This window comes from Mesocricetus auratus, unplaced genomic scaffold (assembly GCF_017639785.1).
Source record: "Mesocricetus auratus isolate SY011 unplaced genomic scaffold, BCM_Maur_2.0 Super-Scaffold_100011, whole genome shotgun sequence".
In the NCBI taxonomy this organism is placed as follows: domain Eukaryota; kingdom Metazoa; phylum Chordata; class Mammalia; order Rodentia; family Cricetidae; genus Mesocricetus; species Mesocricetus auratus.
The window spans coordinates 3,730,410-3,802,498 of record NW_024429195.1 but is presented as its reverse complement, the minus strand read 5'-3'; the positions used below and the strand labels follow the sequence as shown (position 1 = coordinate 3,802,498).

Below are 72,089 nucleotides of genomic sequence, written 5' to 3'. Positions count from 1 at the left end.
ACCATCCTGAGTGAGGTAACCCAGTCACAGAAAGAGAAACAGGGTATGTATTAACTCATATATGGATATTAAACATAGAGCAAAGGATTACCAGCCTACAATCCACACTGTCAGAGATGCTAGGAAACAAGGATTACTCTAAGAGAGACATGCATAGACCCCTGGAGAAGGCAAAAAGGACCAGATCTCCTGAGCAAATCGAAAGCATGGGGGGAGGGGAGAGGGAGCTTGTAGAAAGGGAAGGGGAGAAGATGAGGGGAGAGGAGGACATGAGGGTGCAGGAAGATTGAATTGGGGAAGAATAGAGGAGAGCAAGATAAGAGACACCATAATAGAGGGAGCCATTGTAGGTTTACAGAGAAATCTGGCACTAGGGAAATCTACACCAGAGATCTACAAGGATGACCCCATCTAACAATCTAAGCAATAGTGGAGAGGCTACCTTAAACGCTCTTCCCAGACAACGAGATTGATGACTACCTTATATACTATCCCAGAGCCTTTATCCAGTAGCTGATGCAAATAGAAGCAGACACCCACAGCTAAACACTGAACTGAACTCCTGGAACCCAGTTGCAGATAGCAAGGAGTGATGAGCAAAGGGGTTAAGACCAGGCTTGTGTAAGCTACAGAAACAGCTGACCTGAACAAGGGGAGCTCTTGTACCCCAGACTGACAGCTGGGAATCCAGCATAGGACTGATCCAGATCACCTGAATGTGGGTGTCAATGAGGAGGACTAGGCAGTCTGTGGGGCCTCTAGTAGTAGATCAATATTTATCCCTAGTATATGAATGGACTTTGGGAGCCCATTCCACATAGAGGGATATTCTCTCAGCTTAGACACACTGGGGAGGGCCTAGGCCCTGCCCCAAATGATATGACAGACTTTGAAGACCCCCCCATGGAAGGCCTCCCCCTCCCTGGAGAGCATAAAGGAGATGGGATTGAGGGTTGGTGGGGGACAGGGGAGGAGGGGAGGAAGAGGAAACTGGGATTAACATGTAAAAAAAGCTTGTTTCTAATTTAAATTAAAAAATAAAGAAATAACAGAACTATTCATGTACACAACTGTGCTGAAAGAAGAAAATAGAGAAAAACTAACAGCACACGGATCTCTTTCACTACCAAAGCTCGTGGTAGAAGACTTCCATGGTATGTGTAATTGTATAGACATATGCAAAGCCATATTGGAATTAGGGTTGATTATTTATGTTTTCTATATGCACAATTAATCCTATGTATAATCTCAATATTTTGACCTTTACATTTTTTGTAGCCTAGGAGTCTTTTTGAAGTTGTACGGTAGTGGACTTTGGAAAGTATTTATCCTTTTCATCTCAATCCATTGAAACTGGACTGAAGTCGGCTGGAATCGTGATCAACATTCACCAGCATCAGCCTTAATGAGAGTCATCCTTTGCCTGTCCTTTTCCATTTCACTTGTATTATTACTTGGAGTCTATTCAGAGAGTCTTCCCTGTCTTCTTGCTCTTTCTTTCAATCCCAGTTATTGTGCTAGGAATCTTTTTAAAATCAAATGCAAATCAGCAAGGAAGTCTTTTGTTAGGATAACATCCCTGCTTAAAACTAATTAAACAAAGTAAGGAACATAGGAGCTTTTGAATAAAGATTTTACTGAAATAATTACAAAGGGGCATTTCAGGATTGAATTAGAGCATCATGCCCTCAAAGAAGGAAAGACCACTGAAGAGGCACCCAACGAGTATTATTTATTTCAATATTTACTTTTCAAGCTTCCACTGCCGTCACTGGGGAGTTTAACGCATCATCAAGCAAGCTTTGCAGTGCACTCCTTTTAACATGTTCCTTTTAAGGTGCAAAAATTACTTGTCTAAAAGAAGTCCTCGGAGGGAGCTGCTTCAACAGAAGTTGTGTTTCTGGTTCCAGAGATTTCTCAACTTGGAAACTTTTAAAGGTTTCCGTGTCCCCCAGAATACTTTCAGCTTAATTTTGCAAAACCAGGGTAATAGTTTTTGTTTAGTCACACGTTTGCATTGCTGGTTTCAATAGTTTCTATTTGTTCAGCTAGAAGCAGCATTCAAGAACCTGTTACCCAGCAGAAGAGACTAGAATGTGTGTGCTTCACCACCTCCTACGGAACCTGTGCTGAAAGATCTCAAAGCCTTATGTTTTGTGTGTGTGTAGGTTGTCACCTCCAGGGTCTGTTACCTCCTAGTCTGACTTTCATCTTTATCATAGCCCTCAGCCTCTTCCATTTCATCCAGTTTCACAAGGCGAATGAAAGGCTGTGATTCCTTAGAATCAATGGAAGTGGATAATGGTTAGAACAGAATTAACTAGAGCTTCGCCAACTTAATAGAGTTAAACAGTGCCAACTATATGAAGTTGATTCTAGTATATGAGAATAAAATATATTATTATGATTATTAAAAAACCTTAAATGGTGGGAAGAGAGGGTAATAGGAAGACTTACCCACCCTTACCCTGCACCGGCTGTGGGGGAGAGAAGGCCCAACACCTCGCCTGAGCAGTACAACAGAGCCAACACTATTGGCAGAGGTGTGGGTGATCCAGCCCCAAAAGTGTGAGCGTGGAAGAGCCGCCCCCACCACTCATCTGTCATGCGGTCTTGTGGACAGGGGCGAGATGCCCCACCCCTTATACCTCACCTCTCACCACCTGTGACAGATGAGGGAGCTGCCCCTGCCCCTTAACTACAGCATGCATTCAGAAAGCGAGCCTGGCCCTCATCTGGGAGGCACGGTAGAGCTAACACTGTACCTGGCTACGCACCCCCTTATCTGCCACGCGGTAGTGAGGGGGAGGAAAAGATGCCCTCCCTCGCTTGCCCCTGCCACCTCTGGTGGGCGAGGGGGCTGACCCTCCCCCCTACCAGCTGCAGCACTCTCGGGAACGTGGACCCTGCCCCTCTTCTGGGAGGCACGGTAGGGATGACCTTAATTGACAGGGTGTGGATGAACCACCCCGGAGACCACGGCCCCTCCCCTCATCTGCCATATGGTGGTATGGACTGGGGAGAGACACCCCCTGTCTGTGCCTCCCCCACCTATGGCTGGCTCCGGGGTCCTGAGAGCAGGAGAGTTGTCTCCGCCCCTCACCAGCTGCAGCACTCGGGAAAGTGGTCCCCTGCTCCTCACCTGGGCAACACAGTAGAGCTGGCCCTGATGACAGGTGAGGGAGAGCCACCCCCCTGAGGGTGTGAAAGCAGAAAAGCTGGCCCCACTCCTTCCTTGCTCATGGCTGCTAGCGATGAACTAGCCGGCTGGGGGTGGGGACAATGCTGGAGAGCTCACCCCCGGGTGGTGAGGACAGGGGAGAGATGGCGGGCTGACCAACCCTGTTTTACCCAGGCCCATGAACCAGGGTCATGAGTTGGCCCACACCAACATCCACCCAATCTAGGATATTCAGGAGCACACGACGGGACCTGACTGCCCCACAGAGTCCACAACACAGGACGGCAACAGGACATCCAAGAGGAGTCCCCACCCGGTGAGGGCCCGGGATTGATAGTGTAGCAGAGACCAGGGCGCTGAAAACACACCATTGACTTTGCAACGGACCCTTGCAAGGAAAGATATCATATATATGAATTAACGGGTTTCCTGTGAGACTCACTGTGTCACACGACAGCTTCCATGACAAGATTTTAATTTTTTTCCTGTTATTTTCTCTTAAATTTTATTTTATTTTATTTGTTTTTTTTTTCCGAATGGGAGGTTGCAAGGGCAGAGGGCAGATACGAAGGGACTACAAACGAATGGGATGGGGATGAGTGATGTGAATAACACAAAGAGTAAAATGCAAAGGAATAATTGGCGAAGGGAGGCAGGGCCTACGGGACAAAACCCCAGGGGAGCTCTGCAGAACCACATCCACACCTCGGTGCTCCTGTGGCTGCTGCTGAGGGCGCAGAGGAGGAGAAAGCGACTCCACTCCTCGTCTAGAGAACGCGTGCCTGGCTTGACTGGAGCAATGATGTGGTGTCGGGTAGCCTCTGGGGCCAGCAGGGCACCTTGACAGACCGTCTCTCTCAGGAACGAGTACTGAGGCCACAAACGTTTCCTCCAGGTTCAGAGTAGCAGCAAGCTTAATGCAGTTGTACGGGTGAGTCATACGAATTCAGGGTTGCAACTGTTCACCTGCGGTGTGGGTCACCAGCGCTGTTCGCGTTTAAGTAGGCGTAGTTACTAGTTTTTCCCTGTGGTTCAAGAAGCGATCACATCACATGACTTAATATAGGCGTCATGAGGGGCAGAAGCTGCTCACCACAGTCTCACTTTCCTCCTTCTGTTTTGCTACAAGCGGCTTTTATGGTTTGCTGTTTTCTTCCTTGAATCTGTGCCTTCTATAGTTGCGAGCTCTCCAGCTTGCTGAAAACATCTCAAATACGACGAGAGGATAAGATAGGCTTCTGACTTACATAGACTTATTTCTACGGGCCCATAATGGACACTGAGTGTGTAACACGAGGGAGGCTCCCTAACTTGCCCAAACCTTGATGCAGTATTTGTGTGTGTGTGTGTGTGTGTGTGTGTATGTGTGTGTGTGTGTTTGTAGGCACACACATGCTCGCTTGTGTACTATAACAGATTCCTATTGAATACATAAATTCTAAATAAGCAACAGAAGTCCATTTTAGAGACTGGGGTCTAAAAGCATGCTTCTGGGGTTATGTTGGTACTGAATACCATGCCTTCACGTGGCAGAAAGTTCGGCGAACACAGATAGGCCAAGAGGAAAGCACTTAAACAACAAACTCACTCTTACAATAATTAGCCCACTCGTGATGATGGCATTTAGTCATTCATGAGTACCCTCATGATCTGGTCGCTTTTTCAAGAGTGACCTTTTAGTATCACAGTGGCAAGTCATCAAGGGTTTTGGAGGGGATGTGAAAACTGCAGCAAGCATTTCCCTTCTTCGTCTATTAACGGCAACCGCAAATGCCTGTCATCCCACATTACCATGAGTACTGGGTGGCATTACAAATTTAAAATACCTTGCATCCAGCCGAGTACAAAATGTGGGACTGGCGTTGTTTGTGCCTATTGAGTAACGACATACATAACCTCTTCACGTCTTAAGAATTCTCACAATAAAACCTACAATCAGCTCTGCTGATATAAAGTATAAAATTGAGCTTATTTGAGACAGCAGACACCCCCTTTACTCAAGAATAAGCAATACATCTTGCTTCAGGGAGTCCTCCTGCAGACTGAGAATTTAGGGGTTTCTTTCAGCAAGAACAGTGCTGTCCACAGCCAGAGAAACATGTGCGTCCGTGTGAATCACCTGTGGGAATGCGTTTTCTAGCTGTGGTTTTCTAGTTCTGGCTTCAAAATGTGTTTGGGAGCCATGCTTTTTCTCTTCCCAAGTTAAGCACATTGGAACTAGAACCAGAGACCTCATTAATTTGTATTCACACGCACAGTCTTTGTTTTCCTCTTACGTACAGAATCTTTGCTCTCCATTTTTTGGTTGTCTAAATCTTTCAAGCCTTTAAAAACATATTTTCCATAATATGGAAATAACACGGTATTATATAACTCATGTATAACTCATAGTGAGCTATAAGTCTATAAGAAGCTAATGAATGAAGACTTTTTTCTTACATTTTATTTATTTAAGTGCTTGTGTATATACATACATACATGCATACATATATATATATGACTCCTGCATGCCATGGCACACGCGGATGTCAGAGGACAGCAAGCCGCAGTCAGTTCTCACCTTTCACCGCACACGAGTCCTAGGCACTGATCACCGGTCATAAATTTTTGGCAGCAGGCACCTTTACCTGCTGAGTCATCTTGTCTTCTGAGGAGTGACGTTTCACATACCATAAATCACCACGTACAGCTAAACTACTAATGCGGTTTCAGTCATGTTTATGTTGCAGAGGGTCAAAGGGATAAGAAAGAAGTAGTCAAAACCATGGAGTCTAGAGTCAGGCTGATGAATTCTCGCTCCATCGCTTTAAGCAAAGGGACTCGGGCTGGAGTGGCACTGAAGGTGATGCCAGAACATTCTTAACGTGGTTGTTTTTAGAACTAAATGAGCTCAGATATGAAGAGTAATTAGAGCAGTGCCTGACATAAAACTGATGGCATATAATTATTTCTATTAATATTATCTTGCTTGTTAAAGAAGATACATGAAGTCCTACTTTTTTTTAAACATGTATTTGAAGACTTGTGATTACAGTTTGCAACACATATTGTACTTTAGGGTGTCCTGTGGTTTTAACGCAGTGTGAGTGTTCATCCCTGGAAGAGCAGCCAGTGCTCTTGCCCTCTGAGCTGTCTCTCCAGCCCTGAGTGCTCATCTCTTTATGTCTTGCTTGCTGTAGTTTTTCTAGTCCTTTGGGGGTTAGGCCACGCTACCTACATTTTTCTCATTTCCCCCAATGAATTTGCCATTTTCTGTCACATGAATTGAGACTAGTCTTCCATTTTTTTAAAATATTTTTTCTCATTCTTCTCTTGCATTTTATTTTGGTGGGAGAGCACAGAGACCTGCCAGACTAGACTAAGCCCCAGCATCAATTCCCAGTTTACTTTCTCACCTGAAAGATTCCTTTGCATAGTGAGTGAAGCCACTACTGTTGAATGAAAAAAACATTCAAGTATTTGTTAAGTTTTCTTTCTTCAGAAACTCAGCTACTGACTTTGTGGATGGGGTCATGAAACCCTCTTTCGGGGGATCACACCTCAATTTCTCCATAGTGAAAGGGTGACATTTCTTTGCATAAGCAAATGCAGTGAGGTAGCTTTAGGCATAGACCAATATACTCACAACTAACAACAACAACAACAGAAATGAGTGAAGATAGGATTTCAAGAAACATTTGGCATAATTTCCTTTAAAAATGTGGCATCTAGGTTTTAACATTATAAGCTATGCTTTTTCAAAGTAGCAAGGTATATTTTAGTGTTTCAGATTGTTTAGTAGCTTGAATATGTAGACATCCGATAAATCGCTCCAAATCTGTGCTCTTTGTTGTGTTACACTGGTGACGAAAACTGGGGTACATATGTAGCATGCATGTTACTTGTAGGAAGCCGGTTTTTACTATTCAAGTGTGTTAAAGTCCCACAAGCATTTGTCTGTATACAGACAAATGAATTAATCCACCCACCATGCATTCGTTGGTTTCCAGCTACTTCTAGGTACTGTATTGAAGGAGTAGATGTCAAAAGAGGCCCTTATTTGGGGGAGTTTATATTCTGTTGTGAGAGGTTGATAGTAAACCTGGACAGGTAAATGTAGTATAGAATGACTTACTTATGAGTGCTATGGAGGAAAATAACACAAGGAAACGGAGCAACGTTCTGGGAACGGAGATCCCTAGTGAGCATGACAGTCATGCCTCATAGGAAGATGGTATCTGAGAAGATGTGGGTAGGAGATGAGAGAGAAACGATACTAATGTTTCAATGAAGACCAGGCTCAGCAGGGGAAATAGCACGTCCCAGGGCCTTACGTGAGAGCGAGGCAGGCATCCTCCAGGCAAACGGTGCTGGAGCAGAACGGACAAGGGGACAAAGGTTTGTGAGGAACAAGCCTTTGTGATCCTTGTCAGATACCACTAAGACCTGAATCGGGTTTGAACAATACCTCTGGCTGCCCCTGGACTCGTTAAAGGATGGGAAGACTATAGATGAATGTTATGAACGGCAGAGTTGGGCAAGGGCTCCTTCTGGGAAGCTACCAATGCAATCCAGAGTTTTCATTTCACATACTCCCTAAACACGTCAAATATTTCTTAAAAGGTCAACATTTTGATATTAGCGCCATCAGTTGCTATCAGCTTAGCTGAATTGAGACCGCCCTTTTTTACCTTAAAAAAATATGAGTGATTCTAAATGCATACCCTTATACACACCCTTTGGATCCTAATGTTTGTTATCATCTTTGCAACCAAAATTTTTTGTTTAATTATTTTATTAATCACAGTATATGAGCTAGCTTGTTGCAGCCCATTCCCTATGGTGGGATGCCATGCTCTGTCTTAATGGATGGGAGAGGGGCCAGGCTCTGCCCCAACCTACTGTGTCAGACTATGCTGACTCCTCATGACAGCCCTTACCCGTGAGGAGGAGTGGACTGGGGGTGGGCTAGGGAGGAGTGAGGGGGTGGGAGGAGCCAAGGGGGTGGGAGGGATAACTGAAATAAGAAAATAAAAACTGGAAAAATATTTTATTAAATTTCTACTATGTCTGGTACAACACTGGATGCTCACAAGAAAACCAAAATGTCGCCGGGCGGTGGTGGCGCACGCCTTTAATCCCAGCACTTGGGAGGCAGAGGCAGGCGGATCTCTGTGAGTTCGAGGCCAGCCTGGACCGACAGCCTCCAAAACAATGCAGAGAAACCCTGTCTCGTAAAAACCAAAAAAAAAAAAAAAAAAAGAAAAAGAAAAAGAAAAAGAAAACCAAAATGTCCCAGGGGTTATTGCATAACCCAGAAGAACTGTTTTCTTAAGTTCAAAGGTGCCCTTGCTGTTTATAACTTGGGGGACCCTATTTAACAATTAAACTCGATTATCAGTATGAGGATAAATATTTGTTAATGGCCATGCTAGATGCCAGAGTGATGTAGAGATGTACTCCATTGTACAAGCTGTTCTTGGGGGATGTTGCCATGCCATGGCTAACCAGCACATTTCATAGGACATCAGCAGTTACTATGAGAACGTCAGGTTCAGGAAGAGGTGGGACCTTGGCTTGGCCGGGAGCAATGAGGGCATGATCTAAGATACGGAACGTCTGCAGAATGCGGGAAAAGCTTTTCAGAACTTGAAGCTATAGAAAATGGAACATTATCGCTATCCTTGCATGTCATGTAGTAAAAATAGTCAAGGTTACATAAGCACCACAGTAACTTGACATTGTCCCTTCAAGCCCCACCACTGACATGACTGCTGAATGATGTTTTCCGGTGGCAAATCAAATAGTGCGCTACCAGGGGGTCTTTGTAGAATTTTCCACCCTTACCATTCGTCATCTTTCCTGAGCCATAAAACGTGGAACACAGTTGTCCTGACAGCGCAACATTTAATGAAAACAGTTTCTTAAAACATCCTTTACCCAAGCTACCACTAAGATACACAAGAACACAGATAACAGACACATATATTTTTCAAGCAACCTTGTTGTAGAAACTGGAGGAAAGCCAGCAAGAAAAATCAATCACAATTACTCTAAAGTGGAGTTTCACAGCGTTCCCCTCAGGCTATGATCTTTGAGTTCTCTCGAGATCACTGACAAAGTCTTACTCACTTTTGCTTCCTTCAGTGCCCATGCTGGAAAATGGTGAGATGAAGGTTTTTGTAAAAACATAGACACATTCATAGCGGCTAAGAAAAGAAATTAAAATTGCTGTGGTTTGAATGTGAAGTGATCCCCATAGTATAACGTCTTTGAATATTTGAACACCTACAGATGACACTGCTCAGGGACACCGTTGAAACCTTGGGAGCTAGGGTCTGTTTGGCAGAGTGAGTCACTGAGGGTAGACTAATGACAGTTCAAGTCTGTGCCCCTCTCTGAACAAAAAACAGCTACAAGTTCCCTTCACCAGGGACAAAGTCACTAGCATGTCCATGGCTCCCTTGCTGTCACGATGGACCAAATTCCCTGGGAACCACAGCAAAAAAGGAACTCTGTAACAGGACATTTTTTTTGTCAGTGCCATCGGCTCCTTAATAATGACACAGAGACTTCTTATTAATTATGAAAGCGTGGCTGACAGCTTAGACTTGTTTCTAACTGGTTCTTATAACTTAAATCAATCCATTCCTGTTAATTTACTTTCTGCCTCATGGCTTTATTACCTCATATCTGCATTACTCATACTGCTTGCTCTGAGCCTCATGTCATCTCTGCTTCCTTCTTCCCAGCTTCCTCTGTGCCTGGAAACCCACCACGCAAAACTGCGTCTCAAAGACACAGAAAGAACAAAGCAGAAGAAAGAAATAAGCCAAAAGCAATGAGATTCTCCCCTCCGTTATTTATGCTTTACTTTCCCAACCATGGAGTGACAACAGGAAATGAACATTTCCTGTCACTCATGAGACTCTCTGATTCTTCAATCTCTTTTAAATCTATTCCCAACTCTGAGTTCTAACATCTCATCGTCTCCTATGAAAATCATCATCTTTTTCCCTAGGGCGATTTGGAAACACACACACACGCACACACACGCACGCACGCACACACACGTACACGCACACACACGCACACACACACGCACACGCACACACGCACACATGTGGCTCTGTGGCCCATTCACACTCTTTTTCACAGTGCACACCTATCTTCCTAGCCCACTTTTCTTAACTGTTCTGGGTTGGGCTCAGCCCTCAGCCCCCTACAGTGTGTACCCCAGACTCTTGGACACTGTCTGAGCCAATCCTCTGGCTTTCTCCGATCTTGCTGATTACCTGAACACTCCTTCCTCTAGAGGACTTCTGCACATGCTTTAAGATTCAGGCAAAAACGTGGTTTCTTTTGTGATTCCCCCCTCCCAATTTTCTACTGTCATTTCCTTCCGCACTTCTGTTATGGATTTAATTATCTCATGATCTGAGCTCACACAGAGAGGATAATGTAATCTACCACGCTGCTTTATCATTTTTTTAAATTTAATTTTAATTTTGTCTGTGAAAATAAGTATGTCTTGGTTTTGATTAAAAAGTAGTGCAGATGATAACAAAGCTCACTTTGATTGTGTGCCTAGATTCCATTCTTGTTTCTATAGCCCCATATGCATGTCTCTTTAGCTTCATGCAATTATCTCACATCTAATGAAGACAGGGGTACAGTTCTCCATTGGGCTCCTCAGGGTTCTGCCCTGTGCCTATCATTGGAAAATGCTTTTGGAAGAAAATCTCTGGATTTTGTCAGTTCACCTCTTCGAAGTCTCTTTCCTGCTCTAAATTGCCTTCATAAATTTCCTTTAGAAAATGTGTGTGTTTTGTTCATTTGTTTGTTTTCTATGCTCCTTTTTTGTTGTGTTCACAGTGGAAGCCTTAGTCTGCTTCAGTCTACCCTGTCACACCCTGAAACAGCAGTCTGGGACAAAAAAAATTAATAGTTTTTTCAAACTCTTATACTAATAAGTAAAAATATTTGCTGATCTTGCCATTGTTATTCACTTATGCATAGTAGGTATCAAACAAAAATTTGCATAATAGATATGCGTTTAAAATATGTGTGCAGCATCCATTATTACCTGCAATTTCTCTGCCAGCTATCCTCAATGCAGCAACGATGCAAATAGATCCCATGCTACCATAAAAGGAAATTCAAGTCCAGTAGAATGACAGTAAGTGAATGAGGCCATGGATAAATATAGAATTATATACCCGTTACAAAATTCTATTAACAGTGATAACTAAGAAACTCTGGTAGATCTTTTTTCAAAGAGCATGTCTTCGTTTACTTACCATTTTGCAGGTATGATGTCCTTTGCTCTTCTTATCATCAACACACATTGCCACTGTTACTCTGCTTTAATTTCCCTCTCCTTTGGTGTTATCTATTGCTTATTGGCTGGACATTCATTTCCACCTTCATAATTGGAACCCTATCTACAGTTTCTTGAATAGGGTAGATGATGGATTTTTAAATTAACTGTCTTTTTTCTGCATTCACTTCATTTGCATATCCATTAGAGCAGGCTAAGCAGAAAACAGTAGAGGATGTCATGTTCTAACAAGGATAATGACTTTATAAGGAGAGGGGCTCTTCAAAATGTGATTACAAGTCAACATGGGATGATTACTCTGGATTATTGCTGTGGACCCCAGATCTGGAGTGGGGATTGTCTATGACTCTTTTGCCTGCTCTTAGAACCCTTTTCCACTTCCTAGGTTGCCTTGTCCAGCCTTGATATGAGGGTTTGTGCCAGTCTTATTGTAACTTGTTATGGTCTGTTCAGTTGATATCCTCTGGAGGCCTTTTCTATTCTGAAGGGAAACTGAGGAGGTATGTACCTGGGGAAGAGAGGAGGTGAAAGGGGTCAGGGAATAGTAGAGGGAGGAGAAGGTGCACTCTCAGTTGTAATGTCGAGAGAAGAGTAAACAAACAGAAAATAAATACAAGAAATGGGTAGATTTTATGCACAAAGAAGGGGAAGACATCATATCATGGTCATTAGAGACAGAGACCAGAATGATATGGCTGCAGACAGGGAATGCAAGGAGATAGCATAAGCCGGAGGAGGAAATGTTCATAGTCCTGCCATGTCTTGATTTTTACCCAGTGAAAATAACTCTAGACTCCTGGCTTCTAGAGGGACTGGTGCATAAGTGTTTGTTAGGTTAGATCACCACATTTGCGCTCATAAACCACAGGGAGACTATGAACTCGGTGCTATTATTGTGATCCCCATTTTATTGGTGAGAAAACCAAGACACAAAAGAGTAAAGCAGCCTTTACCCATCACCGTTGAAAGTGGGACCCAAGCTTTACCAGTTTGAAAGATCCATCGTTATGCTGTGGGTTCTGGATGTCCTCTGGCATTCACTGAGAGCTGGGATCTCAGTGTAAAGGGTGGGTAGGAGTTAGTAAAAGACCAGCCAGGAGGAGCCCACCCAAGAAAGGGAAGGGTGACAATTCCTGAAATGGAGCCATAGCTGTTCTGCAACGTTGTGAGACAAAGGAAGGCTTGATCATGCCGTTGAAGCTTCAAACGTTTCTAATTTCGTCCTAGTTCTGTAGGAGGGAAAGTCTTCATTGCCGAGATCACATGAAGAAATTGAGCAAACCGAGGCAACAGCAGGATGGGGGACATTTTCAGGGGCTTCTCAGAATCCCAGAGAGAGAGAGAGAGAGAGAGAGAGAGAGAGAGAGAGAGAGAGAGAGAGAGAGAGAGACAGAGAGACAGAGAGACAGAGAGACAGAGAGACAGAGAGACAGAGAGAGACAGAGACAGAGACAGAGACAGAGGGAGGGAGGGAGGGAAGGAGGGAGGGAGGGTGGAGGGAAAGAGCGAAGTGTACAAATCTGAGGGCAAATACAAGCTAGGTTAGGTCTGAATGAGAGAGGAGTTTCTGGCATTAGAACCATACATATGGAGACGTTAATCCATCAGGAGGGAAGTGTCATTGGGGAATTGATATTGCAAAGCAATGAAATAAAAGTTAGGCTTGTTGGATTTTTGCCTGTCTGTGAGATGAAAAAAGTAGCCAGGGTATATTATAGATGAGACCGCAGTAAAGAGAAGAAAACTACAAACCAGGTAACTCATTCAGAAGGACAAGTTAGGGAGAAGCTTTAGAATGAGAACACAGCCTTAGAACCAAGCCTCGAAATCTGGCTCAACTAGACCTAGAAATAAAAGAAATGACCAGAGGAGCAAAGGAAAGTGAGTAGAGCCGTATACAGCTTGAAACAGTCGGCTCACGAGAGTCTTATTGCCAACTACCCTAGGTGAGTAACATTGAAAGACAAAGTTGTGGAAACAGGAGTGTTTGATAGCTGTATCAAATAGTCTCTTGGTACTCAAATCAAATTTTTCCTCTTTGAGATTCATGCTCAGAAAGCCACAGGTCATAGGCACCCCTAGGAATTCCTTACTAGGTATGGAGGATAGAAAAAGACGCTTCATCTTGGGTGGTGGTATAGCTGATAACTATATAAATATTGTAAGAGCTCTGTCTCAGCCTGAAATGTTTGTTAGCCATAAGTCAGTGGCAAGAACAATAACCATAGTGAGTCTTGAGAAGTTTTCAACAGTCATCATTTGTCAGCTTGTAACAAACAAAGCAGGAGAGCCTGCAGCACAGGGTGACCTGAGGTCTGTAGAACGGTAACCTATGGCTATCGGGTCTCTAACTTGTATCATAACACATCTGCATCGGATGGTAACTGAAACATCTGGCCAAACCTGAGGAAGTGGCCAGAAGAAGGTATTATAGTTTTATTTTCAGGAATTTTAGGAAGGCCAGTCACTTGAATCTGTTTTTTTTTCTAGAAACTTCCATAGAGATAGCAAAAGCAGGGAGGGCAGTGATTACTCAAGGCTTCCTGGTAAACAGATCAACATGGATGGGGACAGGTTTAATCTGGAACCTGACATGCTCTGAGGGACTTGGGGCGAGTCAGAACAGCAGTGTGGGGAAGACTAGGACACCAGGCCCAATGTTCCTAGTTTTTAGCCTAAAAGCAAAAGCTTCCTTTTCACCAGTCTAAGCTGATTTAATACAAAATCACACGTGAAAATATCTCAGGTTACGTAAATAAAGGAACAGGCAAAGAAACCAAAGGGCAGAATTATTAACAAGATCCATGCAAGCGGCCTAACCAGGAAGAAATGGGCCGCACTACAACATGTGTGGGTTACTCATCTTGTGGTGACAAACTACCTAATGACATCACTTTTAAGTGTGATGTGATCAGTTTGAGAGTGTAGTCTCTAACATCGGGGAAGCCATGGCAGTAAAGAGGTTGAGGAAGCCGGTCACATGAGGAAGCAGAGAACAATGGATGTGGAGTCTCAGCTCATATCTTCCCTTTTGTTCATCCTAGAACCTCAGCCCATGGGATGGCATTGCACACATTCAGGGGAGATCATCCCACTTCAATTCAGCAAGCCTGAAAACTCTCTCGTTCATGGCCAGGGGTTCGTCACCTAGGTTTCTCTAGATATTCTCAAGTTTGATGAGTCCATTACAAGGACCATCACAAGTTCACTCCTCGACAACTCAATGCACAGACATCGTTTTAAAGCCACAGTCTTCAATTCCTTGTCCCCGGAGGTTCATAATTAAACATGCATTAAGCCCAACTGTTCAAAGTTTCAAAGTGCAAAGTTTCAGGGTACTCTCTTAATGGAGAGTCTCTGTACAATCAAACAACAGTTATAACTCTGGAGAGAAAGTTGAGTGGGTAAAAGCATTCACTGATCTTCTAAAAGACCCTGCTTCCATTTCCAGCACTGACGTTGGGTAACTTAAACACACCTATAACTCCATCTCCAGGTGACCACTGTCTTTTGTTTATGTGGGAACAACTTCTCAAATGCCCACATAGAGACACAATCATACACACAATTAAAATATAATTATATTCTTCCAATATGCAATGGCACAGAATAAATACATGGGGTGCCTCCAGTAGTCCTACCCAGTTGTGCTGCCTATCAACTACAATAGCCAGCACGGGAAGATATCCCTAAAGGGGAAGTAGTAGCACTCACATCTTAAAAGTAAACAGTAGTGTCTAACTGGACTCAATGCCCCCTCAGCAAGAGGGAAATCATGCCTGGTCCTGGAATCCTACCCAAATTTTCAGGGTTTGTGATGCTGTGAACCTTAGGGAAGAAGTTTCTACTGCCTCTTGTGGAACATTATGGAAGAGTGTAATAGCCATAGGGTTGTAAAGTCTATGTGTGAGTGAGTGTGTCTCTCACTCATGATATATCAACATATAACTTGCTAAACAGGACCTGAACAATGACAAAACCAGTAAACATACTGTCTTAGTTAGGGTTTCTATTGCCGTGAAGATACACGTGAAGATACTGTGAAGGAGGTTAGAGCCATTAAGGGAGACCTGCCATTTTGCCTTGGAACAATAGGAAAGACATCCTAAAGAAAGAAAACCACATCCATTGAAAGCCCTGCCTCGCCAAAAATCCAAATTCATCTTATAAGATAGAGCATAAAAGGACAATAGCGCTGGGCCTTCATAGACTGCATTTTTTCTCTCAGCGTTTCTTTGAACATTTCAGTTAACTAAATTCACACCAGGATAGCCCATTAAACTCTGCTCACAGCACTAAGGGATTTTTTTTTCTAGCCCAACATTTCAAACTTTTCATCATTCTTCTCTCAATAGAGTCCCAAGGGCTGAGAACCACATGGTCAGGTTTATCACAGCAATGGCCCACTTTCTGATACCACTCTTGTTTCTGTGGCAAAAACAACTTAAGGAAGACAGACTTTATTTGGGTTCACATAAAAGGTGATCCATCAGGGTGAGGAAGTCATGATATCAAGGGCATCAGGGGTCGGTCATACAGCATCCACAATCAGTCCAGTGAGTGCTGGTGGTCAGCTTCGTTTTCTCCTTATAATTCTGGGACCCCGCCTATGGAAGGGTGCTACCCATATTTAAGTGATTCCTTTAACTTCAGTTAACCAAGTCCAGAAACTCTCTCAAACATTTCCAGAGAGTTGTCTCTTAAGTGACTCTCGATCCTGTCAAAGCAACAATTAAAATTAGCCAGACTCATAACCACCAGTTTCCTAACCAGGGAAATCATTAGCTATTGCGTATTATTGCTTGATTCTACCTGGATGACATGGACAATGGAGTCTAAAGTTATTAAATAAAATGTTATTGTGTTAGTCAAAGATCTCTAGAAAAACAGAAGCAATAACAGAAAGAGAGATTTATTTTAAGGAATTTGATCGTCGGCTTAGCGAGTCTGAAATCTGACAAGAGAGGCCAGCAGGCTGGGGTGTTAGAACTGAAATTGGAATCCGAAAGCAGAGTGCTCTACAGCCCTTGACACAAATAGAGTCTGAAGGTGTCACACTACGGGACTCAACATTTCTTGGAAAATGACAGCCTTTTGTTCAGTTCGGTCTTTTGGAGATTGAAAAGGTCCTCTCACATTATAGTGTTGTTAACTGAAAGTCCGCCAATTTAAATATCACATTCCCAAAACATCCTCATGGAGACACAGAGTGCTGGTTGAGCAAATATCTGGGTATTATAGTTTAAAAAATGATGCATAAAACTAACGATCACAGCTACTACTAACTGATGTATGCATATAATATAATTCCAGAGTAACTCAATATAAAAACCAAAGAAATTAATTGCTTTACTACTCACTTAAAGAGCTAATCTTAACCCTAGATGAAAGTTTTCTACCCAGAAAATTAATATCCTGAGTACACAATTTATAATACATCTTACAGACATATCCTATTATTGAATTTGAAACGCAATTTACCACAAATTGGAGTTTAATTTGGCACAGCTTTAATGAGGAACTATGGAATTCATCCATTCAAAAATATTTAAATAACAAATTAACCTGGTGCTTCTTTCCTTAGGTGACATTCTAGGCATTAGTTTACATGATGAATTCAAATTGAACTCACAGAAATATCTCTGTCTGGAAGAAAAATAAATTCACAAAACTAAAAGATCACACAGTTGCTTGCTTTTAGCTTATTTCATTTTCTTTAGCGAATTTCATTTTCTTAATCTTACTAGTAAATTTATTCATTTTATATTCCAGCCAATTGATAAATCCACCAAAAAACCAGCCAAATAACCACCGTTTTACAAAGAGTAAGAAACGTTTGTGCCTGTCCCTGATACATGCCTCTCTATCTTCAGAAAGAAGTTCCAACCCTCAAAGGGAGACTTCTGATTACCTGAGAGTCTAAGGCTTAGAAGAAATGATGTTTTACTAAAATGAAAAGGGCAGAAAATACCACCAGCTACAAAAATTAACTCCAAGGGAGATCTAAAAAAAATCCCAAAGAGCAAAGCCATCAAGGGTTTTATGTATAATAAATGCTCACTTACATGATGCAATATTTACGCAGCAAAATCATTTCCATGATTAAAACCAGGTCAGTATGCAGAGCACCTTTGAAGAGTGATAATTAAGTGTTTGCTTTTCAATTAGTCTAGTTTATCTAAAAGTGTGGCTTTATGAGCATAGTAGGTCCACGGATATGGAGCAAGACTAAGGCACGATGGCCTCTGCTCCAGAATTTTCACTCTCTGGCTACGTCATCTTGTGTGGAATATGTACTTACTTACTCAGACCAGAGTCCAATAGCTGTAAAATGGAGGTAGAGTTAAACACATCAGTAGAAGGCAAGGGCCCATTTGACATGCCAAGCATTCTAAGCCAGGCAAAATTCAATACCTTGTCTTGAACTTCAGTTTGACTTCTAGGGCATGGTGGAAACATTTATGATAACATAACACAGTGGAAAAATCACACATTTTGGGAAGCAAAAGTCACAACTAAAAGTATGTGCTAAGTATAAACGGATAATGCAGCCGTGTTTGGAACTCAGCATTTCCATAGGTATTAGACTGATAATTTCCCAGATACCAGCAAAAGATTTCCTAAGAAAACCAGGCTTGATCTCTATAGTTTGAACAACCTCGAATGCCTTATTTTTTGTAGAGTCAGCAGGGTACATTTCTAAGACCTTTGTCTACAGCAGAATAACAACCCCCTCCCATGATAGATATTTAGGTATCATCCCACAAATAATCACAATTCCATGTTATTGTTTCTCACTTTGTCAGCTCTTAGGGTGAAATTTTATCTTGTATTCGCCGATGGACTGGTTCAATGATGATTTAACTCACACTTACCCGTCCAGGTCACTAAAGGGATGACTATAGGAATTACTCTAAATTCTGAATCTGTCAACTATCATTTCCTATTCCTTTCCCATCTGGTTTCTTCCCTGCTTTTAGTCATCCCCCTTTAACCTTCTGCAATATATCCTGATGATCTGTCTGACATTCTTCTAAAACATCAGTCTGGCTTTGACTCTAGTCCTATGTGTGACTCATCATCTGTCTGGCACTTGGCTCCCATTAGTACTGAACTGACAGCTGTCCTAATCTACCCTCTTCATCCTCTTACTCCTTGCCTTTTCCTTTAGCGTTTGTTCTGTGTTTAATACCTTTTCTACTTGTCCATTCTATAAGACTCTGTGAAAGCGCTTTTTCTTCTTGGTTATCTCAGACTTCTTTACTTATTGTTTGGGTGAAAATTATTATTTCATGATTGTTTTATTCTTGTCAGTCTCTCCTTTGTTTTTATGCAATCATGACAGCTTACAATACATCAAATCCAGTAGTCCTATTTTATAGACTAAGTCCAGATTACTCATCTGGGTCTCAGCTCTTTGGTCTTTCCCTTCATATCTTCACTTCTTTCACTATTTCTTGCCAGAAGAAATGATACAATGATACAATCCTCAATAGAGAATATCTGAAGTATTCTACTGGCATCCAGTTAGAATACATCATCCTTGCCTTGGGAGAATAATGGACAGCAGAAAGTGAGAGATTAAATCATGAATATCCAGAGAGTTCTTTAATCACATTTAATATATAGTGTATTTTTACGTTCTTTACATGGTCATGAGCAGAGAGACAGGTCAATGTATCAAACATGCGTACATACATGCATACATAATACATACATACATACGTTCACAGACACCTCAAAAGAGGTTTCAGTAGCTGGCATCTTTAGAGTTATCGTGCCATGCTGCTGCTGATAATTCAGTGGGTGGCTTGACCTCATTGCTAGATAACAGTTGATAGAGACTTAGAATAATACACTGTGTTTGTCAGGGTTCTCTAAAGAAACAGAGCTGATAGAATGCATATATGAATTTACATATGATTTATTAGAGTGACTTACAAGCTATGTTCCAGCTAGTCCAACAATGGCTTATCTCTTGACAAAAAAAATAGATCAAGAACCCAGCAGCTGTTCATCCTAGGAAGCTGACAGTCTCAAAGGTCCCAATCTGGTGTCAGAGTCCTGGAGGATTCCTAGAGAGATGCTGATCTTCAGTCTACATTGGAATCCTGATAAGGTAGGTTCTCATACCAGGGGAGGGTTGCCATAGCAACGGGGTAGACAAACTTGCTAGTGAGAGTGAAGGGAATCAGGCAAAAAGTGAACACTTCATTCTTCCCCATCCTATTCTATGGGCTGCTGTCAGAACGTGTTGCACAGACTTAGGATGCTCTCCCGCTCCCATGACCCAGTCAGGAAAATCCCTCAGATGCATGCCCTGCCGTTTGGATTTTAGTTCCAGAAGCAGTCAAGTTGAACAATAATATTAGTCATCGTACAGATCTTTTTACTCCATTCTGATGGGCAGCTGATGTGCATCTGCTAATCGGTCTTTGGGGTGAAGGGCGTTGTGTGACAGGGGGAGCTTGGGGTTCTTTTTTTTTAAGGAGTAAAGGTTTTATTTGGCTCACAGGTTACAGTTCGCCATGAAAAGGGAAGTTGAGGCAGGAACCTGGAGACAAGACCTAAAATGCAGAGGTCATGGAGGAAGCTGCTTGCTGGGTGCTTCCTATGAGCTTGGGGTTTTGTACACCGTTTAATTCTGGTTTTCACAGAGAACTTAAAACTCACTGTATTTCTGATTTTTGAAAATCTCGGAGCAAAAGGTGAAAGTCTGAGGCTGGTGTTGGTCACTTTTCATGATGCCGCCAATCCTCCTCTTCTACGGGAGCCCTTCCGAAGACCTCATTCAACAAGTCCAAGTAAAAATCTTTATGACATTTTCCCTTGCTGTGGAAGACTTGAAACTGCTGTCATTAGGAAAGAAATGAGAACCCAGCAGTATGTCACAGTCTTCAAGTGTCCATACTCTCTCATAGACTCTCCTGACAGCTATGCTGACTTCTTTAAGTCCTTGAGGTTGTAACTGGGCCCTTCTACCACAGGATATTTGTAGGTGATGTGTCCCCTGCCTCAGAGTTCATTTTCCTTTCTTTCCCATTATTCTCCAAGCTTTACTGGTTGATTGGTTTAAATTTTTGAGACCATATTTTCTGCAGCTGGCATTGAACTTGCTTAATCTCTCCCTGAGATATGCCTGGCTTATTCTTCGATTTTAATGTAAAAAGTACTCCCTGATACAAATGATGTCTTCCTTTTATATGGTTTCCCAACAACCCAAACATCATTTACTGAGACACTAATTCTCAGAGCAATTTCATATTTTACGTGATTTTCATAAGCCTGTCTCCCACACTTATGCTTAACATTTGCAGACTTTGAGAAGCCCAGGCAATAGAAGGGACAGAAGATGATAAAATTTATATACATGCATTCATAATAGTAAATTTGCCTTCTTTTTTTGGTTATTCCTGAATCAAAAATCTTCAAGATTGAGCTCTATACTTACAATTCTGAGGGCTATGACACATTGGTACTTCTCTCTGAATATCTGGTAACAATATCTGCATGCATTAGCTATTCCATAAATATTTGCCAAATGGAAAGAAGACTGAAAATTGCCCTTTGAATATTTTGACTGACAGGAGATGTGTAGAATGTTGATTTGAAAGCAGAACATTGTGTACAGAAGAGCTGCATGTCAACTTTGTCCTGGTCAGAGTGAACAGATTCCTTTTCATCTGAAGGACATGCAATTGCAACGATGTTGTCCCCAGAGAAGATAAGAACAGAGCACACAGTAAAGAATGAACAATCACAACCAGATACTGCAGCAAAATCCTGTTGTTCAACATGACAAATAGGATTCACCCGGCATCTACTGCTGCCTCGGACATTCACTTTGAGCCCTGCTGGGTGTTTGATACAGTGCCAGGCTTTGAATAGTAGTAGCATCAGACATTACTAGTATGTAACTCCAGTTCCAGGGAATCCGATGCCCTCTGGCCTCAGAAGGCGCCTACAAATGTAGTGTCTGTAAACTCACATAGCCACACAAGTAAAATAAACAGAATATTCCAAGGTGCTATAATTATGAATGTCTCACATTTACGGTTCTGTCATGTACAAAACACTTTTTGCATTTTTCTTATGTCCACCACAAACAGTGCCACTGTGAAAACCTCATTAAATCTGGGGAAAGTGCCGTTCTGTTCATCCCTGTCATGAATGCGTAGCGTTGCAGCAATGGAGGAGGACTGACCTTGACAGTGTTAAGACAGCCGTCAATATCCTGGTCCTGGCTGTCTGTGTCTGACTTTGTACAGCTCTGGGATTGTTCCCCAGCATCAGATGACCATATTCCTTTACAGACATGCACAGAGGTGATTACACAACTTTTGAAAACTTAAAAAAAATCAATGTTCAACTGAGACTAAAGACACCAGAATGTTTCTTTGTTCTCAGGTTATCGATCTCACAATACATGCTAAGTTTAAAACCAAAATTACATTAAATGATCCTTGGCTATCTCTCTCCTCTGACAGAAAAAAAATCACCTTGTTCCTCTGCTGTGTCTGTGAAATGGTTTTCAGATTTCAGACAACCTGTAGTGACTTGACTGAACTATTTGAACACCCCCTTCCCTTGACTTTTAAAGAAACAAACCCAAGTTAATCGACAGTGCACGCAAAGCAGGGATTTGATGCGTGGGACCAGAGCCCAGACCTGTCTTGGCAAAGGCGCGAGGTCCATTAGAAGACTCAGGTTGTGTGTATGAGGGTGTGGGAACAGGAACATGTAGTGAGATACCTACCCTGCCCACACCTGTGGCACTGACCACACCCGAGGGGTTCAGTACAGGAACAGGGCGTGCTGCTCTGAGTGCCCAGTGAAATGACACAGAGCAAGGTGGAGACATTGCTAGGTGTAGGTATTTAGACATGGGTTTGGGTGTGTGCATAAATGTTTCAATACAGATAATAACGCATATACTTAAGACAGTTATTTCTGAATACACTTAACTTTCTGAGGGGAATATAGATTATCAACTCTGAGAGATCTTTGAACATTTAACTAGAGCTGAGCACATGAATACAAAACAGAGAACCTTAATCTGTGCTGCTTGTTCTGGTAGACATGGGTATAGCAGCTGCTTTTGTCTCCTTTCCCTACAAATGGCCCTCATTGGTAACATTTAGGTGGAGAATATTGCCTTTATCCCAGGAAGCCAGATATTCTGTCCCTATTTCTGTGAGCTTTGGTATTAGCGTGCGCACATGACCATGTCACTCTCATGTACTCCTCCCCATACACATCCAATGCAGTTAGGGAGAACTCTTATCGCATTTCCTTGAAACAGACGGTGCTCACTGCAGTATCGTGAGCACGGGAGTGGCATCATCCTTCCAAATGCACTTTCCGCAAATCCACAAGGCAGTGAGTGAACCCTGCCCTGTGCTTGCAGATGAATTTACTGACTTGGGCACAATTTCGTGATACCGTACGTTAGGAAGAAACAGGCCCCAGGGAGATCTGAGGTCTGCTAACAAGCAGGTGCAGTACAACCAGCACCGGTGGTCAGACCCTTTGGCTGTGTGTGGAGATTCATGGAATTGAAGGAGGAGGATGGGGAGGTGCTTCCAAGTTTGGGAATAGGAGATAAAAAGATCAGCAAGTTGGTTCCTTAATGTGTCGACTTATAGGAATTCCAGTCTAACTAGGCAAAGACGTGATGTGGGAAGCTTGGAACTGGCGTCTACAGCTCATAAAGTGGGAACAGAAAAGGAGGGATGTGGAGTACAGAGCCGTGGGACATCCTTCATCAGTCTCAGTATCCTGGGACTCAGAGCTTGCTCCTAGATTTATCCTTCCTTCCATCGCACAGGTAGGCCATTTTTAAACGGTCCATTGTGGCACAAATTGCCCATTAGATGAACTACTACAGTACTCTGGACAAATCTTTTAACTTGTTGTTTCAGTGCAGAACATCACAGGTTACCCAGGTGATTCCGTCACAGGTGACTCTGCAGTATTCACGTTTTTCAAGCACACTTCTTACAAATGACATATTCGGCTTCCTCTTGCCTACAGTTTGAAATGAGACTGCCTTGGGATGGATTTTTTGTCTCCAGTCTACCATTTTCTATAGAATTCCTTGCTCCCCTCATCCATGAATGTAGCAGCCTGTTTTACTTACCGAGACATCCCAACTTGTCCTAGAAGCCTTCCCATCTCTTCTCCATTTTCTGCTGGTCCTGAATCCCTTTCCTAAGTCAGCATACCCAAATTCTTCAGCATAGAAAAAATGTTAGGTCTTATGGAATTATTTCCCTCCTCTCTAGAGAGCCCCTTCCCTGTACTTTCCTTGATATTGTTAGTTTTATGTCACGGATCCTATTTTATCTCATGGCTACTTCACGACACCACTCACATCCCTCACCAAACTTAAGCTGTTTGCAGACAAGCGCTGTTCTTTGTAGAATTCTGGTTGTTCTGGCACCTAATTTGTGTTAGGGACACATTAGTACCCAAGATTGCTTGCTTGAATCTGCTTGTTCCTCTTTAAAGAGGGATATTTTAGGGAGGTGTGGCACTTTTAGAAAATTGTGTCTGGATGGTAGAATTGAGTTACTAGGGGAATTTTTCCTGAAGTCCCACCATCTCTACTTCTTGCCCACCATAAATGGAGCTGGGGAACCATTATTTCCCTGACCATGGACTAAAGTTATCTGAAGTCATGATACAAATGTTTTGTCTTCCCTTGAGTTGTCTGTGTCAGGTAACTTGGTCACAGTCATGTAAAATTACTACTGTAGTTACTGAAATAGCTACTGTTACTTTTTCTTAAATGTGTTAGTTTCCATTGCAAAGAAAATGTTAAACTTTAGCCAAAAATTAAATTCCTGCACTACTATGAGTTGTGATCTGTAACTCATAATAGTTGAGGAAAAGTTCAAAACACCAGAGGGGGGGTCTATGGATTTAAAGAGCAAGACATAAGGGCAATCTGTTCTGATCATTACTGCTGACACCAACCAGATACAACTCAATATCATCCTATTCAAGATTCAGATTCCCTGAAAAATTCTGGCCAGGTTATACCAGATCATGTGCAAAGAAATAAGTGGGACACTTGATCTCACTGTCCTAATGAGGTGATGTAGAGTGAATACTAGACCATGTTCCAGCACAAACTCAGGAGAAATAGGTGTCTGGAAAACAAATTCATCAGATGTCAATGTATCTATCCTATAAATCTTCTATTTTTTACTCACATACACATTGCACCAATGAAAACTTATCCTGTGATTCACTATCAGTAAATGTACTAGTTGACAGGGATAACAACTATGAATCAGTTATAGTCCATTTCATCAAAGGGCTCAAACTACAGATAATTTTACTGCTGTCTCTAGTTTATTTCATAATGTTTCTACAGTGAATGAGGTCATACGTATGCCAATGCTTCTGCAGAGTTTTCTATCGCATCATAATTTATCCACATCCTGTGTCATAATTTATTCACATCGTATGCAGTTTCAGTGCCACATAGTCATCCAGCTAGAATCCTCATCTCTCAGTCCCATGATGTTGTTAGTTATACACACACACACACACACACACACATGTATATATATATGTATATATATATATATACATATATATATATATATATGCAGAGAAGAACCAAAGTGGTCTGTAGACTGGATTGTCTGTGGCTGCCTCTAGGCGTGTCCAATTCATGACCCGTGTGGTTCATGGGGCTAAGTCTATGAAAGAAACCCAATACAACTTAGTGACCTTTCATAAAACACATTGAAAATCACTGCCAAAATTGTGTGACTATTGCAGAGGTCCTGAGGGTGAGCTTTGCAAATGACAACTTTCATGTCACAATGTCAGAATTTTTAGCAACTCTTTACTGATGACACGATGCGAAAACCAGGGACACAAAAGTGGGAACAGATATCCGCTGGCAGGCTGAGGTGGTCTAACAACGGCGTATTGGACAGGGTGTTTGCAGAGGACAGGTGATTCATCCCCTAAGGCTTCAGCCAACGGCACGTTGCTGTTACAATACCGTTTATAGAATCTTCGGCTTTTCCTCCCAGTTTCCCCCGTACTAACTGTGCAATAAAACACTCACCAAGTTGCCCACCTCTTACAATCCTTTAAACAGAAATTTGAGATATCTCACAGAGATTTTTATTCCAGACACAATAAAAGGAGCCTCTGTTGTCAGCTCTTACCACTGGGCATGCCTGTGTGCACACATTGGTGGTAACTGAGCCGTCTATGCTTTGAACCAGTCCAGAAAGGACACTGAGGAGGGAAGTGACGTCTTTCTGTAAGAAACTCCCCAGTTGACCTTGCTCATTGCCCTCTGCCAGGCCTGAGGTGCCCTCATTTACATCCCCTCCCATTTAACATTCAGTCTCTGGCTTTTTCCCCAGGGGTGGGCAGAGGAAACTTGTCTGATTGCTTCAGCACAAGCAGAGGTTTTTAATAACCTTTAAAAAGAGTGTGTTCAAGCAACATTTCTAAAAAATGACATTAGTTCTAGAGTCAAAGTCATTTATTAGGAGGAGAAATTAAATTTGAAAAATTTTAGGACAACAAAAGTTATCTCCTGATGGTGTAAATGAGAAGACCTGGAGTCTTTGATTGCTTTATGAATGGAAGTAGATGCCAAAGCTATTACCATGTTATTATGAACCTGTTTTAGCTGAGTAATGTATGAAGTTCCCTGGACAAATTAAATATTAAATTTCTAGCTTTAGAAAAATTGCTGCTGAAACAGCCATGGTTTCAAACTGACTTCAAAGATTGTATTTATATGATACTTACATTAACTAAGAAATTTTTCTGATAGTTCATATTTCCATTCATTTGATTTATTTTCATTTTATACATGTGGGTGTTGTGTCTGTATGTGTGTCTGTGCACTACATGTGGGCAGTGCCCATAAAGTACGGAAGAAGTCAGGGTCCCTTGGGACTGGAGTTACGCATGGTTACTAGCTGACATGTGGGTGTTGGGAGTTGAACCTGAGTCCTTGGAAAGAGCATTCAGTGCTCCTACCTGCTGGTCCATCTCTCCATTCCCGTGTATGTGAGGGTCAGACATCTACACGGTCCCCTCCAAGGCTCAAGGAACACTGAAGAAGAGAAGGGAGAAAGAGTGTAAGTCCTCCAGCAAGAGGTATAACGTAAGATTGCTGCCTTCTTGGCAGGACGTAGTTGTTGCACTCTGGGATCCTCAGCAGCTTTGATGACCGGTGAAAGACTGAGGGCATCAACAATATGTTGTGAGGGAGGGGCTCATGAGGCCACACCCCCATGAGGCCACACCCCCACCCCTCTTTGTGAACCAATAGACAGTTGATGGTTACTGAAGGAGAAACATTTTCTTCAGTAGTGTAACAACTGGTAGATTGTCCAGATTCCTGTAAATCATGCCTCATTCATGGTCTGTAAGCAGTCCTAATTAAACTCACTGGGTCATCAGATAATAGTAACTAACAACAATAACAACAATAATGATAGTATTAAAATAGAAAGTGAATCAGTTGGGAAGAAGAAGGAATAATGGAAAATAGAAGTGAATATGTCCAAAGTACATCCCATTCATGTATTAAAGTGTTAACAATGAAACCCATTACTATGCAATCTTACATAGCTACTAAAATCTTCTAAAAATGAGTATTTGTGTACATATCTCACAAATGAAGGAAGAAGGGAAGGGGAATATAATGGTTAAAATACAGGACTTAGGTCAACTTTGATGTTGGATGAGGCTTTTAACGTCATCATATTTCATTTTTTGATCAACCAACTGGAGTTAGTAATAAAAAACTATCTTAGTAGGCTGCAGGAAGGATAGTGAGTTATTACGCTTAAAATGTACCTAAAATATAGCAGAAACTACCTAGCTTTCATAACATACAGTTTTTCTTATATTTTTGGTTGTGAGCCTAGCCATTAACGCCTGAGCCATCTCTCCCGCCCACATACAGTTTTCCTTAACAAAAGCTAATTAGATAACAACACATATATTGGAGCTTTAGATATGGTGATTGGAACTAAGGAGAAAAGAGGATGAGGTGAATAAGACAGCAGCAAGGGCTAAAAATGGGCTTTGGATGATAAGTAAGAAGCATGGGAGCCATGTGATGTGAACAGTTCAAGCTTCACCATCTCCTCACAGGAGGAGAGGAGGCAGGAGGTGCTCTGCAGATAGAAGCAGCTCATCAAGTGGACAGTGTCCAAACACCAGCAGGTTTTAGAAACATTACACCACCATCAGTAAAGGGAATGGCCTGATACCATGTACAGATCGTCAAATGAAGACCCTTCTCAGGAAAGATTTTTTTTCAGAATATCAAACTCAAACTCACCAGATGAGCCCATCCTTGTTACTATTTTTTGAAAGGAAATGGCTTAATCAGGTGTCAAGAAAAGTATCTGTATGGAGGTATTGGCATAATGAAATGAGAGTATATTTATATTATACATGTTCTACTTTATACTGACACTACCCAGAAAATACATGTAGTATAAAGTACAAATTCCAGTTGACTGCCATAAAAATGCTTTCAAAACTGATGATGGCACTTAGTGGATATTTACTTCTCCAACACTTGCTTATTTGTTTATAAACAGCAAATGCCTTTTGACATGAGAATGCATTTATTTTTGTCTTATTCTGTCTTTATTGTTCTTGGTTCTTGAGTAAATAAAGTTTTTACTGTGACATGTTTGAAAGACTTTTATTGTGCTTAGGATTTTAGAGCCAAAATCTAAACCAAATATCTAAGACTAATTGTTGTTACAAAACAGAAAAAAACCTTTAAATATAAAAAAAACCTTTAAGGCATAACTCTGGAGGTTTGAACAGTAAAAAGCTGATATAACAAACGTTGAAATTTGTATTCTCGCCTCCCCAGAATTCTTGTAATACTTATCTTTCTATTGTGAAATCTGTTTGATGTGACTTTACCTTGTAGTTAAAAGTCCAGGCTATACGTCTGAAAGGGGACTTCAAGTTAGGCATTTCTGTAGTTTTTGTTTGGGGCACATTTCTATTGCCTTAATCTTGGGTCCTGATTTACAAATCTGTTTTCATAAAGAAAGCGTACTTATTAACAAAGGATGGAGAGTCTGACCAGCCTAGGCCAGAAGACTGCGTGGCTTCAAATCAGTAAATCACCTGGACATTTAGGGTTTCATGCTGGCCCTATCCTTAGAATGGAAATATGAAGAACTCACAGGAGTTCCACGGTGTAACAGAAACATGCTATGTAAATGGCTATCCATAGGTAGGAGTATCTTTGCCAAGTTATCACCATCACATGGACAGGTACAATCTATGGATATGTGTAACAGCATTAGAAGAACCTGGAAATACAATGTTTAGCTGAAGAACTGTGAACCTCAGGGTCATTAAGAAAGTTGCATGTTGCATGCCTATGTAAAGTCAGCTGCAAACTTCAGTCCCTGCAGAAGAACCAAAACCAAGAAAGAAAACAAGAAAAATATGGGTGTAGCCAGGAGGTCTGCCAGCCAGCCTTATTAGCTGTTTTGAAGTCAGCCTCAGAGGACTTCTAACGAATGCTGTGCTCTGTGCCTCCCTCCTACCACCAGCTTTTAACTCATCATCTCCCCTGGGCTACTTTTCCATTTCACCCTTTCATTTAGTACAAAATATCTGCAGAGGTTGCTAGTTATGCTAACAAAGCCTTCACTCACCTGTGAGGGTATTTCGACCTTCTGACACTGATAAAATCCCAAGGGCCTTGAAATCCAGGCAATTAGTGCTTTATATTTGCAACTCAGGCATTCCTTCTAAGGGCCAAGAGAAACTGGCTTTTCTTAAGAGGATTCGCTTTTTGCATGCTTGCTTTCTGCTACTATGATGCCCTCTTGACAGGCTCTGGCTTTAGCTCTCGCTGCGTTCATTGTTATGTTTATTTTTGCCTCTGCAGATTGCAATTCTTTATCTCCCAGCACACTAAAGTGGATTCATTTCTTTTCTATAATTCCTCGACAAGACAAAATACTATTGTGAAGAAGAGGGTTTTCTAATTCAATCTGCAATTTGCACATGAAGAAAACTAACGTGTGTCACATAATGTGAGCACTGTTTGTGAGCATGATTAGGTTTTGCGGACTTCTGTTAGGACTTTCTCATTTTTCAAGTAGCCTAGAATATTTCCAGGAAAAAAAAGGAGAAGTTTTTAGTAGTTGGAGTTTTGCTGCTTATTTAGCCTGAAGGCCGTATAGATCATGTATTATGGTTTACTTGGGTTCCTGAAGAGATAGAAATAACCTGGTAATTTTTTTTATTCCATTACCATGGCTTCCCTATACCACAACCATTATTATTTCAACGGTGTGCATTTTCACAAGAGGTATTTTCCTGGTGAGGCCTTGAATGTGGAATTACTGTCCTGTTGATAGTTTGAATTGTCAGCATGCTAAGCACATCTAGCTGGTGGTGGTGCAATGCTGTGTGATCTCTTACCCACATAGGAAGTCATTTCCGCAGGCTGCCTGGGTTTAGGCACGAGTCATGTGACTGGTTCTGGGAAGTGCAATATGAGTGGATCTTTCTCACACTCAGTCCCCCTGGCAGATTCAGTCCAAAGTCTAGATCCCTAGTCATTTGTGGAAGTGTCTCCAGGGTGGCTTGACGCACATGCTTTATGAACCCAGAAGATGGTCTTGCTGCCAGGATGCTAGGATTCTGTTGTTTGGTTGCTGCTTTGACACAGCCAACGTTGATAATAGCTTACAGATTGTAGGAGGAAGCCTGTATGTTGCCATTAACCATGTGACTTACTAGAGGCACATACAGATGAGGTAATAAAAGAGTGGTTTACCACACCGCTAACCATACCCACTTTAAGCATGACTAAAGACATATACAGACGGACGTAAAGACATATAAGTACGTAGGCGGTGAACTATGTCACTAGCCAGGCCCACTTTTGGGCATGGCTAGGGGGCGTTACGGGGGAAGGCATAAAAGACAGCACACAGGAAGTCTTGGTCTCTTTTCCCGGATTTCGGCTTCTGGTTTGGCAGCGGGAAAACTACTTGGCTCATCTGGGTTACTTGTTTGGTGTCTTGTGAGTAATTTCTACAATACTTAGTTTTACTTTCAGTAAGTGTGCTGTTTATCGTTACAGCGTCATTTGGAGCCTCAACAGATGGTTGTGCTGTCTTTGATTTTAGCATTGTTCATTAATTTTGATTGTGGACAATTTCAGGCATATATGTGATGCATTCTTCTTATTCCTGTTCTCATCTCCCTCCCACCCCAGCCAACTACGCCTTTCCCTACAAACCACTTTTCCATTTTTATGTCTTGTTTTGTTAACCTACTGAGTTTAACTGGAGTCCTCCACAAAGCCATGTGTTTGGAACTTTCTCTTGGAGCCTCGTGGACTCATCAGTGCTTAGATAATTAAGTCAATGATACTCATTCCCCAGACACTATCAGTAGCCAGAAATTGAGCTGGAAATTATTTTAGCAATTTCATGAGACAACTTTTCTCTCTTTCCTTCCTTCCTCTTCCTCTCTCCTCCCTCACTTTCTTGACTCATGTGTGTGTATATGTTCACACACTTTGTGAGAGTGAGCACTGGCACGTGTGTGTGTGTCTGTGTGTGTGAGTGTGGTGCGCACATGCATGTGTGGGTACAAGTGGAGGCCAGAGGCATTTTCCAAGTGTCTTCTTCAATGGTTCCTAATCTTGCTTTTTGAGTCAAGGTCTCCCATTGAACTAGGAACTTGCTGATTTGTTTGGAATGGCTGGTCAGCAAACCCCAGGCATCCTACTATCTCTGGCTCAGGTGGAGCAACTCTGCCAGGTTTTTGTATGGGTGCTGGATCTTGACCTTAGGACCTTGAAATTACCCAGCAATAATTTTCCCACCATGAAGTTTTCAACATAAATAGCAGAGGAGGGCTTTCTGAAAACTGATGACATTTTTCTGTAGGTAGAGAAATTTGCAATAGGAATGTGTTTGCTGTGGTAAGTAAACTATGTGTTTAACGAGGTTGAGGCAGACAGAAGTTTTGAAAGACACAAAGGAAGAAGTTTATAATAAGCTATTGACATACAAGCTCATTGCTTATAGCAGCCAAGCCTCAAGTTGGTATCAGTTCACTGGTGCCTCCAACTTGGCAAGAGTTCTGCCTACAGCATTTTGTCTGAATGTTTGCATCTTAGAGGACATTAAGGGTGCATTTTGTTTCTGAGAGCTGTGCACTTATGAGAAGTGTGTGATAGAGGTAGGGTGTGATGGTATTTACATCTCGTTCGTTTTTAGCAGTTTTTGAAACATCCATCTCAGACAAGCAGTGTGAGGCTTCTCTCCTCGGTTCTTCCCAACCTGTCTACCTGACAAAAAGACATTTCGTTTTGGTCTCAGCATCATACATTATTATTTTTATTTTATTTTTGCAGTCAGGTAAAATAAAAAATGTGAAGAATTTTGTCAACACAGCTGGAAGTTTCAGAAATATCTTTAGAGACATATTTTGATACTCGATCTTCCAGAACTAGAGGATGAAAATTTTCTCTTCTGAGTTGTTTAAAACTCTTGGTTTTAGTATATGGTCGAGAGAGAAAGGAGGAGGACAGGGGATACCAGACCAAAGAGAGAAAATAGAAAGGTTTATTGGATGTCTTTTAACCATAAAGTGTGGAGGTAAAGTAAAATAGAGATTCAGCCAATGACAGCAAGTACTGAGGTGGTTGCAGTGTGTTTTCCAAAAATTGAATTTACTTGTAGCAGATGTGTCTAGTTCTTGAATCAAGGTTGCATTGAGCTCATTAAAAATGGTTGTGAAATGTTGTATTTCTGTTGAGTAGATCAATGGTCATGTACTCTGACTTCTCTTTTCCTTCTGGGTAGACATCATCAGGTTCTCTGTCTAGGATTTTTCTTTCTGGGAGATAATTATAACAAATTTGACTTCTTTAATGGATAGTCATTATCTAAATTTTATATATTCATTGACAATCTTTGAAAGTTACTATTAGAACTTCAACATTTCATTCAAATTACCAGACCTGCTTTTACCTTTGTTCACGTTACTACTGCTGATAATTCGTGTTCTCTTCCTATCACTTTCTGATTCTATCTTGATTCCATTGTGGCCTGAAAGTAGCAAGAATTGGTTTATGAGACCGTGATGGTTAATTTATCTGTCACTTTGTGTTATGTGGGGCCAAACAGTTTGTGTAAGTGTAAGCCAAGCGAACCCTTTCTCTCCCAAACTTGCTTTCATATCATGGAGTTTGATCACAGCATGGAGTCTGAGTAGGACATGTTCAAGTAGGTATTAAGCAAATCCACTCCATTTCCCCCCTCCAATTGCTCCCATTCTTCAAACACATCCTCTTCCCTACTTGGTGCCCTCATTTTTTTGTTTCCCTGTTCCTGTATCACATGAGTTCATTTATCACTGCCTATGTGTGCATGAGTGTAGGGCCATCCGCTGACTGGAGCATGGGAAACCAACCAGCAGCTACGCCTCTAAAGAATAATGACTGACCCTCTCCCAGCAGCCATCCCTGCCAATAGCCCATCATCACATCGGCCCTCCTCCATACATGCTGGGTTTCGCTGGCTTGGTCTTGTGCTGGAAATCACAGCTTCTGTGAGTTCATGTATGCATGGGTTACACGTCTAGAAGACAGCCTTTTATAACATTCTTCTCCAGCCACCAGCTCTTACATCCTGTGACACCCTGCTGCTAGTAAGGCTTCACCTGGAAGGACTAACTCCAATGCGTAACTGTTTAAGCTCTTTTAGAAGTAATAAGAAAATGTCTTTTCTTCTATAATTTTACTTCCTTTCTACATTTTTATGTGTGAGGTATGTTTCCTTTAGATTATTTGATAATCTATTATTTTAGTATTTATTTCATTAATATTTCATGTAAAGTTTTGAGTTGCATGGAGGGATTTGGTCACAATTATAAAAGCATGGGTGACATTTAGGGATTCTCTCTGACTCACTCTATCATGGTTTGCATGTTTACATACTGTGGTCTTCAAGAGTGAGGCTTTCTAATTGAAAAATGAATGGATTTATTGAATCTAAAATTATTAGAATTGCCCATTTTTTCTTCAGTTACTGGATTTAATTTTACAAGTATTTGCTCTAACATCTTCAGAATGCAGCAGTCTTGACATAGAGGCTTGCTATGCTTGACTTCTCCTGGGTTTCCAATGTTATTCCTCACTCACGCAGCTGTCAAAGATCTGATAGTTCACCTGGGTCCAGGAAGATGCTCCTTGTCTTAACCATACTCACATATTCAGCCTTCAGTTCATACCCATAGTCAACAAAGATTCCCAGAAGGAAAGGTTGTCAATCTCCCTCAAAATTACCCCGCTTCTGTAGAGTTTCAGGGCCTTTAAACCCTTCCTGCTTCAGCAGTTAATTGGTATCATAAAGCAATTTTGTAATTCTCTGTTTGATTGTTTAGCTGCCACAGACATCATGGTGCCCACCTTTCCTTCCCTTGTAAGATTTGTAAAACAGAACCTGCTTCCCTGTCTTCTTATTTCAACAAAGCTCAAACAGCTTTTAAATGCCACATCCAGGTATTTAACATCATTGGGTTCTCTGTTATTTCCATAGTTGGATGATGCTCATCTTTCAGAGAAAAATACCATCCGTTTCCCACTTGAGATCCCTGTGATTAAATGGTACACCCTCTGATGTGAAAGCAGCTGCGTTTGGTACTAATTCCCCGCCATTTCCTTCAATAATTTTCTTTTTTGGATTTGGGATATTGAGCAAAGATTTCCTAGGTTCTTCCAAACCCTGCAAAGTGATATTTCTCATACAAGAAACTTTCTATTAATAAAAAGAGTAAGTTTTGTGTTGATGTGTCTGAAGTCCCTTCACATGGTCCCTCTGAGCCCCTCACAGTCATCGTGCATCCTTGGGTTGACATCTTCTGGACCATCAACCTTCTCGAATGCCCTTCACTCTTCTAATAGATGGAACAATGGGAGCTACAAATTGCATCGCTAGTGAGTGGCAGAATGTATTTGTTTTAGTGTGTTACAAGCAACTCATCTTATTATCCCACATCAGCAATGGCTGTGTCAGACTCCATTTCATCTCCTGTGCCAGGAATGAGGGATGGTGATAGTGTCTACATGGCACACCTCTGAGTTCTCACTGAAAAGGCAATCTTTTAACCCGGTGTCATTCGTAGACGGAAGAGATGCCATAGTGACAGATTCAAAGCTCTGCTCCTGGACAGGGCTTGGCATTTTTACATGATCTCAGAAAGGTCCATATAGCTAGACAGAAGGGGAAAGTAATATGGGGAAGGGATTGGATAAGGAGTAATCTTAGAGTCCCTAACATTTCGTTGTCTTTCAATACTTGACATTTGACAAATATATCCTATAGATTTTGCAAATGAAATACTCTGTAAACACATGTTTCATTTGAAATAGTCTTAAAACCGCCTTGAAATCTCCCATTGCTAATAGAGGACTACATGTCAGAGGCTGATCCTCCTACCCTTGAAACTCATCACACTATGCAAAGTTCATATTAAGCAACCTGGACTATTTCATCACACTTGCACCGGCCAGGTGAAGATGGGAAGAAAACAGTCTAATTTCCTATGCCAGGTAATTAGGATGTAAGAGTATAAATAACGACTATTTAATGCCTACTATGGCTTTTAAAAATCTGAGATACTGAGATTACTTACAGATCTATTGAAAATCGAGTAGACTTGGTGAATTTAAGACTGTTCTAGCAAAGAATATTGTGTTTAATGCTCTGATATTAAGGGAAATCTCAGACTCAATCAGTCTCACAGCTTCTTCATAAAAATCTCTCTCTCTCTCTCTCTCTCTCTCTCTCTCTCACACACACACACACACACACACACACACACACACACACTACACAACGCTGTGCTCTTTCACAGAGGCTGCCTGGAAAGCATTTTGAACCGTTCATTGATGTGTCCGTTCTTTCTCCACATTCAGATACACACATTTATTTTTTACAAAATTGAACGTGTAACTTTTTTCCTGTTCAGAATATATTTTTAGGGCAGAGGAGAATGAGAATGTTTATTGTTCAAATAACCATCGATTTCCTGATTATCTTTACTAATGTAATAAACAGTGGTTCTTCCATCTTCCCGCATTTCCTTTGGGGAGACATCTGTTGTTTTCTGCTGAAGGAAATCACATCAACATGCCTTCCAGGCCTCTGGCTTGGATTGTTTGCTTCTGTCTTGGCACATTTGAGAATCTACTAATCCTCTTTGTTCCCCAAAGTAATACAAAGGCATTTACAAAAATCACAAATCCAATGCATATGTGTAAATGACAACTACACTAAAAATCTAATTTCTGAGAAAAAGTATTTAGAACTCTATGAATTTTTTTTGGAAAACAGAAGCATGAAATGTGTTTTTAGAGATAATATCATAATTACACCACTGCAACCAGAAAAAACCAAGTTATGTAAAAAAGAAATGAAAATAATACTAGCCACATATTCATACTGTGTCAAATATTTTTAAATATACTATAGGAGTTAATTGTAGCATGTATGGTTGTTACTGAGGAAAGGAAATAGAATAGTTACAATTTAAGTAGATTTATTAGACAAATGCAATTTTCCTTCTATGTTTTAAAAATCTCTGTCACTGATTCAAAGAAAGTGAATCTAACCACAAAACCTCAATTTTAATGTTAAGTTTTCATCTGATTAAGTAAACCTAATACCTGAGTTTTTAAAAGAAAGCATATGAAAAATACACCAGTCATAGCGTTTACTGCAGACATTACAGTTATGTTAATGTGGTACTCTATTGAGTACTCTGTCACTTAGCTAGGTACTCCTGGCTGTATACACTAAAATATTTTTCATCAGTCAGGTGTTTGACATGGCAAAGATTTTCTCCGTTCTTGAGCTTCCTCCCTTAGTTGAGAGTGGTTGCTGCGCAGAAGGTTTCTGGTTTCATGAGGTCTCATTTGTCAACCTGTTGAACTTATTCACTGAGCGACTAAGCTCTATGCCCTAATTACTCACCCATGCCTGTATCTTGAAGTGTTTCCCTGATGTTTTCCTGATGTTTCAAGTTTTATGCCAAAGTCTGATGTATTTGGAATTTGTTTGTGCATTTTATGTGCAGCCTATGAGACAGACAGAGTTTGGGGCTTCTAAGTGTGGAAACTGAGTTTCCAGCACTATTTAAAAACATCTGTCTTCTCACCAGTGAATCCTTTGGCATCTTTGTCAAAATTGGGTGGCTGTGGTGATCGTTACATCTCTGTATTGTTGTTTTACTCCTCCTGTATTTTGCACAGCACATTCCAGCACTGTGGTGGCTAGACAGTAGGTATAAGGTCCCAGATGTGTACCAGTTTTAATTCTCCATTTCCTGTGCCTCAAGTATGTGTTGTCTTCACCAATGGGATCATGCCATCAAGTTTTGAAGGGTAGCCAGAAATACCCACAGTAGCCTGAAATGCTTGGGGGTACATGTTGGCCAATAGCTCAACAAGAGTTACCCTGTTCCTGGTACTGGAGTTTTTAATTGTTAATATGAGAACTCTAGTTGGAGTATTGTTCTCCCATTGTAGATTACCCCATTAAAGCCCTTGTATATGTATATGTACATGTATAACATATGTACATATGTGTATATGTGTATGCGTATTTCAGGAAGCTTCTACAGTAACAGATTTCTATATGGCTTTTTCAACGGGCGTTTCTTATCCCTACCCCATATTCCATTCTTTATCCTGCCATCCCATACACATCTCCATTTAATCCTTCCTGTTCCATTTCCCCCCTTACTCTCCTTACAAGACTACATTCTATCTCCCATTCCTTGAAATATCTTCTCTTCCATAATCATAATGCCCCTTACTAGTCCCCCAAAACCTTTGTGGGTAGCAAAAAAAAAAAAAAAGAAACCCTACATACCCTACATATCTAAGACTTAAAAGGTAACAATCCACAGATAAGAGAAAACATGTAACAGACATAAGAGAAACCATGTAACATTTGTCTGTCTGGGTCTGAGATTCCTCGCTCAGGATGATTGTTTCTCGTTCCATCCATTTGCCTGAAAATGTTGTAAATTCATTCCCCTTGACAGCTGAGTAATATTCTTGTGTTAGATGTCCACGGTTTCATTGTCCATTTCTCAGTTGATGTACATCTAGGCTGTTTACATTGTTTGGCTACAATGAATAAAGCAACCAAGACTATGAATGGACAAGTATCTCTGCAGTAAGACACTGTGTCATTTGTGTTTATGCCCAAGAGGAATATAGCTGGATCTTGAGGCAGTTGTGTCCAGCTTTTTAAGGAACTCCACAGTGATTTCCATAGTGGCCACACCTGTTTGAGTTACCATCAGCAGAGAATAAGCTTTGTCGTTGTGGACAGTTCGTACTTCTTTGTCAATTATACTTGATGGTTTTGCTGGATAAATATTTTGGACCAGCAGTTTGGAGTCCTTGGAGCATATTTCTCTAGGCCATCTGCCTTTAAAAGTTTCTACCAAATGTGCTCTGTATCACCAGCCTTACATATGAATCAACTCTCCTCTATGTAAGCTTTCAATATTTTTCTTTTAGTATGTGATTTTAGTGTTTTAATTCCAATAAGTTATATGAGAAGCTTCTTTTCTAATCCTACCTGTTGGGTTTTCTGTATGCTTCTAGTCTCTTGATGACCATCTCTTTCTATAGTGTTAAAATTTCTTCTGTGACTTTATTTTCCTTCTATGACTATAATTTAAATGTTTACTTTTTCTTGATATTATAAAACTCCCTCATGTAATTAAATGTGTATGTTCATTTTATCATTGGTCTTTACTGAGCATTCCAACTCTCATACCTTGCCTTCAAGCCCTGATACTGTGTTTTCTGAATGCTCCTCTATATTGAAGAAGCTTTATATTGAGGTTTTTGTCTTACTGAGTTTTAATTTCTAGCCACAGTTCACTTTGGTGCTTGAGTATTTCTCTTTGTCAAATTCTGATTTTGTATTTTTAATTGACTTTCCAATTTCATTCATGTGTTTTTGTTTGTCCTCTTGAACTATATTCATGTATCCTTTGAGTGTAACACACACACACACACACACACACACACACACACACAAACACACACACCTGGGCTTAAAGCAAGGTTGGATTAGATCACTCTGTGAAGGTCAATAGTAGATTAAATATGCTAATCACATATGTGTGTGTGAGTGTGAACACATGCACACGATTGGAACCTTGGTGAGCTTTATAACACCAAGGTAAAAAAACAAATCTTTAAATTGCTGGCACAGGAGAATACAGTCATAGAAAAAAATTTCTCAGAACTACAGAAAGAGATGCCCAACAAGGTACACACACACACACACACACACACACACACATATGAATTACTATAATAAATTACCTACTACTACAATTATTACTTACTAATATAATAGCTAATAACTATTAATAGATATGATATAATAATGATACAATAATATACATTATTGTATTTAAAATGCGAAAAATACAAATTAAAGAAAGGGATTTTAGACATATATATATATATATATATATATTAATCTTTGAATCTTTGTCTGGAAGTTATTCCAAGTCATTCTCTTTGGGGACCATTACCATGGAAATAATTTTTGTGGCAGACTTGCTGTCTTCATTTTTCATCTTGGTTTTCTCTGAGGCTTATAGTAAAAGAAACAGATACAGACACAAATCCATTGAAGGTTACAATTACCCAGTGCCCAGTATTTCACCATAACTTTTCATGAGTTCCCACCAGATAGTTGGTTGTGTGTCCTCCTTAGAAAGTTAGAAGCCACCAGTGTGCAGAAGGACTCCTCTGTCTCTTCTTTTCCCTTGAAAAATGTCTATCATGTGGCATCTGGTGAGCTGACAGTGGGAATCATTCACCTGCACAGACAAGTAGAGATCATAAATAAATAAGTGGGGTATTTACATGGAGACAACGGGAAGATTAAGCTCAGTGGAGATCTGATCTGTCAGCTAAAACCATGTAAAAGGAAGTAAAACAGATACGCCTGAGAAGAGAATTTTGTTGTTATTTAATTTTTTTCTTGGCGTTTTAGAATTCTCTTTGTTTCTCATGTTTTTAGATAATAAGACATGAGAAATGGAATATGTGTTTAGACAGCCTTACATTATGGGGGCTAGGTCGTCCAGTAGTCATTGTCTAAATACTAGAGAAACAGAGAAGGCAGTAACTCCTCAGCCTATGAAAATGTTCCAAATGGTGCTGAATGACTGGGTGCTCCTGATAAGTATGTATGTATGTATGCATGTGTGTATGTATGTATACATACATGCATGCATGCATGGATGTATACATGTATCTATCCATAGACTTTGCATTGTAAGTGCATTTCAAAAGTTCATCCTAACATTCTATCCAGCTGGCTGCTTCAGTGCAATGGGGCATGGGATAGAGTCAGTGAATTCCATGGACATGAGCACATTGCTGTAATTCTTTGCTAAAAAAATGAGTTTGTTGGTCAGAAGCAGTTAAGGCCTCCATTTTGGGGAGCTTTTACATGGGCAAAAATATCCTCACATTGCTTTGCTAATTTTGAGAGTTCTAGCCACATCCTTTCCCCCCAAATGTCATTCTTACTAATTTCCCCATCATTGTACTTGTAACACTCTGATGAAACCATTGGCTGCAAACCACAAATCAGTATATAATCACCTATCTGGCCATTTTTACTCTAATCAAAATAGAAGAGCATTGTACAGATTTTTCCTTTACCACCATCCTCAGGATTATCCTACATCTCCTTTTGGATAACACGTATATAGCGTGGAGAACAAACTATAAAACGTGCCCTGTAGCCTTCTTTCCCCTACGCAACCAATCATGGAGAACACCTCCATGAGGTTATAGCTGCATTTTTGAGGACAGAGGCATTATTACAGGAGTAGGGCCCTTAGCCATTAGGGCCATTACTTCGTGTAACTTATTTATGTTTTCACAATCTGTTCAGGTCCAGTCATATATGCCACTTTTACATGATGGCAGATTGCTGCTGCGCATATTTAAACTTAAGATTACACCCGGTTCTCACCGTGGGCAACATGTGACATGGTAACCTGATGGCCAATTGCCAGATGTTCAGTTTTCACTGAGGCCCAATGGCAGGCCAAGAGCTGTCTTTCAAAGGCAGAAGAGTTGTCTGCATGTGCCAGCAGGCCATTGCTCCAAAGCCTCAGGGCCTCCGCTGTGATTCACTCGTCGAGGTCTCAAGAATTTTTCTAACAGCATCCTTGTCTGCCACTACACTTCACACACCATTGGGTCAAATAGGCAGAGCAGACGGCACAGCAGCCTGGACTTGGAGCGCCTTTCCTTATTCTGGGCCTCACACAACACTGGCAACTTCTCAAGTCAGTCGGTAACACACCCAAGATAGGAAAGTGCTGCCTGCAAACTCTAACTAGACTCACTGAACAGTGTGCTCATATCTTGGTGGCAGTGTGTGTGTGTGTGTGTGTGTGTGTGTGCGTGCGTGTGCGTGCACACGCGCAATACCTTATGCTTCACATTAGAAGGTATAGCTCCCCTTGCCAAATTACACTGAACTCTTAGAAATGTATTGAAGGAGACGACTCTTGAGTTTGTTGTTTGGTTTTATGTACCTTTCTATGACGTGCAAATTTTCTACCGCTAAGTCCAGAATGTTTGCTGCTTCCCTTTTGCTCTGGCCAGCCAATACGTCATCAAAGTGATGGAACCATATGATGCTTTGTGAGAAAAAAAGATGGTCGAGATCCCTGTGAATTAAATTATGGCACGGGGCTGGGGAACTGACATACATTTGAGCACAACAAAAAATATGCTGCTGGTCTTGCCAGCTAAAAAGAAACTTGATTCTAGTGGGCTTTGGGACAGATATGGAGAGGCAAAAAACATTTGGTAGACCTATAATAACACGAGAATCCTTTGTCTTCCCAACCCCCCCCAAAAAAAAACCACATTTGGAATAAGACATGAATGTAAAGTCACTGCTTTGTTGAGCCTGTGATGCTCAAGTGCCTCCTTCAAGGAAATGTGGAAACCATAACTTCTGAATCTTTTAAGCCCTTGATGAGGGACATGGACATGGCGTTGGTTTGGGCTTACAGTTGTTTCAGTTAGAAGCAGCTCTAGTGACTTCTATTTGGCCTTCTCTAGGACAGTGGAAATAACCATAGCATGAGTTCAGGGAGCAACTGGACTCACCGTGAGTTGAGCTTGGCTAACATTGCATGACACCCGATTTTACTTGAGGGCTATAACATGGTTCATCTTTTGATCTGCATTACACTCAAATCATCAGACAAATCCTTGGCACCATCTATAAATGTGACAGCTGAAGCATTAAATCCAGAATGGATCAGGATTCACGTAAAGCTGTAGGTTTCTTCCTACCATCAGGCTACTCCCTTACACATTTATCCCCACTAGTACTCCCAAGACCTCTGATTACGTAAATTGTATTGGTAATGTAATGTGCCCCCTTGTGAATCATACACTGTGGCTTCCCTCCAGGGGATGCTGAGATTTGAGTCCGACTACAGGTCTAGAGACTATTCTGGGTGATTCAAGTGGATCCTGGGTATTTCGGCATTATCTGACTTTGCCTTTCCTTTAATGAAGTACATTGGGGCTTTCATTGATGAGGCAGGGTTAGTTTTGTCATGCAGAAGTGGCCAGTTCTTCAGGGCATTGGAGAGGTAGTTGAAGTGCAGATGCAACTGATGCTGAAGATGAAGGAGTCACTCCCTCGGGCAAAATAACCCATCAGGATCTAAGCATCCAGTTCCTTGGCCTCACCAATGTCCTCTTACGCAATTTCCCCCAAGGTACAGGGCACGCTGTTCTCTGTTCAGAGATACAACTTCAGTTGCAGAAGGCATTCAGGGGAAAGGCTTAAATTCAAGTTGTAAGCCAGATAACAATGTGATGAGAGCTCATGTTCTATTTGGGAGAAGTTATGGCATATGGATCTTTAAGGGAAAAATCCTCTCTTCAAACGCACTTAGAAGACTTTATGTCTGATGTTAACATCAGCACAAAATACTGATGTCAACAAATATACAAAAAAATTCAACTTTAAAAGTCTCACAGTCTTTAAAAAAAATGCCAATGCTTTAGAAGTCCAATATCTCCTCAAAATGTTCAAATTATTATAATTGGGGGATTCTATAAAATAAACTTAATTTGCATACTACCATATTCTAAATGGAATAAGAAAGGCATAAGCGCAGTTACACTCAAGTAAAATGAAAATGCGACAGTGTAGCTCACTGTATGATATCTGGAGCTCATTCATGACCTTCTGGCCTCCAAACATCATGGGAAGACCCATTTCTCCAGCTCTACCACCCACAACACACAGCATGCCTTAGGTTCAGGCAGGCTTTACTCCAAATCTCTGCAGCTCCTGGAGGATGTCCCACGGCCCTGGCACCTGAATATCCTAGAGGTTTTACAGTAACTGAGCCTTCACCTCCACAAATGACCTATTTTTCAGGGACTCTAGCCTTGCCACATGGTGCCAAACCTCACCAGTTCTCAATGACTTCCTGAGCTCTGCATTTCTTGTGTCTTCAGACCAATACTAGGTGGGTGATTTTTGCACATTGCCAAGCTTGGCTACCAGCTCGAGATGAACCCTAGACATCTTCAACTTCTGCATGCTGACTCTGGGGAAATACTTCGCAGTAGACTTTGTGGTGCTGGTTTCTTGCTAAACACAGCTGACTCTTCAGCCTTAGACAAACACCATCCATTCTTCCAGTAAAACAAAGGTTTCACTTCAGTGGTGCTGATCTCTTGTTAATTACAGATGATCCTTCAGTCCCAACTCACCAGGGACTAAAGATTCATAATTAAAAACACTGTGCAATAGCCCTGACATAGAGTCTTTGCTTTCCTCTGAAACTTCATAAACCACACCCTCTTCATTGTATGCCTTTCTTTCAACATTTTTATTATATTCCAAACTCCCACAGAACAAGCTCTGGGGGCAGCTCTCAATGTCTTTTCCAACTCAGGGTTTCAAATAACCATACATCTCCAAGATGTAGAACCATACCTGATCCTATCCTACTTCCACTGGATTTTTGATGTTGTTGAGATAGTTTAGATCAAAACCAGGAGTGAGTATTCTTCTCTGTGACATTTACAATAAAATTTTGATGCAGCTGAATATACTTTTCAAAAGTTTCTGTTTTGATTTCATGTTTTCCTTAGTTTTATGTGAATAGAAGTGCACTAAGGGATTGCTTACTGGAAGCTAGTGTCATAAATAATAAATTGAAAGCAGCCTTACAGGAATGAAGAAAATAAAGTGCAGTGGGTCGTATCTCTATGGTTTGTGTGGATATTAATACTGGAAGGTGATATTTTAATAGAATTTTTTATCAGTTTGACTTCTCCAAGACTGAGTAAGGTCATATTTTTTTCAACTTGGCAGTAAATGTTTTTTAGTAATTGACTATACAAAAAGACACCCTGAAAATACTAACATGCCATAAGTTTTTAGAAATATTATAATAAAAATAACTCACATAAATATGTCAGTAAGATTGCCCACAGTGATAAAGCACCATTAATTGATGAGTATCTCTCCTTGTCTTCCTCTAATCCTCCCTCCTACAAGAAAAAGAGTATACTACACATAAAGAGAGAAAAATATGCACTATTCAAAATGTAAAGATAATAAAGATGTTTAGGATATTCTAATTATATGGAGAGAATGAAAAACATCATATGCCAGGAGACAAAGATAGCATGAAATTGTTGATTATGATGAACTCAGTTTTATCTTGTACAGGTTGGTCTAGGGTAGAAAAATACCGTTGATTCATTAAGGGGAACTCTGGCTACTGGAGGATCAGTGCTGGAGTATCTAGCATCTTTGAGGACCTTGGAAACATGGGACATTATGCACATATTTATGGAAACTAGATTATATTTCTTTAATTAACTGTAACAGATCCGATTGCATCATGGAGAAATATCTGAGCTCTTGGTGAATTCAGCTATTTTTCTCTCAAAATACTCAGGTTGTTTACACAGCAACCAATATCGACTCATTGGGAATCAGGCTTTCCCCTTGATTTTGATTTTTTCAGGTATTATAATTTTTCTGCAAATTTCTCTCTTCATTGTCGTTGTTTACTTTAAATTGCTGTAATAATGACACACAAACATGATGAGATGAAAGTCTGTATAAATATGCAATTGTGTCATAGCACAATGTGTAGACTTTGACATCAAGAAACACAAATTTAATTTTTTACTTTTCCAAAGTATACCAGTTTTCATTTCTTAGAAACTTGGTTTTACCCAAGCAGGTACTTTCTTCTTATATAGACTGAGGTCCATAAGCCTCTATAATTTTAATGTCTCCTAATGCCCAATGCATTCCGTGTATCCAAGCACATGATTAATTAAGTCACTATTTTCATTTTTATTATTCAAACTTTCAATTTTTGATGGTGTCAAACAAGCTATGGGTTTTCCTTGAATAGGTAAAGAGCTGCTGTGTATGTCTACCTGAAGAAGACCTTTTCTAGGAAGGGAAGGAGAATTCTTATATGTCACTCACGCCTTCTCTAATGCCCAATCCATTGGGGGGCTTAGCCCCCATTTAGCACTTGGTACATTTGGCTTCTTCATGAAGCCATTCTATAAAAGCCTTCTGGGATTCTGGTCACTCTCTTTACAGAAGTCTGTTTCAACTCTTTTGCCGGCTGGTTTTCTTCTCAAAATGTGGTACGTACATTTTGCAGTAATGCAGGAAGTCCTGTTTAGACTTGTGCCCCTGCTCCTATTCCTCTGTGCTTTGTGATGACCGTTTTCAATACTCTTATCCAGTTGTGATCTCATGCCTGATACCTATTTCCTCCTTCATTCGATGAATCTATTGATACTGTTCTGTCTTGTTTAGGAGTTTATTATTTGATTCTAAACTGAACATGTAACTGTTAGAAACTCATTAGAGACTTCAAAGATAACTTAAATATGAAGCTGCAGTTATTTTGTCACTATTGTTTATTTGATGTATGCAATATGTTATTTAAATAACATTGCAATTAGATCTTTGTGATTCACATAAAATAGTGGATCCGTTTTCCAGCATCTTTTCAGTAGCTTTCTGTTCAAAGATCCTATGACTACTGATTTCTGTGAATATATATCATCATATTTTAAGCACCTGCAAAGAACTTCTTCCTGGATACGGGTGGATGCTAATTGCCAGTTACAATTAAATTGAGCTGAGCTGAAAAAAGAAAAAAAAACCAAACAACAAACAAACAAAAAAACAGAACCACATGTGGCTTCCTTGTCTCAGCCTCATGCCAGGCACAAGACACAAAGAATCTCCCGGCAGCTGCCTGCAGGATGGAGCCAGCCACCCGGTGTCCTGGGCTAGCACAAGTGCTAAGCTGAGCCACACTAGAAGTTGACATAGCAGCTTAAGACTCATCAGAGAACACTGCAGATGCTCAATAAAGACAGACCCAGGCGAAAGACACCTCTAATCAGGTCACAGTGTGGTTAAAAATGCTTATAAGACAGATCCAGGCGAAAGACACCTCTAAACAGGTTACAGTGTGGTTAAAATTTTCTTAAGACAGATCCAGGTGAAAGACACCTCTAAACAGGTTACAGTGTGGTTAAAAATGCTTATAAGACAGATCCAGGCAAAAGACACCTCTAAACAGGTTACAGTGTGGTTAAAATTTTCTTAAGACAGATCCAGGCGAAAGACACCTCTAAACAGGTTACAGTGTGGTTAAAAATGCTTATAAGACAGATCCAGGCGAAAGACACCTCTAAACAGGTTACAGTGTGGTTAAAATTTTCTTAAGACAGATCCAGGCGAAAGACACCTCTAAACAGGTTACAGTGTGGTTAAAAATGCTTATAAGACAGATCCAGGCAAAAGACACCTCTAAACAGGTTACAGTGTGGTTAAAATTTTCTTAAGACAGATCCAGGCGAAAGACACCTCTAAACAGGTTACAGTGTGGTTAATAATGTTCTTAGGCTTGAGAAGAAAAAGTGAAAGAGAATAGACAGTGGTAGGAAACAATAGTTTAAAAATAATAAAGCCCCTATAAGAAGGGATAAAGTAATATAAAAGACAGAAACATACAGATGGGAAATACACGGGCTGTCTGGATCCTGTGTGTCCTTGTCCTTTAATTTTTTTTGTTGTTGTTGTTGCTGAGAAATGAACAATGGCTTCTGAGCGACATTGGATCATAAAAACCACTAGATGAAACCGACCTATTTATTTCAAAATGAAAGTCAAAAAGATGATTTGTTTTAGGGAAAAGGTTGTGCTTTTGTTCCCACGGGAAACAAAAGGCTATGGATTCACTCAAGGTTAAAGATGATTATGTTTGATGGAGGAAGGCCCCCCCTGAAAATCCTGGCTACAGACGTAAATAAATAAACCTAAAAAACCCTACAAGACACATAATATGTATTTTATTTACTCAAACATAAAGCAAAAAAAGAAACATCCTTGGCCAACTTGCGTATGATACACAGTCTATAAATGTATGAATGCAAATGTGCATGTTACCTTTGAAAGTTTACGTGATTCTAGAGCAAGGGGACCAGACAGCAATAAAAAAGATATCCCAGGTGATCCAGTATCTCAGAGTACCTGTGTTGCAGTTTCCTCAGAGATCAGCATCCAGCATAACAGCTTCAAGTTTGCTGCCTGAGATGGTCCAGCTCAGCCTCACAGACTACTCCAGTCATGACTTAACCATTATACTGATTTTCTCAAGGCTCCTCCTAAAGATGTCAGCACACCCAGACAACAGGAGGCAGTCTAGAGAAAGCCACGTCCACATTCTCAAGGATGGGTTATAGATGTTTGTCACCATTGGTTATAAGTTGTTATTGGTCACGGTCAAGGAAAAAGCTAAACTAAGAAGTTAAATTCAAAGTTAAATTCTTTCTAAAGGAGAAAAGGGGATATGATGTAGAAATGATGGGATAAATGAATAGATTATTGAATAGATTATTGAATGAATAGATTATTGAATCTATTTTAATCCAAAAGGCAACTATTAATCTTGAAACATTTTATATCAGTATAGATTTCTATTTATTGGTAAACATTTAAAGTTATTTTGTTATATATATGTTTCTAGCTTTTTACGGGGTATTGTAGCTCATTTAAAATGTAATGAAAACAGGTTAGCATTTAGTCATCTGTAATAATCAAACTTGTAGTCATAGTAGGTGTGTTTTCAAGGTTAAACAGACATATTTAGATAGACAGATGGTCTTCAAAGACCTACAGAATATGGTATTTAGGATGTTTAGTAACTGAAGGATTTTCATGACAGTGAGACACGTCTGCTCCTGGCAGCACCAATTTACTTCAAAAGAACACGGTGGGCACTGAAGAAACTCTACAAGGAGTTTGCTGTCTTTACAACAAAGCTAGCCATTTTGGAAAAAATAAAATGCACTTGCTTCAACTGCTGCGTGTATATTGTCCAAACTGGACAGACAGGACATGAAAGAAAGCAGCTGACAAACTTTGCCAAGACAAGGTAGGACAGTCCTTGAAAATTCCCTGTTTCTCAGAAATATCTGTCAGATATCCTAGGCCTGTAGGCCAAACATGGATGCCCCAGAACTTCAGAAGAACTTTGAGTGACTGTCCAGGAAGCCAGATGTCCCTGTTGTTAGGTAATATTACACCCTTCTGGGGTTGTTTGATAGGGTTATAGGCTAAATAGTTAGACTTACAGCCTTCCTTAGTTATGATAAGATGTAAATTAGTTATAAAACTTTAGACTTGCAAAGACAAGATAGATAATAGCCTCTCTAAATTTGTCAAATGCAAATAAGCTGGATAACGTAACTGTAATTCTTCCTTGATAACTGTTTTTTTTTGTATATGATTTTACTATGTTAAAGTTAAAACCTTCCCTTTTAATTAGACAAAAAAGGGGAAATTCTGTGGAATAATACTTTGTATACTGTGAAGATGCTTTACCCTCTTTAGCTTAATAAAGAGCCAATTGGCCAAAGTGAGGCAAAAAGAGGTTGTGGGGAGAGACAGACTAAGAAAACCCTGGGAATAAGGAGGACAGAGCTGCCAGCTAGACACAGAGGAAGCGGGAGACGGAACATGCCATAGTTCGTGAAGGTAACACCACATGGTAGAGTGTAGATAAGAAACATAGGTTAACTTAAGTTGTAAGATCTAGTTAGCAGCCAGCTACTAGCTGAGCATTTAAAATTAATAATAGCCTGGTTCCAGAGCCGCATCAGTCCCAAATAAACACACATTATGAAGTTGTTGGACATTTGCTTGTTTCTTACTGGCTATCTCTGAGTTAAGTATTTAATCCCATAATTGTTAATCTAAGCATTTCTCTTACCAGAGAAAGGGTCCAGACCTCTTACGTCTATGGCGGTTACATCATGATTCCCTGTGTTTCTCCTTCCCAGCGTCCTCCTCGACCACTAGTCCCACCTATCTTGCTTCCCTATTGGCCAACAGTGCTTTATTCAACAACCAATAAGACACAGATTTACAGAATGGCATCTCCCATCATGTGGTTATTTGGGGAGCCAGTGGTCCTGACCTGAAAAAGTCTGCCCACACAGTATACTGCACTACAAGGTATAGAATGGGAAGACCAGGGGGGATGAGAATATAAAAGAGTTAAAAACTTGAGGACCAGGAGGCCTTACATAAACAGATGGTTTGTGTCAAGCAATGTTCTTAAGCCACATAGCTTCCTACATACTTGTTTGTAGGTAGACAGTAGTGAAGATCAGCAAAGAGCCCAGTCAGACAACATCTTCAAAGATGGCACAGGGTACCATCTTTGCCTTAGAACTGATAACCACAGCACAGGGGGAAGAGCCAGGTCGTCAAAGATCTCCTGAGTAAATTTGGAATCTGGGGGAGGGGAGAGGTAGGAGAAAAAGGAGGGGAGAAGAAGAGGGAGGAGAAGAACATAAGGGATCAGGAAGGTCAAGTTTGAGGGAAGGACAGAGAAGTAGAGTAAGGAAAGAGATACTTTGATAGATGGAGTCATTATGGGGTTAACAAGAAACCTGGCACTGGGGGAATTCCCAGGAATCTACAAGGTTGACCCCAACTAAGAATCTTAGCAGTTGTGAAGAGGCTACCTTAAATGCCTTTCCCCTGTGATGAGATTGATGTCTACCTTAAGTGTCATCATAGAGCCTTCATTCGGTAGCTGATGGAAGCAGAAGCAGAGAGATTCACAGCTAAGCACTGAGCCAAACTCCTGGAATCTAATTATAGAGAGGGAGGAGTGATGAGCAAAGGGGTTAAGACCATGCTAGGGAAACCTACAGAAACAGCAGATCTGAGCAAGTGGGAGCTCTTGGACTCCAAATTCACAACTAGGGAACCTGCATAAGACTGAACCAGGCCCCCCTGAACATGGGTGTCAGTTGGGGGCTTGGGCAGTCTATGGGGCTGCTGACAGTAGAACCAGCATTTATCCCTAGTGCATGAACTGACTTTTTGGATCCCATTGCCTATGGAAGGATACTTTCTCAGCCTAGATGCATGGGGGAGGGCCTCAGTCGTGCCCCAAATGATATGACAGACTTTGAAAATCCCCCATGGGAGGCCTCACCCTGTCTGAGTAGCGGATGGTGGTGGGATTCAGAGATGGTGGGAGGAGTGGGAGGACAGGAGGGAGAGGGACCTGGGATTGGTATGTAAAATAAGATTGTTTTTAATTTAAATTAAAAAAAATTTAAACTGCAACCTTGGTTCCTTTGAGGTCCTGGTTCTAGCCCCAGACCAGACCTTGCCAAGTCTTTCTCTGGGTGAAGGCACAGAATTAACATTCCCTTCCTCTTTTCATCAAGGTCTCTGAGAAAGCCTTGGATGGGCCTGAATCCCAACACTCTGCCCTCTGTGTCTGGAGGGTTTCCAATTTATCTGTACTTCTTTACAGGTTTTTATGTGAACCTGAGTTGTCATTTATCTGGTGTAAATATCCAAGTATAACTATTGTCTTGTGAGAATCTCTTTGTTTAGTTTTAGGGGAAACGGCGAAACTGCTTCCCACAGTGGTGACAAATATTCTAGCACACAAGAATGACTCAGTTTACTCTGCATTTCCTGCAGTGTTTGGTACCGTCTCCAAGTTCTCATTTCAGCCATTCGCACAGGTGTGGAGTGGCATCTCACTGAGCTTAGTTTAACCCTGCTAAGAACCGGAACCTTTTGATGGTCTTCCGTTCCTTTAAGCCTGTTCCTGTTCCTATCTTTGAAGATATCCTTTTTTCCCCCTAACTTAACTTTTAAGTTTTTATATTTCTTACATATATGAGATTCTAGCCCCTTTATGCATATGTGGTTTGCAAATATTTTTACTTTCAGTCTACAACTTGGGGGCTTTTGTTGTTGTGGGTTTTGGTTTGATTTTCACTTTTTGGAGAAAAGTCTTCCTGCGTATCTCTGGTTGGCATAATTCTCATTATGTAGTCAAAAATAGTCTTAGACTCAGTAATATATTGGCTCTAGCCTTTGCAGTGCTGAGATTACGGGTGTTATTGCACTGTGTTTATTAGTGTGTGTGTGTGTGTGAAGTGTTGATGAAATTCAATTAATCTGATTTTCTTTTTATTGCTTATGCTTTTAGTGCTAAGACTCAAATATTTTCCTAGTCACAGACTGTAAAAATTTTTTTCTGTGTATTTTTCTAAAAATAATATATAGTTTTGCATTATAGGCCCATGATCAATTCTGAGATAATTTTTATATGTTGGTATTACTTTGAAAGCCTTAATAACTTTTTTAGCCTGTGATTGCCCACTCTTTCCCAGATCCGTTTTTGAAAAGGCCATTTTCATAGTGAGTTTATTCTACACCCTTGTGAACAATCAGGCATGCACAACAAGCTCCGCTTCTGTGTTCTCAGTGGCGTTCCCATTATCCACCGGGCTACATTTCTGCTGATACCACATTGCTTTCATTACTACACTTGTATAGCTGTCCTTAGTACAGAGTACAGTGATTCCTGCTCTGTTTAATTTTTGAGGTTCATTTTGCTATCCCTAATCCTGTCTTTTTTCATACTTATTTTCCATATACTTTTTTAAGTGCCTCATCAACAAGGGTAGCCCGTATTTTTAAGCCAAGGGTCACGGGCATTTATCTCATCGTAAAGTACCAGGTAGTCTGATGATATGGAGAGATGACTCAACCTATGGGTTCACGTGGATAATACTACCTTTGAGGGTGGCCTGTTTCCTTAAAGGTGCAATAGTTTATGTTATTAATTTCTGGTAATTATCAGGTTTCTTTCCAGTAACAAATCAAACATGTCACAGACTGTAACATGGACTCTTTCCTGCCAGCTGCCTGGGTCCTTCCGCTGTTTCTGCCCCCAAATAACACATGAGACACTATATTAAATTATGAAGCTGTTGACTGTTTGCTATGGTTTCTTATCGGCTAGCTCTGATTTAATTATTAAGCCATAACTGCTAATCTGAGTATTTCCATATGGTCTTCTCTTACCAGAGAAAGGGTCTGGACTTCTTACTCTTTTCGTGTCCTACATGGTGACTGCCTGTGCCTCCGTTTCCCAGAATCCTCCACCTCTCTTAGTCCCACCTATCTTGCTTCCCTATTGGCCAAGGATGCTTTATTTATCCACCAATAGGACAGACATATACACAGAAGGACTTCCCCCATCAAGAGACACTGTCCGTTATCATGATTACAAATCTGTCACCGAGTTTCTGCTTCTGGTCCCTATGAATGTAGATCCTGTTGATGGAGGATAAGAGAGGGGTGGGCTTTCACAGGGAAACATGAGCTTGACTCTACTGGATTGAGGTTTGGGACTCCCATCTGGCCGTTTGGAGAATCCTTTTATTGAAAGGCAGCAAAAGCAGTTTGTTGTTGACGAGGCTGTCTCGATCCCGATTATCAAAGAGAGACAGGTGTCCTCACAATGGCTAGGAGCCATGTCTGTGACCAGTGGATTTCTAGGGTCCCTCTTAGTGCTTTTTCTTCGATACAAAAGCATAGGCAACACAGCTAAAAGCAAAGTTCCTCAGAAATGAAATATCAAATCATAAAAAAGCTATATAGTGTGGGCAAAAAGAAAAAGAGGATACAAAATCCTAAAAGGGTAAGCAACTATAATTCCTTATTGCAACCTTGAAAATGAACAAAAAGGTGAAGATTAAAATAATAGCTTTTTGTGTATTTTCCTTGCTTTCTTAGGATTTCTGTTTCTGTTTGATAATTTTCCCAGCCCCCATTTATCTATCATTTAATATAAAATATGTGTGTACTTGCAGTTATGAATTTAATAGCTTTAAATTTTTTTGAAATATGGTTTTATGCTATTTTCCCAGGATGGCCTGGAATTTACTGTGGAATAGAGGCTGGCATAGAAACTGTGTCAGTCCTCCTGAGGCTACAGGTATGAACCTCAGTGCTCACCTTTAATAATATTTAATTGGGAGAATATCAAAGAGGACTTATACTGGAAAGGAAAAGCATTGCCTTAAGATGGAAGGAGTCAATTGGTGGTTCTTAAATTTCCCTTAATGGATGGGTGCATTTAGGAAGTGGAAACAATTATGTTTCAGTTTGTAAGTTTAATATGGCTGAAGGGTGTGTGTATGTATGAGAGAGAGAGAGAGAGACAGAGACAGAGACAGAGACAGAGACAGAGAGACAGAGAATGAGTAACTTTCAAGACTCTGTCACTGATTCTGAGCGATTTCCTTTCCCCAGAAGTTTGCTTATTCATATACCGAGGAAACACTTTCTGAGAACAAGGCAAGTCTCTTAAGACCAAGTTGTCACCTCCGCCCAATACCGAGTCTCCTGGCAGGAGAATGCTCTGGAAGCCTGCTCAGGACTTGAAGTGCAACCTATCTCTCTCCCCTGCTTCCCAACCTCCTAACATGATGATGGAGCTGTGACCCTTCTTGATAGGTGTGCTCAGATTTTGTGGGTCATATTAGACACAAAAGGAGCTTCACAGGGTGCTATCCACTCGTGGGGGGAGCCCAATCCCTAACTATTAGTTACTTGCTGTCTGATGTCTTACCTGTTTGGGGGACGCACAGACTTCCGAGCAGCTGAAAAGAATGGGCTGGGCGCAGTTGAGAAGTCGCCCGCAAAGCTCACATGCAGCTGCGTTATAGAACGGGAAATGGTGAGGCCGGGCACAGCGTTCTGCTTCCTCCATTGCTTGCACCTACAACCGCACTGAATTGAGACAACGAATGGGGGTTCTTGTCACCTTAAATCATACAAAACTAGCACCAGAATGGTCAGATTCATGAATGCCATGGTTAATACGAATTTTACCTTGACAGGACCTAGAAATCCCCCAGGAGACACATCTTTAGATAAGATCTATTGGGATGGAGCGAGCCATCCTGAGTTACGGGCTGCTGTTCCAGAATGAGCACAAAGGCAAAAGGAGGTGTCGCTCTCCAGCGTTCTGCTTCCTGACGGGGTGCAATGGGTCTGACAGCCTGATGCTGCCGCCTCCATGCCTGCCCCGCCTCCTCTGCCATGATGGACTGTACCTACCTTCAGACAGTGACTCGAAACAAACCTCTGCATTACGAAGCTGCTTTTTGCTTAGTAATTTTTGTCACAAGCAAGAAGAAAATGAATAACACGATTGTTACGAAAGATACTATAAAATATAAATAGTCCAGAAAAGAAAAAACTGAAGGTGTACAGCGTTTGTGACAACACAGTGGGTCACAGGGAGTCCTCGGAATGCCCCTGTACTCCCTGAGTATCTGGCTAAACCATTGCACGTCTTCTCTTGTGGCGAGACGGGACGATAATTGGGAGAGGATAAAGGACTGCCTGAAGTGACTGACGGAGTAGTGGGACCCTCATCAGCCAGTGGAAGGTGACGCTAAGACTGAGAAGTAGAAGTCATGGGGACAGGGTCTGCAGGGGAACCGCTGTCCCTGACATGCCCTGGACCTGCAGAGCCGGAAGAGACCACTGTAGGTTTCAGAGGCCCAGGAGAACCATCGGAGAGGGTCTAATCTCTCCACCGCGACACTGGAACTTCAAGGAACACCTAAGCAGCTAGGACACAATAGCTGTCGCCTGCTATTACCCCCACACCCTCTCCAACCCCCACCACTACAGCACCACTTGGAACCTGCCAGAGCCAGAGAGAGTCGAGAACTCCACCTTTTAACCCAGCCCAGCTATGCCCCAATTCGCTGCCTAAGTGTTCTTTTTCTCTTTCTGTTTTTAGATATCCACTCTTGCACACATGTCACACGACGGTCTGGCTTCTGATTACGTATCTCTCAAATTCCAGGACCATTGGTACTGCTTCTTGGCATAGAATTCTATAAGGCATTCTTTACTATGCTCTCCACCCATATCTCGTATATTCCCACGCTTATTCTTCACTCCTTCCCTCTCTTTTTTTATTGCCCTTTTCTCCTCCACTTTTGGGCTGTTAATTACTGCCTTCTATAGCTGTTAACTGTCTCTAATATCTGTGGACCCCAACAGTATCCCATCTTTTCTTTCTGAGATCTTTTCCGTACTTTGTTTTAAAGTTGGTCTAGAAGCTACTACTGGTATACACCTTGGTTTCCTCAAGCTTCTAATCTTGCTAACATCCAGCGGCACCGTGTAACACCTTTGATGACTTATCCTCCAACAGTTATTGAAGCCAAGGGGGCTACTATTCTTAACTGTCTAGCACCACAGTATTAACATCTAGAAGCAATGGTCTCTCACAAAATTAATACCCTATTTAGGAAATGATAGTGAATTTACACCACGTACAGCTGTTTCACTAGCTAAACATTCAGTGGTCCACAATCAAGTCTCACTTGACCACAACAAATAGTCCAACTGGAAGAACATAGCTAATTAAGAAACAAACCAAGCAAAAACTCATATCAGATGCACAAATCATAATTCACTAACATGAGAAACATGGAAAAACCAAGACAAGTTATTTTAACCCAACTGTAATGCCATCTGATGAAATCGAGTTAAATAAAATCCCAGAGAGAGAACTCAAAAATAAGTAAATGCCAAAATAAAAAGTAGTCAGAGATCTCAAACAAGTAGTTCAACAATACTCCTTAGGGTCCTGGGCAAAGAAAAAGTGAGACCCCCAGTCAGTAGACAGAAAAAATGAAAAGATCAGGAAAGAAACTAATGAAATGGAAACAACATCAAAAACAGTAGGAAAAAGAAAGAGACAAAGGTATTTGGAAATATAAACAATATAAACAAACCGTTAGCCAAAGTAACCAGCAGAAAATGAACCAAATTCATAGTTAGAGACAAAAGAGAAGCCATTGCAACAGATACCAAGATAATCCAGAAATATACAGATTTTACCTAAAAAACATTATAGTTAATTATGAAGCCTAAAATAATTTTAATGCATGTATCCTGCCAAAATTAAACTAAGGTAAGATTGAGACAATAATTTAAAGTCTCTCAATAGGTCAGACCTAGATGGATTCACTAGTGAATTTTATTAACCTTATTATCCTTCAATGAACCAATAGTAATGTTTCTCAATCTTGTACATGAGAGAATAAAAAGACCACCACCAAACACTTTCTACAAAGCTAGCCTTACCCTCAGTCCCAAGCCAAATAAAGACACAGTTAATAAAATTGCAGACAAGCCAACCCTAATGAACACCCATGCAAGACTCTCAACAACACACTTGCAAGCCCAATAGTACATCGAAACAAAACAAAACAAAACATTTACCACAATCAAGTAGAATTTATTCCAGAGACAGACGGATAGTTCAATATGCAAATCAGCAAGTGTTATAAATGGCATAAGTGGGATCAGGGACAAAATCACATGGTCACTGTCTCAATAGTTTTGGAAACAGTCAGAGCGAGTTCCAGGACAGGCCCCAAAGCTACACAGAGAAATTCTGCCTCAAAATAAATAAATAAATAAACAAATAAATAAATAAATAAAATTTAAAACTCCAATAGCTTTTCATGTTAAAAGTATTGAAGAACTGTGTTGGCCAACTACTCCTGGGCATGGGACCTGTCCTGGAGTATGGTTGATATACCCTATAGCCCTCCATTTGTAGAAAACTGATTTTTCCCTTTGACAATGGGCATTAGTTGCAAATGGCTTCTTTGTCATGCTGTGTGAAAAATTAACAGAAAAAGGAAAAAGATTTTTAACGGCGCTATTGACTGTTATTTTTAAAATTCCACTTAAGCTGGTGGCTAAATTATAAGACAGGTATAGATAACGTCTTTCACCAGACAACTGAAAACAAAGTGCCCATCCATTCTTAGAAAAAGAAAAAGTCATGAAGTAACTCAGAACAGAAGGAGTCTATCTTGACATAATAGAAGCTATATATACATAGCAAGACAGTGTTTAATGGGTCACAATTCGAAGCATTTCCACTAAATTCATCATCAACACAGAGGTGTTTGCTATTTTCATTCTCATGTGACAAGTTAAAAGAATAAACACAAGGGGTACAAATGTGAAAGTACCTCTAAGTAAGAGACTGTAACTTAGAGGTCCTAAGTCTCCACAAGAAAATGCTTAGAACTCCATAAGCACTTCCAGCAAAGTGCAGAATACAAAATTAACACACAGAAATGATAGCCTTCCTACTCATCAGTGGCAGACACTAAGGCAGAAACCCATTTCATTCGCAATAGACAAATCGCACAAAACAAGCCAAGAATTTGAAATGTCTGTGCCATCAGTGTTTTGAAACATGGGAGAAAGAAACAGAGGACAACAGTAGAACATGGAAAGGCTACACGTGCTAATATTGTGGAAATGAAAAAAATCTCACAAAAGTAATGTACAGATTCAATGCACAATCTCAATCAAGACGCAAACTCAATTTCTTCAAAGACATAGAAAAAAAAACCTTAAAATTCATATTGAAGCACAAGAGACCCAGACAGGTGAAGCCGTTTTCAACAGTAACAACAAAACAGCAAAAACTACAAGAGGTATCACATGCCAAATTTCAAACTGCATTACAGAGCCACAGTAACAAAAACAGCATGGTGTTTGCACGAAAGTACACACATAAACCAATGGTGCAACATAGACAAGAGAAAGAAAACAGGAATTACTTGACTCCCTTTTCCTATTTGTGTGCCCTTAATTTCCTTCTCTCACATTTTTGCTCTACTTAGCGATTCAAGTACTATATTGACAAAGAATGGGAAGAGCGAACAGCCTTGTCTCATTCCTCATTTTAGTGGAATTGCTTCAGATTTTTCTCTGTTTAAAATAATGCTGGATAAGGGCTTGCCAACCAAAGATAGCTTTTATTAGGTTGAACTATGTTTCCTGCCAATTCTATTCTCTCTAAGACTATTTTCTAGTGCCAGGATGTTACATTTTGTCAAATGTATTGTTCTTCGTCTATTGAGATGTGGTTTCTTTGTCTTCAAATCCATTTACACTTTTATTACACTGATTTATTTACATGTTGAATCATCCTTGTATGTCCAGGATAAAGCCAACTTGATCATAATGGATTTTTAAAAAAATCTATTCCTACAGATACTCACTTTGCAAATATTTTACGGAAAAAGTTTGCACCTATATTCATCAGAGATCTGGGCCTATAATTCCATTTATCTCTTTTAGCTTCGCTTGACTTTGATAGCAGAGTAACGCTGGCTTCATTGAGTCCAAAACCCCTCCATCTGCTTCTGTTTGTTAGTACTAGTGTGAGAAGCACTCTTGGAAATGCTGGTAGAATTCTGCGTGGATTCATCGGCACCTAGGTTCTTTAGACATAAGACCTTTTATTGGTCTCAAAATTCTTTTTTTTTTTTATATTTAAGCAATGGGTCTACTAAAGTTGTTGACCTCTTTTGTGTAACTTTGGGCATTTCAATATCTTTGTAAATGTATCTTTTTTTTTAGGTTCTCCATATTAGTGAGATGGACTGTAGGTCTTTAAAGATACCCCCATGGTTCTCTGAATTTATTTGTGTCTGTTGTGATGCTGTCATGCTTGTTTCTAGTTTTATTAATTTGGGTCTTCTTTTTCTTTCTTTTGATTAACTCAGCTAAGGGTTTTCTAACATTATTTATTTAACTTTTAAACAACCAGTTCCTAGAGTAAGTAATTGATTCTATTTATTATTTTGTTCTTGTTTGTATTTGAATAATTTCTACATTGGTTTTTAATATTTCTTAGTCTTCTGGTGTGATTTAGTGAGTTCTTGTGTTTTCAAACCCTTGAGTTGATTCATTAAATCATTAATTTTACTCTTGTTTTTATATGATATAAATATTACATTTAAAGAATAATAATTTATAGTTTGCACATTTCAGCTAACAGTGGTACCTAAAAATCATTGAGAAAAGTATTGACATTGAGAAAAGTAATTGTGACATAAGGATTTGACATTTTTACTGGGTATGACTTCATAAAGATGTTTTACACTTATTTTTATTTAGATGGAAATAGAGTCCTTATAGAAATAGTTATTTTTATTTTAAAATAAAATCTCACCTTAAAATTTCATATATTTATACTATATTTACATAATTTCCTATATCCTTCCTCTCCCTATGACACTTCCTATGTCCCCTTGTTTCTTAGCCCTCAGCTTTCATTTTTTGATTATTAATGTAACAATATATAATCAAATAAATAAATAGAAACAACTCACTGAGTCCATCTAGTATTGATTATATTTTTAGTATAGGTACTTAGAACTAAGAAAATGTGTCTTAGGATTGTTTTAATGTGTCCAAGAGGTTTTAAATATGCTGTGTTTTCAAGTTCATTTCCAAGATTTAAAAGGAAAATTACTTCTTGGTTTATTCTTTGAGCCATACACCATTAAGTGAAGTGCTGTTTAATCACCATGAGTTACTGTAACACCTATAAATTATTTTGCTCTTTATTCTGAGATTTATTGCATTATGGTCAGATAGGTTACATAGAGTGTTTAAACTTTTCTTTATCTGTTAAAATTTGTTTTGTGTTCCCAAAACGAAAAAACTTCTATGGCCTGCTGAGTAGTGTGAATATTTTTTTTTATTCTGGTAGGCTATTCTGTAGATAACTGTTAATTCTCTTTGATGTATGAAGCCATTTAATTCGAAAGTTTTTCTGTTTAATTATTGTCCAGATAACCTGCCTACTGAAGAAGCTGGGCTGCTGGAATCACAGATGCTGTTACTGGTTCAGCATCAGTCTGTTATTTGAAGTATAGCAATATTCTTTTTATAGAATATGGGGCTCCAGAGTTTGGTGCATATATTGTCCTCCTCAGTAGTTGCTTTCTTGAGCAGAACTACATATTTTGTTTTGTTTTCTTTTTTTAGTGTTTACTGACTAATTTTGACTGGACAACCGTTTTCTCAGTTAGTAAAATAGTGACACCTGTTTATCTCCTGGTCCCATTGGCTGGGAATACATGCTTTCACTGCTCCACTTGAAAGCTTCTCTTTTAAGGTAAGGCAGGTTTCCTATAGACAACAAAAAGATGGATGTTGTTTCCTAATCCATTCAACTACTATGTGGCTTTTGGCAAAGCTTAGTTTACTTGCAAGTGACTATTCGTTAGGAAATAGAGGGACTCTAGCAGAAATCAAGGGAAGCAAAATTCATTCTCTGTACATGTGATTCATTAGTGAATACATCGCCGTGGTGATGGTGATGTGAGCTGCTCTAATTGTTGTTGTGACCTTCCTTTTCTTTTAATGGGAAGTCACCGAGATAATTTTCACTCTCACAAGTATAGAGATGGGCTTGTGTGCCAGTGAGTGCTATCTGTCTGATTGAATTGCTTCAATAAGTAATACTGCTGTTTTAAAAGAGATTGTATAGTTTATCTTTAGTGATTCTTTATATGTACTTAAAGCACACATGATATCCAGTGCAGATGTTTGCTTTGAACATGGATTGCCTCAATTCTTTGATTTCTCTAATATTAAGTTCATTAGAAATGCCAGCCTAAGTAAATTCTGTCTGTCTGTCTGTCTGTCTGTCTGTCTCCATTTCAACTATGTTGTGTGTGTGCGTTAGAAAGAGATATTCCATTTTTCCCGTCAAGAGAACATAGATTATTATTTTTATAATTTATTATTTTTTTAGATATTTTTATTTTTAAATTTAAATTTAAATTGGAAACAAAGCTGCTTCACATGTCAATTCCAGGTCCCTCTCTGTTTCCATCTCCTCCTCCCGTGCCCTCCCACCAACCCCCCCGCAATATCCCCTCATTTCCCCAGGGAGTGTGAGGCCCTCCAAGGGGGTGTCTATAGACTGTCATTTCATCTAGGACAGGGCCTGGTCCCTCCCCCCAAGAATTCAGGGTGAGGGTGCATCTCTCATTGTTGGATGGGAGCCCAAAGTCCATTTGTATACCCGGGATAAATACTGATCTACTACCCAAAGATCAATAGATTACCTAGGCCTCCTCACTGACACACACATTCAGGGGGTCTAGATCAGTACCATGCAGGATTCCCAGCCATCAGTCTGGGATTCAAGAGCTATCCCTTGTCAGGTCAGCTGTTTCTGGGGGTTAAACCAGCCCAGTCTTAACCTCTTTGGTCATCAGTCCTCCCTCTCTGTCACTAGATTCCTTGAGTTCAGCTCAGTGCTTAGCCGTGGGAATCTGCCTCTGCTACCATCAGCCACTGAATGAAGGTTCTGTTTCCCAGACTCTCTGGCCATAGGATTGTAGGCTGGCACTCCCCAGATCTATGTCAAAAATCCATATATGAGAGAATACATGCCATGTTTCTCTTTTTGTGACTGGGTTACCTCGCTCAGGAAGGCTTCTTCTAGTGCTATCCATTTGCCTGCGAATCTCAGGATTCCATTGTTTTTTTCTGCTGAATAGTACTCCATTGTGTAAATGTACCACAATTTCTCTATCTACTCTTTGGTTGAGGGACGTCTAGGTTGCTTCCAAGTTCTGGCTACTACAAATAATGCTGCTATGAACATAGTGGAACAGACATCCTTGTTGTATGAATGGGCATTTTTTGGATATATGCCTAAGAGTGGAGTTGCTGGGTCTTGTGGTAGGTTTATTCCCATTTTTCTGAGGAATCTCCATACTGATTTCCAAACTGGCTGTACAAGATGACACTCCCACCAGCAATGGAGGAGTGTTCCCCTTTCACCACATCCTCTCCAGCATAAATTGTCATTGGTGTTTTTGATTTTAGCCATTCTGACAGGAGTGAGATGGTATCTCTGAGTTGTTTTGATTTGCATTTCCCAGATGACTAAGGATGGTGAGCACTTTCTCAAGTGCCTCTCAGCCATTTTAGACTCCTCTATTGAAAATTCTCCATTTAGTTCTGTAGCCCACTTTTAAATTGGATTCTTTGGTGTTTTGGAGAATTGCTTCTTGAGTTTTTGTAAATTTTGGAGATCAGCCTTCTGTCAGATGTGGGGCTAGTTAATATTTTTTCCCATTCTGTGGGCTGCCTTTTTGTCTTGCTGACTATGTCATTTGCCTTACGGAAGCTTCTCATTTTCAGGCAGTTCCATTTATTAAATGTTGATCTCACTGTCTGTGCTACTGGTGTTATGTTCAGGAAGCCGTCTCCTGTACCAATTCTTTCAAGGGTACCACCCACTTTCTCTTCTAAAAGGTTCAGTGTGGCTGGATTTATGTTGAGGTCTTTAATCCATTTCGACTTATGTTTTGTGCATGGCGATAAACATGGATCGATCGGCATTCTTCTACATGCCAGCCTCCAGTTATTCCAGCACCATTTGTTGAAGATGCTTTCTTTTTTCCATTGTATAGTTTTAGCTTCTTTGTCAAAGATCAGATGTTCATACATGTGTGGGTTAATATCAGGGTTTTCACTTTGATTCCATTGGTCTATCTGTCTATTTTTGTGCCAGTACCAAGCTGTTTTCAGGACTATAGCTCTATAATAGAGCTTGAAGTCAAGGATGGTGATGCCTCCGGACGTTGCCTTGTTGAACAGGGTGGTTTTGGCTATCCTGGGTCTTTTGTTTTTCCATACAAAATTGATTATTGTTCTTTCAATGTCTGTGAAGAATTGTACTGGTGTTTTAATGGGGATTGCATTGAGTCTGTAGATGGCTTTTGGCAGGATTGCCATTTTTACTACGTTGATCCTACCAATCCAAGAGCATGGAAGATCTTTCCATTTTCTGATTGCTTCTTTAATTTCTTTCTTTAAAGATTCAAAGTTCTTGTGATACAGGTCTTTCACTTGTTTGGTTAGCACTACCCCAAGGTATTTTATGTTGTTTGTGGCAATTGTAAAGCGTGATGTTTCTCTGATTTCTTTCTCAGCCCTTTTATCATCTGTATGTAGTAGGGCTACTGATTTTCTTGAGTTGATCTTGTAGCCTGCCACTTTGCTGAAGGTGTTAATCAGCTGTAAGAGTTCCCTGGTAGAGTTCTTTGGGTCATATATGTAAACTATCATATCATCTGCAAGTAGTGAAAGTTTGACCTCTTCCTTTCCAATTTGTATCCCCTTCATCTCCTTTTGTTGTCGTATGGCTCTGGCTAGAACTTCAAGTACAATATTGAAAAGGTATGGAGAGAGTGGACAGCTTTGTCTTGTTCCTAATTTTAGAGGAGTTACGTTGAGTTTCTGTCCATTTTGTTTGATGTTGGCTGTTGGTTTGCTGTATATAGCTTTTATTATGTTTAAGTATGTTCCTGTTATCCCAGATCTCTCCAAAACCTTTATCATGAAGGGGTGTTGGATTTTGTCAAAGGCTTTTTCAGCATCTAGTGAGGTGATAATGTGATTTCTGTTTTTCAGCTTGTTTATATGGTGGATTACATTGATGGAATTTCATATGTTGAACCATCCCTGCATCCCTGAGATGAAATCTACTTGACCGTGTTGAATGATTGTTTTGAGGTGTTCCTGGATCCGATTTGCCAGTATTTTATTGAATATTTTTGTATCAATGTTCATGAGGGATATTGGTCTAAAATTCTCTTTCTTAGTTGTGTCTTTGTGTGGCTTGGACATCAAGATTATTGAAGCCTCGTAGAAAGAGTTTGGCAAAGACCCTTCTGCTTCTATTGCATGGAATACTTTGAGAAGAGTTGGTATAAGCTGTTCTTTGAATTTCTGGTAGAATTCTGCACTGAGGCCATCTGGACCTGGGCTTGTTTTGTTTGGGAGACTTTTGATGACTGTTTCTATTTCCATAGCGGTTATAGGTCTATTTAAATTGCTTATCTGTTCTTGATTTAATTTTGGCAAGTGATAGCTATCCAGGAAGTCATCCATTTCCTTTAAATTTTCGAATTTTGTGGAGTACAGGTTTTCAAAGTGTGACCTGATGATTCTCTGAATTTCCTCAGAGTCCGTTGTTATGTCCCCCTTTTCATTTCTGATTTTGTTAATTTGCATATTCATGCTCTGCTGTTTGGTAAGTTTGGACAAAGGTTTGTCTATCTTGTTGATTTTCTCAAAGAACCAACTCTTCGTTGCTGATTCTTTGTATTGTTTTCCTAGTTTCTACTTTATTGATTTCAGCCCTCAATTTGATTATTTCCTGGCATCTACTCCTCCTGGGGGAGTTTGCTTCTTTGTGTTCTAGAACTTTCAGCTGTGCTGTTAATTCTCTCATATAACTATTCTCCAGTTTCTTCATGTAGGCATTTAGTGCTATGAACTTCCCCTGTAGCATTGCTTTCAAAGTGTCCCATAGGTTTGTGTATGTTGTGCCTTCATTCTCATTGAATTCTAGAAAGTCTTTAATATCTTCTTTTATTTCTCCTTTGACCCAGGAATGGTGCAGTTGTCCATTATTCAATTTCCATGAGTTTGTAGGGTTTCTGCAATTTGTGTTGTTGTTGAATTCTAATTTTACGCATGGTGGTCTGATAAGATGCATGAAGTTATTCCAATTTTTTTGTAGCTACTGAGGTTTGATATGTTGCCAATTATGTGGTCGATTTTTGAGAAGGTTCCATGAGGTGGTGAGAAGAAGGTGTATTCTTTTTTATGTGGATGAAATATTCTATAGATGTCTGTTAATCCCAGCTGGGTCATTGCTTCTATTAGACCCTTTGCTTCTATGTTGAGTTTCTTTCTGGTATTCCTGTCTAGTGGGTATAGTGGGGTGTTGAAATCTCCCACTATAAGAGTGTGGGGCTTTATATGTGATTTAAGTTTTAGTAATGTTTCTTTTACGATCGTGGATGCCTTTGTATTTGGGGCATAGATGTTCAGGGTAGAAACTTCATCTTGGTGGATTTCACCTGTGATGAGTATGTAATGACCTCCTTCATCTCTTTTGATTGATTTTACTTTAAAGTCTATTTTGTTAGATATTATGATTGCTACCCCTGCTTGTTTCTTGGGTCCCTTTGATTGGAAAATCTTTTCGCAACCTTTAACTCTCAGGCAATGTCTGTCTTTGTGGGTGAGGTGTGTTTCTTGTATGCAGCAGAAGGATGAGTTCTGTCTTCGAATCCATTCTGCTAGTCTGTGTCTTTTTATGGGTGAGTTAAGGCCATTAATGTTGAGGGATATTAATGACCATTGATTGCTCATTTTCTTTGATTTGGAATGGTTGTTGTTGGTGAGATTATATGCGGAATTCCACCCCTTTGTTCTTTTGGCTGTTGGTAGACTGGGATTCTGTAATGCCTATGTTTTTCTGATTGTAGTTAATTTCCTTGGGTTGGAGTTTTCCTTCCAGAACTTTCTGTAGGGCTGGGTTAGTGGATATGTATTGCTTGAATCTAGTTTTGTCATGGAATATCTTGTTTTCTCCATCTATAGTGACTGAGAGCTTTTCTGGGTATAGTAGTCTGGGCTGGCATCCATGGTCTCCTAGTGTTGGTAGAATATCTACCCAGGACCTTCTGGCTTTCAGAATTTCCATGGAGAAGTCAGGTGTAATTCTGATAGGTTTGCCTTTACATGTTACTTGGCCTTTTTCCTTATCTGCTCTTAATATTCTTTCTTTATTCTGTATATTTGGGGTTTTGATTATGTGGCGAGGGGGACTTTTTTGTGATCCACTCTATTTCATGTTCTATAAGCTTCTTGTACCTTCATTGGCATGTCTTTTTAAGGTTGGGAAAGTTCTTCTATGATTTTGTTGAATATGTCTTCTGACCATTTGAGGTGGTTTTCTTCACCTTTTTCTATACCTAGTATTCTTAGGTTTGGTCTTTTCATGGTGTCCCATATTTCCTGGATGTTTTGTGTTAAGGATTTGTTGGACTTAAGATTTTTTTGGTTGATGAATCCATTTCTCCTAGTGTATCTTCAACACCTGAGATTCTCTCTTCCATCTCTTTTATTCTGTTTTAATGCTTGTATCGGTAGCACCTGACCATTTCCCCAGCTTTTCTGTTTCCAGCCTTTCTTTGGATTGTGTTTTTTTTTTTTTTATTGTTTCTATTTCAGTTTTCAATCCTTGCACTGTTTGAATTGTTTCTTGCAATTTTCGGTTTATCTTTTCATCCATTTGTTGCTTTTTATTAATTTTTTTGTTTGTTCTTTCTTCCATTTCTTGCATTTTTTGGTTTGCTTTTTCTTCCAGTTCTTGTATTTTTTGGTTTGTTTTTTCTTCCATTTCTTGCATTTTTGCTTTGTTTTTTTCTTCCATTTCTTGCATTTTTGGTTTGTTTTTTCATCCATTTCTTTGAGGGATTTTCCTATATTCTGTTTTAGGGCCTCTATCATTTTCATGAAGGTGTTTTTAAGGTCATTCTCTGCTTCATTTGCACTGGAATGTTGGAGTCTTGCTGGTGTGGAGTCTCTAGGATCTGGTGGTGTCATATTTGTTTTTCTGTTGCTGAGTGTGTTTTTGTATGGTCTCTTTCACATCTCTTCTTCTAGTTTGTGTAGAAAGAGCCCCTTACTGGTCTGGTGGTTATGGGACCAAACTTCCCTTTTGGTGGATGCAAGTCCAATAATCTGGTAGTTCTTCTATTCCTCGTGGTCGTTCTGGTCCTGTGGGTGGAGAAGAAGACTAGGAATCTGGGGTGCTTAGCCTCCCACCTGGTCCCCTGGTCCCTGTGCTGGAAGAGAAGACTTGGGATCTGGGGTGCTCCCACCAGGATGGGAAGCTCTGTGGCCTTCCCCAGTCACTGGAAGGCACGCCCGGGATGCAGGGCCTTGCTTACCTGGATCCACAGGTTTCCTGGTCTCGTTGGTGGAAGAGAAGACCTGGAATCTGGAGTGCTTGTCTCCCGCTGGGGTTGGAAACTCTGTGCAGTTCCCAGGCAATCCCCAGGCACTGGAATGCAGGCTTGGATGCAGGGCCTGTTTTACCTGGTTCTGGCTGACCAGCTGCTCCCCTGGTCTCCTTGTTGTAAGAGAAGACCTGGGATCTGGTGTGTTTGGCTCCCACCAGGATGAGAAGCTCTGTGGCCTTCCCCAGTCACTCTATAATTTATTCTTTTAAATTTCATTTTACATTCCAACCAGAGTTCTTCCCCCAACCACTCTTCCCGTCCACCCTCATCTACCCCTCCCAGCTCACGCTCCCCCCCCCGTCCACTGCTGCTTACTGGTAAGGGCTCTCAGGAGGAATCAACAAAGTCTGCCACAATAGATGGGGGCAGGGCCAAGCCCCTCTCCCGTGCATTAAATCTGAGCATGGCATCCTACCACAGGGAGTGGGCTCCCACAAGCTGGCTCAAGTGCCAGTTTTGTATCCTGGTCCTACTCCCAGGGGCTCCTCTGATAGTCCAAGCATCACAACTGTCTCCCACATATGGAGGGCCTAGTTCAGTCCCCGGGAGTCTCTACTGCTGTTGGTCTAGAGTCCAAGCGTTCCCACGAGCTTGGTTCAGCTGCCTCTATAGATTTCTCCATTATGACCTTGACCTCTCTAGCTTATGTGTGTTTCCTCCTCCCTCTCTTCGACTGGATTCCCGGAGCTAGGCTTCGTTCTTGGTTGTGGATCTCTGCATGTGGTTCCATCAGTTGCTTGATGAGGGCTCCATGATGATAGTTGGGGTGTTCGCCAATCTAATTACAGGGGAAGGCCAGTTCTGGCACCCTCTCCACTATTGCTAGGAGTCTTAGCTGAGATCATCCTTGTGGATTCATGGAAATTACCCTAGCACCAGGTTTCTCCCTCACTTCATAGTGACTCTCTCTATTAAGATATCTCTTTCATTGCATTTCCACTGCGGCCCTCCCCTGTAGATTATTTTTAATTACATTGAAGAAAAGATTATGTGGTGGCTTTAACAGAATAAAACAATAACGAGCATTTCTCTAAATAACTTTACAAAGTTTCATTTCAGATTCTGTTTACATAGACGACTGAAAGGCATTGGCATTATTTGCCTTTTGTTTGACCTTAAAATTGTGTTATTATTATTATTATTATTATACCTATTCCCTCTTAGTGAGAACTTTAGAGTTTCTTCCTTCAAAGAATTCATGGCTGCAGTGTTCCTGAAGAAGCTCCACATACTCATTACTGTATTGCTGTGAATCGTTAACCAAAGACTGTTCTGGAGAGAATACAGAGCAACTCCCCCCCCCTGGGAGAGAAAGGTTTGTCTGGGAAGCCACTTGTGTTGGTTAGAACCCACATCTGCACCCACCGTGTGCAGCCAGTCATACAAAATTACAGCCCGGTGAGACTGTAACTTGCTTAACCAGGGAAGATTCTTTTGCTTTATGTCACATTAAAGCTCCTTCTATGACAGAAAGACAATTACAGTAATGGACGGCATCTCATAGCTGCCCCTTGGCCATTTCAGCAGGATATGTAAACGCAGGCTCTTGACCGCACTGTCTGTAGATGAAGTACTTTCCCATTTTCTTCAATCATCTAGATACACAAATTACACATAATATCCCAAACAGAGGAAGCAGACAAGCCATGCTAGAACCACTTTTAACCCCAAGGAAGGTTATTTATAAGATGGTGGCTCATGAGGGAGAATAAATGGTCTTTATTAAGGAAATTGCATGTTTCTAAAATTCATGAAAATAAATGATTCCAACAATGCAGGAAGCAAAGTCACCCTTTGGCGAAGCTTGATAGATTATGTATACTTCTGGAATAGAGTCATCTGGGCATAGGACTGTTTTTGATTAATAATGAATGTAGAGTTGGGATGATCCGAGCTCTGAAAAGAGTTACACAGTCAGCCCTCCCACACTTGGAATGGAAGCAGCCACGTGATCACTCCACAGTCAGAAAAAGTCAGCAGCCACAGCTTGTCAGAGCACAAATGCAATATAACTACAAGTTCATAGATTGTCTTCATATAATGAAGCTCAAATTTCAGCCAGTCTAGGTCCAGTTGAATGGTTCAGAGGTAATATCAGTCTCTCAAGAGGTGACCCTGGCAGATGGGTTTAAAATGGGCCCCAGGGACACCAGGCTGGGCTCAGCAGAATAGATCAAATGTAAAGTGATATTCCAAAGCTGTGTTGGATTGCATTTTCCCCTCTCTGTTCCCTTGGACAATGTTGCCCAAACTATAACATCAGGCAACTTATTTTTTTAATTCTTCTCTCACATTTCATCCCAACCACAGTTACCCTTCCTTTCTCTCCTATCAGACCCTCCTTGCACCTCCCCTGTCCCCCAGACTCATTCCTCCTCCCTTTTCCCTCAGAAAAGAGCAGACACTCAGGAGTGCTTCTGTTGGTGTCCCAATCCCTCCTAAGGAAGCCTTGCCTGGTTATAAAGGACGGCTGGTTCCGGTTCTGCATCCCCCATTACCAAGAGTCTTCGGTGGGGTCACCCTCATAAATTCCTTGGACTTTAAATTGCTCTAGGTTTTTACCTTATCCCCCAAACGTGTCCCCCCAATTCCAGTCATCTGTTCTAGGTCTCTTTCCCTCCACCCCCACCCAACCCCTTCCGTTTCCTCACCACCTACCCCAGTCCACCCACAAAATCTATCCTATTTCCCATTCCCAGGGAGATCAATACATCCCCCTTGAGCCCTCCTTGTGACTTAACCTCTCTGGTCTGTGGATTGTAGCACAATTATTCTTTACCTTATAGCTAATATCCACTTCTAAGTTAGTGCATACCATGCTCATCTTTCTGGATCTAGGTTAACTCACTCAGGATGATTTTTTGTTTTGGTTTGGTTTTTTTTCAAGACAGGATTTCACTCTGCAGACCAGGCTGGCCTTGAACTCACAGAGATCCACCTGCCTCTGCTTCCCCAGTGCTGCGATTAAAGGCATGCAGCACCACCACCTGGCTCAGGATGATTTTTTTATAGTCCCATCCGTTTGACTGGGCAGCATTTAAATCAACTGCTATTGCAGAGGTTTTTGTCAAACTGAGCTTGGCATTTAGGTTTGTATTCGTCCAGCCTTCTGTTTCTGAGATACTTCTTATACAGGCACCATCATGGAGAACATCTTATACCCTTTATGGCTAATGTCAGATTCTTGACTTTACTCTAATGTCTCTGTAAACTTGAATGGGATTATGAAGCCAATGTAAGGGTTATGAGCATAGGGGCTGGGTACTGCTACCACGGTTCTGTAATAGTGCACTGTAATAGTGTTTGTGTGAGATTCAGTTCACATGAAGGAATCATACACAATGGAAACAAATAATCATTAATTACTGTGTAAGATATCCCTGTCCACATGAGGCTAAACAGGCATTAACTGTAGTTGGGTTCTTTTCCATAGAACTAGAAACTCCATGAGTTTACAATGCCTTCATGCCTCCTTCCCAGTGAAAGTAGTCTTTATCAGCTTCCCCTTCTACAATGTTTTGAATGAGAATGGCCCCAAGGGACCATATGTTTGAATACTTGGTCCTCAATTAGTGGACCTGCTTGGGAAGGATTAGGAGGCGTGGCCCTGTTTGAGGAGGTTGCAATTGGGAGCATGGTTTGATGTTTCAAAAATTATCCCCAGCATGCTCTCCGTCTCGTGCGTTGAGTTCCAGATGGAAGCTCCCAGCTGCTACACTAGCACCATGCTTGCAGGCCGCAGCAGTGATGTAACCACAAGCCCCAAATGAATCCTCCCTTCTATAAGTTGCCTTGGTCGTGTTTATCACGGCAATAGAAAAGGGATCCATATACCTCCAAGGAAGCTCTTCACGTGGACAACTGTGAGACATTCATACAAGCGATTTGCAACAGAATTGATGTAAAGAGAAAAATGTAATTCTTGCCTTATTTCCTAAAATAAGCCTATGGAGAATCAATAGAGTGCAAGCACAGATCCTTATCCATGGCCCCCTGGGCTCTGAATCTCTCCAAAGCTTCATGTTCTCTGGGGTCCTCCTGTTCACACGGCACGGGGGAGAATGTGTGTATGCCCTCCCCAAAATGCTTGACTTGGTGAGTGCCTGCGTCCTCTCAGAAAAAAATGTGTGTCAGCCATTTGTCACTCTCCAAGCACGGCCCTTCAAACACTATTCCAGATACGAATGGCACTTTATAGATGTTTGCTGATGCTAATGCCTCTTAAGCGGCATAATGGATTGAGATAAAAGACTCTAAAACTTATAATATTTTTTGACTCCCATTTTTTGTAAATAAGATATTTTAATGTGTTATCTTTATTTAAGAAGCACAGGGGGCTGTAGACTACTATTTTATTGTAATCATGAAAGTGGGTGGAGGCTGCATTCTGTCTTAGTGTCAACACGTCCAAGTATTGAATGTGATTTCTTTCGAAGTTTGATTTTTTTTATACATAGAAGAGCCCTGTAATATCCGGTTTGCAGAATCTGCACTAAATCAATGTTGCAATAAAAGATCTACATGCAACAAGAGGCCACCAATCTTTATTCAGCATCATCAGTGGTTGGAAAAAGGAAATAAATGAAAGTGTTGTTTCTCTCTATATAAAATAAAGGACCCAAATGATGTGACAGACTTTGATGATCCCCCATGGAAGTCCTCACCCTCCTTGGGGATGGGATGAGGGGTCGGTGAGGGACATGGGAGCATGGGAGGATGGGAGGGAGAGGGAACTGGGACTGATATGTAAAATATTAATAATAAAATTAAACACATTGTCTATTCTAGGAACTCGAATAACTACAGAAATGGGTCTGTAAATTTCCCAAACAACTCTGACCTGACCTTTGCCATCTCAGGAGAATACATGATGGAGAATTCAGAGAGCTTCCTTGGTCTTCTTGCTCCTGCTACGATTTACCAAGGAAATGAAGTGTGGCATGTCAACAAAGCAACAAAGACACCTGCCCAGGTGTTAATCCCAGCTCTGGTTCTGATCAGGGTCTTGGAAAAGTCACAGCCGCTCTAAGCTGCTGTTTACTTCTATGTGAAAAGGAGATTGTAACGTTTAGCCATGAATTCATTGTGAGGATTCACTGAGCTAATATGAGAAACAAGAAACTTGGCGTAATTAAATATTAGTTGATATTAAGTAGGGTACATATCTCAAATCCCAGTTGGGTCCTGGACAGACTTGTTTAGCAACACTTTGATCTGTGACTCTAAGTAAGACTATTGGGCATATTCATTTTCCCTCTGCACCAGCAGGAGAGAAACAAACACTTCAGTTTTACTACTTTCCATTATTTTTATAGAGATATTAGAAACCAGGACCC

General features: G+C 40.6%; 1 long non-coding RNA gene across 2 annotated transcripts; it reads left to right on the top strand.

Annotated features, from left to right (window-relative positions):
• The first annotated feature begins 30,534 nt into the window (after positions 1 to 30,534).
• LOC121143159 lies at positions 30,535 to 53,983 on the top strand. 2 transcript variants are annotated; one of them, XR_005880287.1, is made up of 3 exons: positions 30,535 to 30,573; positions 52,924 to 52,991; positions 53,899 to 53,983. It is a non-coding gene; the product is annotated as an uncharacterized LOC121143159 (long non-coding RNA). The 2 variants fall into 2 exon arrangements; XR_005880288.1 differs by lacking the exon at positions 30,535 to 30,573 and adding an exon at positions 47,607 to 48,101.
• The last annotated feature ends 18,106 nt before the right edge of the window (positions 53,984 to 72,089 follow it).